Source organism: Pelodiscus sinensis, chromosome 1 (assembly GCF_049634645.1).
Source record: "Pelodiscus sinensis isolate JC-2024 chromosome 1, ASM4963464v1, whole genome shotgun sequence".
Classification (NCBI taxonomy): Eukaryota; Metazoa; Chordata; order Testudines; family Trionychidae; genus Pelodiscus; species Pelodiscus sinensis.
This window is the reverse complement of record NC_134711.1, coordinates 328,944,370-329,015,141: the sequence shown is the minus strand read 5'-3', so window position 1 is coordinate 329,015,141 and position 70,772 is coordinate 328,944,370. Positions and strand designations below refer to the sequence as shown.

Genomic DNA, 70,772 nt, shown 5'->3' with positions numbered 1-70,772 from the left:
AGCTGTTGAAATCATGGTGAAATTCTTCCAGAGTCTCCTTCCCATGGGTCCAGATGATGAAGATGTCATCGATGTAGCGTAGGTAGAGAAGGGGTGTAAGTGGACGAGAGCTGAGGAAGCGTTGTTCCAGGTCAGCCATAAAAATGTTGGCGTATTGTGGGGCCATGCGGGTGCCCATAGCAGTGCCACTGGTCTGGAGGTATATGTTGTCACCAAATCTGAAATAGTTGTGTGTGAGGATAAATTCACAGAGTTCAGCCACCAGTTGTGCTGTGGCATCATCAGGAATACTGTTCCTGACAGCTTGTACTCCATCTGCATGTGGGATGTTTGTGTAGAGAGCCTCTACATCCATGGTGGCTAGGATGGTGTTTTCTGGAAGATCACCTATGCATTGTAGTTTTCTCAGGAAATCCGTAGTGTGATGAAGGTAACTGGGAGTGCTGGTGGCGTAGGGTCTGAGCAGAGAGTCCACATAGCCAGACAGTCCTTCAGTAAGAGTGCCAATGCCCGAGATGATGGGGAGTCCGGGATTTCCAGGTTTGTGGATCTTGGGTAATAGATAGAACAACCCTGGTCGGGGCTCTAAAGGTGTGTCGATTTGTTCCTGTGTTTGTTTAGGGACCTTTCTTTGTTAGGAGATTTCAAGTTTTCTCAATGAAAAAACGCTGCCCAGTAAGAAGATAGTTACCAAGTATAATTACAGATCGCTGGTTTTTCAGCAGCAGCCGTGCGCTTTCACAGAAGTGTCTCCTCTCAGGCATCAGCCTTTGTACATGTCTAATCTCCGATTTATCCATCCCTCCTGGGAGTGTATAGGGAATGAGACCCTATGGGCTATGTCTAAGCAGTGGAGCTATTTCGGAATACCTCTGGTATTCTGAAATAGCTATTCCACATCTTAAGAGCAAGCCCGTTATATCAAAATATAACAGGCTCCTTATTCAGACGTCCCTCCTCTCTATCCATCCTTCCTGGAAACTTATAGGGAATAAGGCCATATGGGCTCTGTTTATACTGAGGAGCTATTTTGGGATACCTCCACATCTTAAGAGCAAGCCAGTAATACCAAAATATAATGGGCTTGCTATTCCGACCTCCCTGCAAACCTCATTGCACAAGCGTTAAGGGAGGTTTCGGAATAGCGCCTTATTTCAAAATAAGATCGAAATCAGCTGCACAATTTGTATAGCTCATATTGCATAGCTTATTTTGAGGTAAGGGTGTTGTATAGTCACACCCATGGAGAGCTAGTCCTTAGTGCTAGCTCTTTTTCCTAATTGACTATAATTATAAAATACACACAAATACACAGAATAGCCAATTCCTTTCTGACTCAGCCCAGAGCCCACTTTGGGAAGGTCCCTTAATGAGTGTTTACTCCTAACACTGGATAAAGAGCAGGGACACACAGACAGGCGCGTGTGCAGCCTGTTTACACCCAGTGGCCGTTTCTCCTGTGGAGGTTGATCAAACCCCACTGGGACTGCACAGAGCTATATTATTCATGGTGCACGTCCCTGTGTCAGCTCTCGGCGTGGGATGATGTTGCAGACGATGGAGTGAGAAAATGTGGGAACATGGTTGCTTGAGGTAGGTGCTCAGGGAAGACAATTTCCTCTCAGAATTCACAGGTACCCATCTCTCGCTGAGGGGCTCCCCTGCTCGAACGATTTAGGGCGACGTGGGATTGGTGGGACGCAGAGTAAGTCCGTGGGGTTTCCTGCTCTGCACAGCCATGACACATCCCAGGGCTCTTTCCACTAGGGATGAGTTTGCTTCAGAATCACTGGCCAAAATGTCTCTTTTTCCTGTGGGCCCCCTCCCAGCCCAGCTCATTAGCCCTCCAGCTCTGAGGTGGCCACAATCCGGTGGAACACTGGCTTCTCCAGGATGGCAGTCGGTAGGAGATGTAAAATATGAGGCCAAATTCTGAGGCCCATCATTTGCTCAGGCCACACTGAAGGAAATCTCAGTGAGAAGTGTGTAAATACCAGGGAAGCCAGCAGTGTGAGAATGCTCAGAGACTCCACCTTCTCCTCCTTAATTTCAGCACGCCTCTGGCTGTTAAATGTGGGGGGATACCTCTCTTTTACCTGCTGGAACAACATGGGCAATAAATATTTTCTCCTAGATTTATTCCATAAGTCACCTGAACTTATCTGAAATTGAAAAAAAACCACACACACACACACACACACACACACACACACACACACACACACACACACAAAGGAGAAAAACAACAGTGAGAAGCAGACACCCAGCACAGGAAATTTTATTTGCAACGCATGAAGGTTTGGAAAATGTATTCCTGTGAACAGGAAGAAATGGGGGACTCTTACTTGTTTTTAACCTCTGGATGGCATGGAGGAGCTATAGTTCCTTGCTGCAACACTTCTAAGAATTTTTCACAAGACTCCTTCCCTTGGAGTTGACTAAAATTATTAAGCCTAAAAGTTTCAACAAACAATTCAGCTGGAAGTAGACACCTAGGCTATGTCTAGACTGGCATGATTTTCCGGAAATGCTTTTAATGGAAAAGTTTTCCATTAAAAGCATTTTTGGAACAGAGTGTCTAGATTGGCACGGACGCTTTTCCGCAAAAACACTTTTTGAGGAAATGCGTCCGTGGCCAATTTAGATGCACTTTTGCGCAAAAAAGCCCTGATCGCCATTTTCGCAATCGGGGCTTTTTTGCAGAAAACAAATCTCAGCTGTCTACACTGGCCCTTTTGCGCAAAAGTTTTGCGCAAAAGGGACTTTTGCCCGAACGGGAGCAGCATAGTATTTCCACAAAAAGCACTGATTTCTTATAGTAGGAAGTCAGTGCTTTTGCGGAAATTCAAGCAGCCAGTGTAGACAGCTGGCAAGTTTTTCTGGAAAAGCAGCTGATTTTCCGGAAAAACTTGCCAGTCTAGACACAGCCTAGGTATCTATGTATCAGAGGGGTAGCCGTGTTAGTCTGGATCTGCAAAAGTGACACAGAGTCCTGTGGCACCTTATAGACTAACAGATGTATTAGAGCATGTGTGAAAGATAATGTAGAATTAAATGAAATAAAAATATTAAATGAATCAACATGTTCCATAGAATCGCTATGGATAGAAATTCCATGCTCCAATAATAAGAAATTAGCAGTTGGGGTATATTATCAAACACCTGACCAGGACAGCGATACTGACATTGAAATGCTGAGGGAGATTAGAGAGGCTACCAAAATAGAGAACTTTATAATAATGGGGGATTTTAATTACCCCCATATTGACTGGATACATGTCACCTCAGGAAGAGAAGCCGAGATAAAATTTCTCAATGGCTTAAATGACTGCTTCTTGGAGCAGTTGGTACAGGAACCCACAAGGGGAGAGGCAATTCTCGATTTAGTCCTGAGTGGAGTACAGGATCAGGTCCAGGAAATAACCGTTACAGGACCACTTGGGAATAGTGACCATAATATAATAACATTCAACATTCCTGTGGTGGGAAGAACACCTCAGCAGTCCAGCACTCTGGCATTTAATTTCAAAAAGGGGAATTACACAAAAATGAGGAGGTTAGTTAAACAGAAATTAAAAGGCACAGTGACTAGAGCCAAATCCCTGAAAGCTGCATGGAAACTTTTTAAAGACACCATAATAGAGGCCCAACTTAAATGTATACCCCAAATTAAAAAAAACATAGCAAGAGACCTAAAACAGTGTCACCGTGGCTTAACTACCATGTAAAAGAAGCAGTGAGGGACAAAAAGGTATCTTTTAAGAAGTGGAAGTCCAATCCTAGTGAGATAAATAGAAAGGAACATAAACACTGTCAAATCAAGTGTAAAAATGTAATAAGAAAAGCAAAAAAAGATTTTGAGGAACAGCTAGCCAAAAACTCAAAAAGAAATAACAAAATGTTTAAGTACATTAGAAGCAGGAAGCCTGCTAAAAAACCTGTGGGTCCCCTAGATGATCAAGCTATAAAAGGAGCAATCAAGGACGATAAAGCCATTGCGGAGAAACTAAACGATTTCTTTGCTTCAGTCTTCACGGCTGAGGACGTTGGGGAGATTCCCGAATCTGCACCGTCCTTTGTGGGTGATGAATCTGAGGAACTGTCCCGGATTGAAGTGTCATTAGAGGAGGTTTTGGAACAAATAGAAAAACTTAATGTTAACAAATCTCTGGGACCGGATGGCATTCATCCAAGGGTTCTAAAAGAACTTAAATGGGAAATTGCTGAGCTATTATCTGTAGTTTGTAACCTATCCTTTAAATCGGCTTCCGTACCTAATGACTGGAAGGTAGCCAACGTGATACCAATATTTAAAAAGGGCTCTAGAGGCGATCCTGGCAATTACAGACCGGTAAGTCTAACTTCGGTACCGGGCAAATTAGTCGAAACAATAGTAAAGAATAAAATTGTGAAGCATGTAGAAGAACATAATTTGTTGGACAAAAGTCAACATGGTTTCTGTAAAGGGAAATCCTGTCTTACTAATCTATTAGAGTTCTTTGAAGGGGTTAACAAGCATGCAGATAAGGGGGATCCAGGAGATATAGTATACTTGGATTTTCAGAAAGCCTTTGACAAGGTCCCTCACCAAAGGCTCTTGTGTAAATTACATGGCCATGGGATAAGAGGGAAGGTCCTTTCTTGGATTGAGAACAGATTAAAAGACAGGAAACAAAGGGTAGGAATAAATAGTAAATTTTCAGATTGGAGAGGGGTAACTAGTGGTGTACCCCAAGGGTCAGTCCTGGGACCAATCCTTTTCAACTTATTCATAAATGATCTGGAGAAAGGGGTAAGCAGTGAGGTAGTAAAGTTTGCAGATGATACAAAACTGTTTAGGATAGTCAAGACAGAAGCAGACTGTGAGGGACTCCAAGAAGATCTCACCAAACTGAGTGATTGGGCAGCAAAATGGCAAATGAAATTTAATGTGGATAAGTGTAAAGTAATGCACATTGGGAAAAATAACCCCAACTATACGTACAGTATGATGGGGGCTAATTTGGCTATGACAAATCAGGAAAGGGATCTTGGAGTTATCGTGGACAGTTCTCTGAAAACTTCCATGCAGTATGCAGCGGCGGTCAAAAAGGCAAATAGGATGCTAGGAACTATTAGGAAAGGGTTAGAAAATAAGACACAGAATATCTTACTGCCCCTGTATAAAACTACGGTACGCCCACATCTTGAATACTGTGTACAGATGTGGTCTCCTCACCTCAAAAAAGATATTTTGGCCTTGGAAAGGGTTCAGAAAAGAGCAACTAAAATGATTAGGGGTTTGGAACGGGTCCCATATGAGGAGAGGTTAAAGCGACTGGGACTTTTCAGTTTAGAAACAAGGAGACTGAGGGGGGATATGATAGAGGAATATAAAATAATGAGTGGTGTGGAGCGGACCGATAAAGAGAAGTTATTTATTAGTTCCCTAAACAGAAGAGCTAGAGGTCACCAAATAAAATTAATGGGTAGCAGGTTTAAAATGAATAAAAGAAAGTTCTTCTTCACACAGCGTGTAGTCAACCTGTGGAACTCCTTGCCAGAGGAGGCTGTGAAGGCTAGGACCATAACAGAGTTTAAAGAGAAGCTAGATAATTTCATGGAGGTTAGGTCCATAAAAGGCTATTAGCCAGGGGATAAAATGGTGTCCGTGGCTTCTGTTTGTCAGAGGCTGGAGAGAGACGGTAGGAGACAAATTGCTTGATCATTGTCTTCGGTCCACCCTCTCTGGGGCACCTGGTGCTGGCCACTGTCGGTAGACAGGATACTGGGCTAGAAGGACTTTTGTTCTGACCCAGTATGGCCGTTCTTATGTTAGCATAAGCTTTTGAGGGCAAAGACCCACTTCTGACGAACATGCATCTGACGAAGTGGGTCTTTGCCCACGAAAGCTTATGCTCCAATACATCTGTTAGTCTATAAGGTGCCACAGGACTCCTTGTTGCTTTAGGTATTACTAGTTGGGAACTGCTGTCTCTTTGAATGCTATCAGTTCCATTCTTTATTTTCCTTGCTTCTCTCAGTTGCCCCCTTCTTTGTATCTTCTCTGAAGTGAACAGTCCCAGACTTTTCTGTCTGTCCACATATGGTCGCACCCCCCATCTCATGGCCTGTCTCTGCAATCCCTTATTCTATCTGCTATATGCTTTAGAGCAGCATTGGGGAACCTAATGCCCAGGGGCTGGATGCACCCTCCGGCTAGCCTGGATCCTGCCCTTGAGGCTCAGGGCTCCCCCCAACATTGGGGAGCCCATGCTGCTTCTCCAGCCCCCTCCCCAATTCACTCGAGGGGCTGGAGCACAGCAAATCTACTAGCCTGACCTTCCCCCCGCAAGGCTCTGGTGTACGAGGGGAATGTGGAGAATGTCTTTCTCCCTCTCAGACAGGGGCCACTGTGAGGTTTTTTGGGGTTGTTCTGCTTCTCACTTGTGTGCGGCCCCCGTCCCGACCATGCTCTAGAGAGACTGGGTGACTAAATCAGAGCACAGGTCCAAAGCGGGTGCGAATCCATTTCTTTTATTAGGTATCAACACATTATCTTTCATGAGGCAGTTGCTTTCATGGTGCAGCTCTCAGGGACATCCAAGTCTGTGTTGTCGCTCCAATGGTTCCCTCTGGGCACTTGTCTTGGCAAAGGTTCTTGTGGTATTTTTTTAGTTCTCAGACGTCCTTGTGTTTCCTGCTATTCCTGGAGCACCATCAAATGTGGAATGGGCCCTAGGAGACTCTATTGTGCACATACCCCTGAATTAGGAAAACATCATTTTTCAGTGTGTGAAGAGTGACCAGTCTTCTTCACACATGAGAACAACCTCCAGTAGTGAGTGTAGGGTCCTATATTAAAACTCTCTCTCCATCTAGGCATTGGTACTTCGACCATCACCCTGGAGACTGGGCACAGACGGGCAGTCAAAGGAGCATATGGTACATGCGGAAGACACTGTTCTGCTTCAGATTTGGACTCCCTTCTTTCCTAAACCATGTCCAATTCCAACACCACCCACTTCACCAACCCCTCCATCTTCATCCTGATGGGCATTCCTGGCCTGGAGGAGTCCCATATCTGGATCTCCATCCCCTTCTCTGCCATGTACGCCATAACTCTCTTGGGGAACTTTGCCATTATGTACATTGTGAAGATGGATCGGAGCCTCCATGGGCCCATGTACTATTTCCTCTGCATGCTGGCCCTCACTGACATTATGCTCTCCACCACCATCCTGCCCAAAATGCTGGCAGTCTTCTGGTTCAACTCCAGGGAGATTGATTTCAGTGCCTGTCTCGCCCAAATGTTCTTCTTTAACTGCTTCTCAACAACAGAGTCTGGGATCTTCATGGCCATGGCATTTGATCGCTACGTGGCCATCTGCCATCCCCTGAGACATTCCACCATCCTCACAAACCAGGTGGTGGCCAAGATCTGCCTGGCCATGGTGCTGCGCAGTGGTATAGTCACAATGCCCTTTCCTTTACTGGCGAGGTGGTGGCCATATTGCAAAACCAACATTGTCCTCCAACCGTATTGTGGACACATGTCTGTGGTGAACCTGGCCTGCGCCGACACTCATGTCAGTAGTTACTATGGCCTCTTTGTGCTATTCTTTGTGTTGGGTCTGGACTTGGTTTTGATTATCGTGTCCTACATCCAGATCCTCAAGGCCATCTTCAATCTCCCCACCAAGGAAGCCCGGCATAAGACTTTTGGGACCTGCATGTCCCATCTCTGTGCCATGGTAACCTTTTACATCCCAGGAGCCTTCTCCTCCCTTATGTACCGGTTTGGCCAGAATGTGCCCCCTTATTTGTATGTTCTCATTGCCAATGTGTGCCACTTGCTGCCTCCCATGCTAAACCCCATCATCTACAGCATGAGACCCAAACAGGTCCGGGACAGGCTTCTCTGGCTCTTTACTCACAAAGGGGCCTAAGGTTTTCTCCTGGGGCTCAGGTTCTCAGACTGAGCTCCATGCAGAGCTGGCTGGTAAGAATGTGCTAGGACATCTTCCCTGAATTACATGAATATACGGAATCCACTCTGGAGCTGCAGGACTTACGTTTCCAAGGGGCTGATGCTCAAGGGCGAAGCTTCGTCTAAGTCTTGGATGAGGATTTCCATCACTTCATGTAGAAGCTCTTTGGCTCTGCTGCTTAGTCAGCATTATCCCTGTGCCATGGATGGATGGAGCCATGTACAGGTAAAATGATTTACACAAGGACACACAATGAGGCAGTGGTAGAACTACGGATAAGAACAGTTAGTCCTGACACCCCTCCCCCCAACACCTTTGCTCTAACCTTGAACTAGCGTTGCTCAACAAATGTCGGGACTCATGAAGAAAGGGACAGTGTATAAGACAGAAACGGGAAGGGCCTTTCTGGAGAGCTAGCTACATTTTAAGGCAGTATTGTTGAGAGCACAAGGACATCCTGACAACAACAACAACAAAAAGAGCAAATATGGTACATGACCAGCTTGGTCGAACAGAAAAAAAAATCTTTGGTGAACTTAAAAACAAAAAGGAAGCTGACAAGCAGTGGAAACATGGACAGATGACTCGGGAGGAATAGAAAAATATTGCTCAACCACACAGGGGTATAATTATGAAGGCCAACGCTCCACTGGAGTTGCATCTAGCAAGGAATGTGAAGGGCAACAAGAAGGGTTTCTACAGGTATCTTAGCAACAAGAAGGTGGCCAGGGAAAGAGTCGGTCGCTTACTGAATGGGGAATGCAGCCTAGTGACAGATGATATGGAATAAGCTCCAGTATTCAATGCTGTTTTGCCTCCAGGTTCAAAGACAAGATCAGCTCCCAGGCTGTGTTAGATCCAAAGCAGGGACCTCCCTATAGGATGGGGGAGCAGGCAGACATTGGACACAGTGTAGGTATGTAATACGCTAAGTCCTCTTTCTCATTTACAACACTAACCTCATCCACTGCACATTCATGCCCGCAAATAATACTATACACGTGTGTGTTGTCAAGAGTCCTGGTCATCAGTAGCGGGTTACAAGGTGGGGAGAGTCCCAGATTACCTGACACGAGATATTTAAGAGCAGGTTAGACAGACATCTATCAGGGATGGTCTGGATGGTGCTTGGTCCTGCTGTGGGGGCAGGGGACTAGACTTGATGACCTCGTGAGTTCCCTTCCAGTTCTAGTGTTCTGTGATTCTATGATACCATGCCACATCCAAACAAGGCTCCAGAGTAGTCAAAATCTCCAAACTGCAAACATGTGTAATCCCCATTTATAATCCACTTTGTGATGTCATTGGTCTTTTTCTGTATTGCCTCTTCCACGCACCAGTCCCTGGGCAGGGTCAGGGAAATATCTGGTGTAAAGAGAACACCCCAAAGTTGGGACACTAAGAATCCCTGTACTAAGAATCTACAATGAGTGCTTCCCAGGAATTCTGGGCCCAGCTATGTCACTATTATAACGACTCTGCCACAGAGGAGTGCATCTCCATGGCTGCTGTAGTTGACTACGGGACAGACAGACATGCAAACAAGCAGACACACAAACAGGCAAACTCTTTGAAATATATAGCAGAAAGCTCTCCCTATTGCAACCCCTCCACCTGCTGGGTTATATGGGTTATAGCTGTCTCTCTCCCCACCTCTGGTCCCTTGCTGTTCCGTGTGGTCATTCCCCTCCTTTTCATTTGATGAGAAACAATCGAATTCCAGGCATTTCACATTGGCCAGACATAACCAAACCCTGACCTTGCTTTCAGTTATGATAAGAGGAAGGTGCCCACCAATTCTGTGGTCCTACCTCTGACCATTTAGGAAAAGTTTTTGTACAAACAAACAGATGCACTTTTCCATTCCTAAAGAGATCGCTTTTGAGGGGAGAGGACCCAACTTGCTCCCAGGGTCCCAGGTGTTAGATTTAAATACTGGCATCAAAATATTGTTGGTTGTCTCCTCTCTCCCTTTGTTAATGGTTCCTGACATTCGTTTCACAGTTTCGACAGTTGCTGAAGTGTTCTTCACAGAATAATCACTGAGGACCCCGTGATCCTTTTCTTGAGTGTATTGGCTAATTTAGATCCCAAGATTTGGGAGATATAGTTGGGATCATGAATTCTCACTGCTTTCATTTGCATCTTTTTAAAACCTAGGAGGGGATCCGCCACATGACATCCCTGTGACGCTGCTCCCCATTTTCTTCATAAGCTGAGTGATTATGACATAATTATGTCACATATGAGACATTTTGCACGTCTTGTCAGGTTTCACTGGAAAAGCTACGCATTGCTGAAAGGGGTGATCCTGTCTGTGTTCATGTATCATTACCCTACCTGAATACTGAGGCCGCATCTGAAGTAATGCGTCCAGTTCTGGGTCCCCCACTACAAAAAAGATGTGGATGCATTGGAGAGGGTCCAGCAGAGGGCAACCAAAATGATGGACTGGAGCACATATTCTACAAGGAGAGGCTGAGGGATTTGGGCTTGTTTAGTTTGCAGAAGAGAAGAGCGAGGAGGGATTTGGTAGCAGCCTTCAACGTCCTGAAGGAAGGTTCCAAAGGAGATGGAGAGAGGCTGTTCTCGGTGGTGGCACGTGGCAGAACGAGGAGCAATGGTCTCAAGTTGCAGTCGGGGAGGTCTAGATTGGCTATTAGGACAAACTATTTCACTAGGGCTCTGTCTAGACTTCAGGCTTCTTGCACAAGAAGCTTTTTGCACAAGAGATCTTCCGCAAAAACTTCCTGTGCAAGAGTGCGTCCACACTGCAAAAGCGCATCGAAAAAGTGATGTGCTTTTGCGCAAGGGAGCGTCCAGACTCATAGGACACGCTCTCGCAAAAAAGGCCACCTGGAACCGCTTCAGCCAGGGCTTTTGGTCACCATTTGTTTCCGAGTCCTGGTGCCGGAGCCTTGCAGAGACACGTGCTTAAAAGGACCCCCCTGGACAGCCGTTTCTCTGCTGCTGCTGTTGCCTGCTTGCGGACCTCTTTGCGGGACAGCAAAGCATCAGCAGTGCCTGCTGTGCTTGCCCTGGGCTTTTTGGGGGATGCCACGGCTTTGTTCGGAGTGTGCTATGGAAGCCAGAACTGCCCCGGGGCAGGTGATGGCCCTATAGGCCATGCTGCAGTTTTTGTAGCATTTGCTGCCAGCTGCCATCCTCTTCCTAGAGGGCCTGGACCCTGAGCTCCTTCTGGGGACACTCTCGGTGGCTGCGGCTGCTCCACTCTGGCTACCACACCCCACTATACAGAGAAGGTTCTGGAGGCTGGCGACCAGTTGACGCTGGTGGGACTGGCTGGTCCTGGAGTGGTGGGACAACCGGCAGTGGGTGCAGAACTTTAGAATGTGCAAGGCCTCCTTCCTCGAGCTCTGTGCCTGGCTCGCCCCTGCGGTCCAGTGATGTGACACCCACCTGCGGCCTGCCAGCACCCTGCAGAAGCGGGTTGCAATCGCCCTGTGGAAGCTCGCCAACCCAGACAGCTACTGGTTGGTGGGGCAACACGTTTGGGGTGGGGAAGTCCACCGTTGGGGCCGTCCTTATGGAGGTAAGGAGCTCTCGGGCTGCAGTCCCTGTGGGGGGGGGGAGAGTGTTGGATAAGGGGGACCCTCAGGAGAGTGGGGCTGGGGACCATAGGGGGTAGAGTGGGGGTGGGGGGAAAGTCCTGTCCCCAGGAGGCTTGTGCCATCTCGCCCTCACGTGGCCCTGCTGCTGGAGGCTCATAGGAGATGGCTCCTGGGGCATTTTTGGGAGGCACAGGAGGCAAGAGGAATAGGTACCTCCATTGGCTCAGTTACCCTCTCTCATTCTGTTTTGTGTGTCTCCTTCTGCAGGTGGTGAGGGCCATTGTTACCCCTGGAGCCTGGATAACACTCAAATATGGCCCGATAGTGCAACCCCAGTCAAAAGAAAACAGATCCGGCCCCTCCCTCAGGGTCTATCATCTGTGAATTAGGCCGATAAAGGAAAACAGACTCCAAGTAAAGGTGAAAGCAAAAAGAAACTGTATTAGGGATTTTATAAAGGGAAAAGGGGAGAAATCCGACTCAAACTAATAACTTTCAACAAAACAGTGGAAGTGAACAGTAAACCACTTAATGTCCCAACTGGACTGCGTGGAGATAATTGGTCAGTTCTACTCCACATACAAAGGGTTACTCTGGTTGGTGATTAGCCAGGGGATAAAATGGTGTCCTTGGCCTCTGTTTGTCAGAGGCTGGAGAGGGATGGCAGGAGCCAAATCGCTTGATCATTGTCTTCGGTCCACCCTCTCTGGGGCACCTAGTGTTGGCCACTGTAGGCAGACTAACTACTGGGCTAGATGGACCTTTGGTCTGACCCAGTACGGCCGTTCTTATGTTCTTATGGACTGGAGTGGCTGAGCTGGGAGGGTGGGGGGTGTCACTCAGGACTTGCAACTTTTCAGCTGGTTGAGAGCCCTCGGAGAGGAATGCTGGGGAGTCCCTCGCTGGTGGTACAGGAACCCTGACGAGGACGGCAGGTAGGAGACATCTGACGAAGTGGGTCTTTGCCCACGAAAGCTTATGCTCCTACACTTCAGTTAGTCTATAAGGTGCCACAGGACTCCTCGTCGCTTTAGGTAGGAGACAGTTATGTCGATGGAAGACAGTGGATGGGGTGCGTCTTCTATTCCTCTGGCTGGCTTGCAGCTGGATCAGATCCCTTGGTGGTCTCAGGAGAGCTGACGACCTGCACAAGCACAGCCACTCAGATGGACAGCGCTCCCCCCATGGGCTGTGTCTGGACTTATAAAACCTTCAGGGCGGGAAACCCCTGAGGTGATTTTTACCACGTGACCCCTCAGAGGGGACCAGTTCTGAGGTAACTTAGAAAAGGCGGGAAATTCCGGTTTGTGCCGGTTCTTGTTTACCACTCTGAGGTGCAGGGCCCCTCCCTGTCCTGAGGTCACCTGGTAGACAGACTCCATGTTGTTTTTCACAAACAGCCTAGAAATACCATTCAACATTATCAACTAAACATACAAATTTGTGTAATTAACATACATACATAATTGATCACCATCATCAGAAAGTCAGCCTACACCATCAACTCCATCCTGCTGTGGAGGGTCATCCTTCTGGGAAACCGGGCCAGACTTACTGCCCTGAGGTTACCGAACTGCGGCAGAGCCATTGAGGGGAGCACTGGAGCATCGAGCGGCCCAGTACGTTAATAGGAAAGGTTACTTCTCCATGGTGCTGCAGGCCCTGGTCAACCACCAGGGACACTTTACAGATATTTTTGTTGGATGGTCGGGCAGGGTACATGAAGCCCAAGTCTTCGGGAACTCTAGCCTGTACCGCAAGCTGGAGGTGGGCACTTTTTCACCCCATCATGAACTTGTCATTAGGGACGTGCAGATGCCATTGTACAACGTGGGGGACGTGGCCTATCCCCTGATGCCATGGCTTAACAAACCGTATACTGGCCACTTGGATCCCAACAAGGACCAATTCAGTGCACACCTAAACCGGTCCCGGTTCCAGATGGAGTGCGCCTTCGGCTGCCTCAAGGCACGTTTCCGGTGCCTGCTGACCTGCCTCGACGTGGGGGATCACAACATCCCTGAGGTGGTGGCAGCATGTTGTGTTCTCCAAAACACTGTGGAGAGGAAGGAGGATGTCTTCCTCCCAGGGTGGAGGGCAGACGCTGTTCATGAGAGGTGAGCCTTCCAGAAGCCGCAGACAGCTGCCATCCGCCAGGCCCATCAGGCCGGGGTGCGCATCTGGGAGGCTCTGAGGGAGAGGTTCTCTCAAGGACCCCAGAAACTCTCCCCAGGGCCTCCTCCCTAGGGGCCTCTGCCTTGTGGCCTTATCCCTTCCCCACCACAACTGCTCCCTTCACCCTTTCCCTCCCAATAAACACACCTGTTTGATTTTCCAAAAATAGCAGCCTATATTAAAGAAAGATTCTGAAAAGGTGGGCAGGGAGAGAGGGGATCATAACTGGGAGGGGTTGGGGGGGGAGACTTGATGTGCCACCTTGGGTGCGGTGACCTTGTTGGGGTTGTGTGGGTCCGGGGAGCACAGGGGGGTGAACAGGAGGGATGGCTGGAGCGGGAGCAGGATTGGTGGGGGGAGTACGGGGGAGCTCTAGGCATCACTTGGGGAGGGGGCCTGGAGATTGCTAGAGGAGGGAGCAGAGGCATAGCAAGGGGGCAGGTGGAAGGGGTATGGGCATAGCATGGGGAGCAGGACGGTGGAAGCTAGGAGCAGCGGCATCAGGTAGGTGTTACACAGCTGCATCAATTGGTTCCAGGCACACTCCGACCACTCCACGTCCGCGCGAACCTTGTGCGCCAGGGTCTGGTGGATGTCACGAAGGACACTGATATGCTGCCACATCAGGTCCTTGTGCACCATGGCGCGCCTTCATGTCCCTGGGGCTCTGGCGGGTGTCTGCAGTATGGCTTGGCCTTCTGTCCTGGCTGGTCCGGCTGTGGAGAACTCACAGAGGGAGAGGTGGTCAGTCATCCCTGCAGACACTGTCCCTGAGGCTGTGCCCTACTCTGTCAATGGTGACCAACAGTCCTTAGGCCAGAGGAGGGGGATGTCCCAGGAGCAAGGCCATGTGTGGACTGCACAGTGGGACATGCCTCACAGGGTCCCCGACTTGCCCAGAGGACTGTGCTGCCTGCTTTCCATCCTTCCCGCCCTGGCCCACAGACAGATAGACAAGGGAAGTGTCCGGCCACTGTGGGATGCCCTCATGGGCATCAGGAGCTAGGAGCAGCCTGGGCTTCCCTGGGGGCCGCACACACAGGTGTGGCTCGCTGTGCTGTCTGTGGGAGCATCTGCTGCCTCGCACATGCAGATATGCCCGTGTGTTCGGTGCGGCACTCCTCGGTCTGCGTGGGGTCGTGCCTTAGCCCTTCTGGCTAACCTGCTTCCAGGCGTGGCACCCTCCCCCCCGCCCCTCCTCCGTGGCAGGATGTGTGTGGTCTCCCCTGAGCCCAGCAGCAGGATCCTACCTGTGCTCAGGGGCTGCTGGCTGCAGCTGCATGCCACCCAGGAATGCAGCACGTGGTTGCATGGAGACGGACCACAGCATGGCATCCAGCCCAAGAGACACTAACCCCCATCCCCTGAATGCCTGCCTCCCCTGCCCTGCATGTGTGACAAAGTGAGACCACTCATCTGAAGATCCCTCCCCAAAAGGGAGAGGGTCACGCTACCCGTCTTCTCCTCCTCCGCCGTCACGGCCAGCTGGCTCTGGCCCTCCCGCTCCTCCTCTGGGGAGACCTCCGGCTGGGTGATCTCGAGGCTGGAGTCGACGCAGATGGGTGGGGAAGATGTTTCCCCACCCCCAAGGATCTCCTGGAGCTCTTTGTAGTAGGGGCAAGTGTGGGGTCCTGCCCCTGAGCACGAGCTGCGCTCTCTGGCCTGGACATATCCCTGATGGAGCTCTTTGACTTTACTCCAGACCTGTTCCAAAGATATTTGGAAATAACCGGCGTGCCATCAAGGCACGGAATATGCTATTTCAGGAGACCGGAAGTATCCCGAAATAGCACCGCAGTGTATCATAGAATCATAGAATAATAGGACTGGAAGGGACCTCAAGAGGTCATCGAGTCCAGCCCCCCGCCCTCAAGGCAGGACCAAGCTCCGTCTACACCATCCCTGACAGATGTCTATCTAACCTGTTCTTAAATATCTCCAGAGAGGGAGATTCCACCACCTCCCTTGGCAATTTATTCCAATATTTGACCACCCTGACAGATGTAGATGAACCTAAGGGGGCCAACCCTTCGCATGCATACCTTTTGGAGCCCAAATTATGACTCTAGTTTCCTGTGATGGAAGCGTGGCGGGGGGAAGAAGGGTAACGCCTGCAAAAGATCCAGGTGGAGCCATTTTTTCCTGTTAGCACCTGATTCTCAACCTCTTTGGAAAAACCACCCTTCTGAAATGGGCTGGGGAACAGCTTTGGGAAAGTCCGTGGCTGGTCCCTCAGAAAACGTGGGATACCGTGGGAGATGAACCGCAGTTCATTTTGGCCCTTGGGCGAGGTGACGCAATCACACAGTGAGCAGAGAAATCCCACAGCACTAGGTCAGATGGAGGTCAGCATACCGCCTGCGCGCCCTCAGGTTCCGAAAGATCAACCCAATATCCCCGGTGTTGCTCAACTTAGTCACGGACGTCATCTTTGTGGTCGTTTCTTTTTTCTGAAAAATTAAAAAAAAAAAAGGTGCATGTTTTATTGAAATGATTGTACCGGGCAGAGGGCTGGGAGATGGTGGGCTCAGAGCAAGGGACTGAGAGTGGGGCATATTTCAGGGAAGGGGAGGAGGGGGAGGGCTTCCAGGCAGAGGGTTGAATGTGTGTTTGGGGCTCCGGGCAAGGGATGGGAAGTTCAGGGCATGGGGAGGGAGGTGGAGTGACTCAAAGCTAGGGGTGGGGGTGCAGGAGTCAGGGTGGGGGTGGAAGGTGCAAGACTCAGGGCAGGGAACTGGGAGGAGCTTACCTGGGCCACCTGTGGTACCGAGGGTGGAACTGCTCCATGGCTGTTCCCTCTAGGTGGCTGGGGCTACACTCCCTAGCTGGCAGCTCCTCCCAGAACCTGGCCTCCAGCTTGTCTGGGCGGGGGGTTGAGAACCACTGGACTAAGGTAAAAATCCAAACACAAGTGGTCACCTCTCCCCGGCCCCCATCTCTGCTACATGCAACAAGGACACTGAAGATAAGACTGAAGACTCCAAAGAAGACACAGGCCCAGGTTTCAGGAAGGGGCGAAGCCTGTGTACGTTCAACTGCTATATCCACTGGGGTGAGAAAAACCTGCTTCATGTAGCTGTTTCCCAGTATAATAGGGCTGAGGGTTTATACGGCATGGTTGTATATATAGATGGAGCTTGGTCCTGCCTTGAGGGCGGGGGGCTGGACTCGATGACCTCTCGAGGTCCCTTCCAGTCCTATGATTCTATGATTCTATGATATATATGTTTTTGTTTTCGGTAACTAATTCTGTTTGCCTATCACTTAATATCACTTTAAATGTATCTTCAGTCAACACTACACTTGTTCAAGTGTTTAATCTCACCCGTGAGTTTACCTAAAGGGCTCGGTCCATTTGTTTAGGGGGGTTCCAAAGACAGGTCCATCTCCATGGTCCATTGATGAAAAGGTGAACCAATTAATAAATTAGGTGGTAAACGAATGAGGCATGAGGTCTGGTGCTGTGGGGACTTTACTGGCGCATTGCTCGGAGAAATTCCTGAGTTTCTGGGAGCTGGGTGTGGGATCCCACATGCGGTTGTGTTGAACGATCACAGCAGCTGGAGGGATTTGCTGCTTGTTACTAGCCAGGCATTGGGAGAAATAGCTCAGGTTGGAGATTTTAGGGGACACACCATTCCCATAGTCCCAGACTTCACTGTCAGGATCACTTACCCAAGGCAGAGAGCAGATGAACTCTTAGAACAGTTTCATGTGCCAAACGGTTATGCATGTTAGACCTCACAACGGGAAATGGACTAACACCTTTGGTGCCCAAATCATGAGAGGAGAGAGCCCTTTCCATGCCACTTGGCTTATATAACTTCAGGGGCACAGCCTTTGGCCCCCACAGAGCAACAATGGCGTGTTAGAGGCCAATGACAGGGATTTGGACTTATTTTGTCTACAGAAGAGAAGAGTGAGGGGGGATTTGGTAGCAGCTTGCAACTTGCTGAAGGGGGGTTCCAAAGAGGATGGAGAGAGGCTGTTGTCAGTGGTGATAGATGGCAGAAAGGGGAATAATTGTTTCAAGTTACAGTGGGGGAGCTCTAGGCTGGATATTAGGACAAACTATTTCCCTAGGAAGGTGGTGAAGCACTGGGATGGGTTCCCTAGGGAGGGGTGGAATCTCCATCCCTAGAGGTTTTTAAGTCTGGGCTTCACAAAGCCCTGGCTGGGTTGATTTAGTTGGGGTTGGTCCTGCTTTGGGCAAGGGGATGGACTCGACCTCCTGTGGTCTCTTCCAGCCCTGGGATTCTATGATTCCAGCTGCATGGGCAGTGTATAGTTCTATGCTGCTAAGATACAGTGAAGCAGGTTTTCGGTTCTGTGTCTTATGGCAGCATTGCCACACACAGTGCCAAGAGCAATACGTTACAGACAGAAAAAGGAAAAGCCCTCGTCAATTTGTTGGCTGACCAGTCCTCAAGACTCAGTGGGTATGTCTACACTACCCCGGTAGTTCGAACTAGTGGGGTAATGTAGGCATACCGCACTTGCAAATGAAGCCCAGGATTTGAATTTCCCGGGCTTCATTTGCATAAGCTGGGCGCCACCATTTTTAAATCCCGGCTAGTTTGAACCCCGTGCCGCACAGCTACACACGGCATGGAGTAGCTAGTTCGGATTAGGCTTCCTAATCCGAACTAGCTGTACTCCTCATTCCACGAGGCACGGGGTTCGAACTAGCCGGGATTTAAAAATGGCGGCGCCCGGCTTATGCAAATGAAGCCCGGGAAATTCAAATCCCGGGCTTCATTTGCAAGTGCGGTATGCCTACATTACCCTCCTAGTTCGAATTAGGAGGGTAGTGTAGACATACCCAGTTTGACCCAAGCATCTGAACCCCTGGTGTTGGCAAATCATTTCTTCCCCTCCAGGGGAGGCTCTCAAGCAGAAGTTCTCCAGGGTCTATTTTCTGCTCTTCCCACTGCTCATGGAGTGCCGGGAATTGTCGTGGAGTCCTGCCAACCTGGGAGTCCACAGAGACTCTTCAGGGAAAAAACAAAACTCACTTTCCAGCACGCCGAGTGTCAGATGCGTGAGATTCATACACTGAGTCTCGGCGCTCCACCTCTCCGTCACAACAAGGAGATTTCTTCTCTCCGCTGTGTGGTATTCCGGTGAGTTGCCCATTTCATCATTAACATGAGGGCTCGGGAAGAGTTCCAGGGTGTAAGTCAAAACCCACCTTGGCTTGAATTCACCAGCATGGTGACTGGAATTGTTTGGTATCGCTGGAAACACCACAGGATGGACCCAGTGAAACTGGCACAACAAAAGGACTGAAAACACTTCAGACAAATATTTGTTTAAAAGCTCAGTTCCTTGTCTCTTACTGTGCCCTTCTGTAAGTCTTAATAGCTTCCTTGTTTTGGTCTGTGTGGGATGCTCCTGTGGTTCCCTCATGCTTTCCAAGGCAGCAATTTCATTGCCCTGTGAGGGGGTGCTGACAAAGCCTCTGGCATCTGTGTTGCACGGGGAGAGGGGAGAAGGCAGATTCTGCTCTCACGGTCTGCGTTCAGGTGGTCACGCCAAATTGATAGTGGCCTCCCTGAGAGAAAAATGAGAGCCCCCGTGTTTTGAAATTCCCAGTTTTATATCCAGTCACTGAATGCTGACTAAACCCTTTCAGCCCCTTAACAGAATAGTGCTCTCTGTACCAGGACCCAAAGCCGTGATTTTCACAGCTTGGACCTGAAAGTTAAACACGAAGGGATCGTCCTATATCCACATGTAGGGACTTCAATAAATTGCCTGATTTACATCAAACATGATCCTCTGTTGACTTCTGCAGGAGTCATCCTCTGGCCTCTAAGGAGGGGTCAGCTTGTTTGGAGCAAAGAAGAACTGAGAGGAGAGTTCCAGAAATTTCCAACACGCAGGCTCAGAGGTACAAACAATCAGGATAACAATCTTTTTGTGAGCGGGAGAGTGGTCTGTTCTCTCTGTGCCGCTGTATCTCTGGGTCTGGAGAGTGTGAGAAGCACCAAAAAACAAACAAAAACCCACATTTTTTTTCAGAGAGGGAGAAAAATCAGGATAACAATCTTTTTTGTGAGGTGGGGAGTGGTGTGTACTCTCTGTGCCCCTGCATCTCTGGATGTGGAGAGGATGAGAAGCACCAGAGGCAGTAAAAACAAAAAGAACTGTTTCTGGCTTAGAGGAAACCAGGCAGTGTTAGAAATCACAATGGGAGGTCCAGAAACACACGGTGCATGTGTGTGTCGGGGTGGTGGAGGTGGCACAGGACGGTGGAATATACAACATCCAGATCATGGTAGCACAGTGCCCTGAAACGTGGTGAAATAAGAATGGACAGCCCACTTAATACAGAGAAAAAAGAGACCGCGCGTGTCCGACTGTAACGTAACCCGGACCACACTCTAGCAGATTATCTCTGACACCATCTTCCGTCTGGAGCATCCCTCCTCCTGTGAGTAAAACCGCCCCAGCCTTGTGGCCACATCAGCAATGGCCAACATGCAGAAGCAGCTTCCGGAAGGTTGGTCTGGTTTTCTAAGGGGCTGCATGGCATTAAAACTTAGGAGAGTTATTCGCACTGGCTGCCTTCACTTTCCACATCCTCGCTTCCTCCAGCTGGGCCTGTCCCTCTCTCCTTCCCTGCACAGGCTGAGCTGCTGTTGGGGTTCCCTTCACCCCCACACAGGCAGCTCAGGCTGGTCTCCCCCTTTTCTCCGGTGCAGGTAGACACTGCATTGAATGTAGTCTGAGGAGGTATTTCTGTGAGCTGTTGTTTTGGCTTCTGGCACCAGGTTTTGGTCTTGGGTGAAGGATATCACGGAGTGGCAGGGGGATGTACACAGAGAAGTAGAAGGTACCAGGGATTAAAGTAGCAGTGGGATGTACACAGAGAAGCAGGAGGCTCTGGGGATTAAAGGAGCAGGCAGTGGGGTGTTCACAGAGAAGCAGGCAGTGCCTGCTTTAAGGCACCAGTGAAAATTACAGAAGTTATATAACTTCTCTTCCTCTCCTTGACATTCCCCTGGTTGTCGTCCCTGGATCAAACGGGTTCCTTTAAACACAGGGTCAGACAGGGAATGCAGGTACAGCTAATTAATCCTTTAGACCAGTGTTTCTCAACCAGTGGTATGAGTATCCTTAGGGATACTCATGAGAAGTCTGAGGAGTACGTCATCACAACTGAAATTTGGAGAAAACTGATTTTTTTTAAGTTTTACAGCACTTTATTATATTTGTACTTTTTACACCCAAAAATTTCATCGCCCACTTGACTATGATTAAGTAGTTTAAACAAATGCGTTGCAATGGTAGAAAAAAAATTGTGTGTCTGAAAACTAGGTACTGGGGGTACTTATAACTTTTTTTTAAAAAGGGGCACTTTATAAAAAACGGTTGACAAACACTGCTTTAGACCCCTACATTTTGTTTGGAGTCTCTGTGCTTGCAATGAGTTTCCCATTGCTGAAACATCACCTACAGTCTTTGATGCAGACGTCTGTTTAGCTAGATTGGAACACACATTCTTTCCATCAACCCAGTTTACCAACTAGCCCAGATTGCTCTGAATCAGTGACCTGCCCTCTCCATTATTTATACTCCCCTAATTTTTGTGCCACCTGTAAATGTCAGGCAGGTCAACACAGTTGAGTTGCTGACTCATATCTCAGCTTACACTTGTCATTTAACAAGAATTAACTTTAAAAAGAACCGGAATTGTGTTGTGGTCCTATGGTCCATGTGTCCACTCTCTGAAGAGGATGGTCTCGGGTACAGCGGAAGGTTTAAGAGACTTTCCATTGGGTACATGGCCATGCTGACTTGACTGTCAGAAGGCTATCATTCTCATCTAGAGGTTGGCTTTTGTCCTGAAAAATGTGAGTGTACAGGGCTTCAAAAATACTTACTTAGCTTTAATCTTTTAACTGGATCGTCTCACTACCCATGTGATTCTCCAAAGCCGTCATGATATTTGCTTAACCACTATCTCAAATATTTCTTGAGCAAATATTTCCTCCGCTTTACAAGATACTGAGGGAAGAAAGCATTTTTAATTTTTATTTTATTCTTATCCTCATGATTTGGTGTTATCAGAAGGGAGAACACGTTCTTGATCTACTCCTTACAAGTCAGTACTACATAACTTTTTCCCGTATGGTCTCTTATTCATTACCTTCGTAAGGTAACCACACCAGTCTTGGAAACCTCTCCCCATGGGAGTTTCCTGGGCTTGTGGTTCCTTCTCGTTCTCCTTCTCTGAACCCCTCTAGTTCTGCAATACCCTGGGTGATATGGAAGACCAGTGTTACACGGAGGAGACCAGAGAAGGGTGAAACATTAATTCCTGATTCCAAGACATCGTGTTAGGTGTAGAATACTCCATCTCACTCCTGCCACGTCCAGAAGTTTTGCTCTGTTTCCATCGCGGCTTGCTCTGTGAGCAAATTTTCTCAGAGCTGTGTACAGCCATGCTCCTGTGCATTTCAGGGTATGTCTACACTACAAAGTTAGTTCGAACTAACGGACGTTAGTTCGAACTAACTTTAATAGGTGCTACACTAGCGCTCCGCTAGTTCGAATTTGAATCGAACTAGGGGAGCGCTTAGTTCGAACTAGGTAAACCTCATTTTACGAGGACTAACGCCTAGTTCGAACTAGCTAGTTCGAACTAAGGGCTGTGTAGCCCTTTAGTTCGAACTAGTGGGAGGCTAGCCCTTCCCAGGTTCCCCCTGGTGGCCTCTCTGGGCACAACCAGGAAAACTCTTCTCCTCTCCCCCAGCCCCGGGCCCTTAAAGGGGTAGACTCTGGCCAGACGGCACTTGAGACAGCCAGCCCTGCCAGGAGTCTCTGCCCCGAAGCAGTGGCCCCACCATGAGCCAGGCAGCCAGTGGGAGTGACATGTCCCCTGCCCAGTCCCCCAGCACCCAGGGGCCAGCCAGGGGCCGTAGACGGCGCGCGGCCTCCTGGACTAGTGCGGAGGTCATGGACCTCATTGAGGTTTGGGGGCAGGCCCCCAACGTCCATGATCTCCGCACTAGGAGGAGGAATGCGGCCGTCTATGGCCGCATAGCAGCCGCCATGGCCACCAGGGGACACAGGCGCACCCAGGAGCAGGTGCGCATTAAAATTAAAAAGCTGCGCCAGGCGTACGCCAGGGCCACCAGGGGTGGCGCCACAGCAGGGGCTGCCACCTGCCCCTACTTCTCTGCCCTCAACCGACTCTTGGGGGGCAGGGCGGTCCGTGCCAGCCTGGGGGACAGCGAGCCGGGACTGGAGGGCCCTGACCCGGGCACACCGGAGGGGCCACCGCAGGATGTCCCAGCACCGGAGTCGGCAGGGTCGTCCAGGGAGACCGTACCGGGTAAGTAGTTTGAATTAAGTAGTTTGGGGGGGGAGGTGGGAGGGAGACCAGGGACCGCGCGCGTGGGCCATGCCTTCCACGGATCACGCAGACACCTGTACACGTGCGAGCACGTGCCATGCCACCCTTGGGCAGGTGGCTCCAGCTGCGTGACACCCAGGGGCCATTGCCCAATAGGCACATGCTTGTGCAAAGAGACGTGACATGCTCCCGACCCCGGGGCAGGACCCAGCAGGATGATTTCCCTTCACATGTCCCCTCTACACGGAGGCAGGGGACATCTCCCCTTTCCCCCCACCGCCCCGGCCACACTATACATGGCACAGGGACATGGGTGCGGTCTTGGGGCAGCTTCCAGTCCCGGGGAGAGCCAGACATCCTGACCATGGCCTCTGTACAAGCACAGCGGCTGTGACGGTGCAGGACATGGTCACCCTCACGTTGCGGAGTTGGGGAGGGGGCTGGGCATCATCCTCTGCGTCCCCAGGGAGAACTGACCCCTTCTCTTCTTTCTCTACAGCTGCACCAGCTGCTCGTGCAGGGCGCACCACCCCGCCTGGGACATGCTCCCGCACCCGCGGCCTGCTCCGGACTGCCAGCACGGAGCAGGAATACTGGGACCAGCACCTTGGGGCCCTGCAAGCCGTGCACCGCACACTGCGGTCCTGGATGCAGGAAGACCTGCAGGTCCGCCACGAGCTGCTGTCTGAGGTCCGAGGGCTGAGCACCAACCTGCAGCTCCTGCTGCAGAGCATGGTGCCCCGTGCTGATCCTGCACCAGCTGTCCCCCCAACTGCTGTCCCTCCTCCCACTCCTGCTCCCCCTCCCACCTCTCCCTCCTCAACCCCCACAACCTCTTCCTCAATGTCCACACCCCCCACCTCAACCTCCGCACCCTCCACCCCATCGCCCCGGGGACGCCGAGGCCCCCTCCCTCGCTGTACTGGGAGGCGGTCGGCCCGGCGAGACCCCCACCCCTGATCCTTCAGTTTCCCCACCCCCTCCTTTCCCTTGCTTCCCCCTTTCAGCTCCCTCCTCCCAGTTTTCCCCCTCCCCTCTCCCAGCCTCTCTCTTCCCCTCTCCCACCTCCTTTTCCCAGTTTCCCCCAGTTTTGTTAAATAAACAGAGTTTCTATTTTTGAACACATGTGTCCTTTATTTTGTACATCAATAAGAAGGGGGGCTAGGGAAGGGTAAGTGGAAGAAGGTGAGGGAGGAATGGGGCACGAGCCCCCGATGGGGAGGACTGGGCTGGCTCTGCGGGCTTCTGGGGGTGGAAGCTCTCCTGCAGCCCCCCGATTGTCCCCTCTCCCCAGATGGCAGCCTGCGGCAAGTGCAGCCGGTCTGATGGCCGAGTGGTGTGATGTGCCCAGTGTGGGTACTTCGGGCACTCCAAGCCAGGACTGGTTTGTAAGCGGGGCACCCCTGAGAACTGTCTGTCCGGGGTGGGGGTCGGGTCCCTTTAAGCACAGCCCTCGGCTAGCCTGAGACAGCATCTCCACGCTCTAAGTCCTCCTCTGATGCCCTGCCAGCACTGCTTCCGGCCATCCTTAAGCCCTGTTCAGAGTCCACTCAATGTGGACTTGCTAGTTCGAATTAGCAAAACGCTAGTTCGAACTAGTTTTTAGTTCTAGATGCGTTAGTTCGAACTAGCTTAGTTCGAATTAACTAATTCGAACTAAGTTAGTTCGAACTAGCGCTGTAGTGTAGACGTACCCTCAGTTAGTATCTTGTAAGGTAAAATGGGCAAAACGCTGCAGTTTCTAAGGTCAATGTTCATCTACCATCATGTTGCCAATTCATCCGTCTTTTTTAGCTCCCTCTGAGGACTTCTCAGGACTATGACCTACATAATCTGATGTCACCTGTAAACGTTACCACCTCTCTGCTCACCTTCCTTTCTAGATGGTTAATAATTATAAAATATGTACAGTGCTATTAGTTATAAAGCACATAACCCGCTCCCTTGCTGTGCTTCTGTCCCTTCACAGGCACCTTGAACATTTCTGAGCCCCGTGGACCACCTCATGGAGGATTTCAACCTCACCCCCTCCGAACCTTCAACATTTCTCCTCATGGGAATTCCAGGGCTGGAAGCTGCTCACATCTGGATTTCCATCCCTTTCTCAACGTTCTACATTATCAGCCTCTTGGGAAATTTCATGGTTCTGTTTGTTGTCGTCAAAGAGCAGACCCTGCAGAAGCCGATGTACCTGCTGCTCTGCAACCTGGCGCTCACCGACATCGGCACCTCTACCTCTGTTGTACCGAAGGCCCTGTGTATATTTTGGTTCAATTTGAAAAGCATCACGGTGGGTGGCTGCCTCACCCAGATGTTCTTCCTTCATGCGGTTTCCATGATGCACTCAGGTGTCCTCGTGACCATGGCCTTTGATCGCTACATCGCCATATGTAACCCTCTGAGATACGCCACCACTCTCACCAATGCACTAATAGCTAAGATAGGACTAGTGGGTTTGATAAGAGCTGTAACCTTAATTCTGCCCATGCCTGTGCTCCTGAGGAGGTCGTCGTTCTGTGCCAACCGCATTATCCCGCACACGTACTGTGACCACATGGCTATACTGAAGATGTCATGTGAGGACATTACAGTGAACAGGACATATGGCTTGGCGGTAGCCTGTGTGGTAATTGGGTTAGACCTGTTGCTCATTGCTGTGTCCTACGGTCAGATCCTCAGGGCCGTCCTCAGAATCTCCTCCAGGAAAGCCCACCAGAAAGCCCTCAACACCTGCACTGCCCACCTCTTTATCATACTGATGTCTTATCCTCCCTTTCTTTTCTCCTCTCTGACACACCGGTTTGGCCAGGGCATCGCTCCCCATGTTCACATCATCTTGGCCAACCTCTATTTCCTCCTTCCTCCCATGCTCAACCCCATTATTTATGGGGTGAAAACCAAAGAGCTCCGTGACAAAGTGGCTAAATACCTCTGTGGAATATGCTGCCCTGTAGCCACTGACTTGAAACCTGAGTAACAAAAGGGGGAAAGGAGAATTCTTTTTTAAGGAAGGGTTTTCAATTCCAGTTTTGCAGGGCTCACTGTTGTGGAAGTTCAGAGTAAGAGATGTTCCTCAGACCTTACATTTTATCACCGATTCATGAAGTATTGTTCTCTATACGGCTGGATCTCATTGACCATCACCTGGTCTCTTTCAGCATCCCCCATTAGACACCACCTCCACACAGCCCTATCACATCAGGCATCAGGAAACTTCTAGACCACCAGAAGATACTGCACCCATTGAGGCAAGGTGGCTTACCACTAGACCCTGTGTAAACAGGGAACTTGATCACTCTGCCAACCTGAGACATGAGACAAAGAAAACAAACATAATGGTAAACCTTATTTAATATATGTATGGTGGTTCAAAACCAAATGTACTTTATTAGTTTACGTTCAATTCTTCACTAAGCTTCAAGGATAAACCCAATGGTTTCAGCTGGCGAGTTATAATATGGGAAAGCGGTTTCAGGAATTGAGAACGTTACATTCAATGACTTTATGGGTGAGAGTTAGGAAATCCTGGGTGTTGGAAAATGTTAGTGTGTTCCTGTGGATTTGAGGGGATGCACCCCAGAATGTGATCAAACATATTTCAACCGTATGATTTGCACTTAGCCACTGTGAATTAATAAAACAGAATACTGCATGGTGTAGGTTTCATTAGAAAGCAGGCTTTTAGAGGTCAGATCAAAGTTTCTGCTAATGAAAATGGGAGAAATGGACAGACAAATAAGTGAGAATGAAGGAAGATGAGAAATTGAAATCAATGAGTGAAGATGCCTCAGATATTAGAAGTCTATTGACAGGAGAAATGATCATCCTATAGGAGTCACTGTGTTCTACTTTTTTGGTAAAAGTTATAAAAGATTAGCTAATGCAGTGCACTTTAGATCAGTCCTTTGAAGCCATCTTGAGGGACATTTTTTCCTGACCCCCTATGACTGTTGCAGATGAAAAAACTGGCCACTGCAAACCTGCTATTAATAATTCTGTATGGTTCCAGAAGTTGGGTTAATATCTGGGATGTTCTAAATGTAATGCTTATGTTTGTTTGTGCTTAAATCGAGTACACTGAAGAGTTAGACAAGAACATGCTTACTTGCATTTAATCAGTAATCACACAGAATTCCCATGTTTCCATTGATCCCAACACTGCCTTGAATGAGATAATTAAGTTTTTTGTAATGTGGATTCTGAAAAACCCAGGTGACGGATCATCGCTTGCACATTCAGTAACTTCTCACTTTGTGCAGTCAATATAGAGGTCACTTAAATCTTCACATCTCTTGGTATCTATCTCTGACATCTCTGGCAATACCCACTAATACTTCTCATTGCCAAGGATGTCAGATGTACATGTCAAGCTTTCTAAACTTTTCATCCTGGAGTTTGTGAAACAGTTGAACCAGCGATTGCTAGCAACTGTCCATGTGACTGAATCACTTGCAGTAGTAAGTCGTTCACCATATTGATTCGTTGTAACCCAATTTTGCCATTATTTTCTGGAGACCTCAGAGAAGAACTGAAGTTTCGCCTAGGGTTCATTAGATTCCTAACCTGGACTTAAGTTCTCAAACACACAGGCGCCACTGGGGAAAGAGGCTTTTGTGACGTTGGCTTATTTTCTTTTCTATCGCTGTTGTTCCCTTTTAGCAACACTTTAGTCCATAGAATCATAGAAGACTCACTCAGCTTGGAATTGATCTCAGGAGTCATCGAGTCCACCCCCCTGCTCAAAACAGGACCAACCCCAACTCAATCATTACAGCCAGGGCTTTGTCAAGCCAGGACTTAAAACCTCTAGGCTGTGTCTACATTGGCACCCCTTTCCAGAAAAGGGATGCTAATGAGACCAGTCGGAATTGCAAATGCCGCGGGGGATTTAAATATCCCCCGCGGCATTTGCATGCATATGGCTGCCGCTTTTTTCCGGCTCGGGGTTTTGCCGGAGAAAAGCGCCAGTCTAGACGGGATCTTGTGGAAAATAAGCCCTTTTCCGGAAGATCCCTTATTCCTACTTGTAGGAATACTTGTAGGAATAAGGGATCTTCCGGAAAAGGGTTTATTTTCCGCAAGATCCCGTCTAGACTGGCGCTTTTCTCCGGCAAAACCCTGAGCCGGAAAAAAGCGGCAGCCATGTTCATGCAAATGCCGCAGGGGATATTTAAATCCCCCTCGGCATTTGCAATTCCGACTGGTCTCATTAGCATCCCTTTTCCGGAAAGGGGTGCCAATGTAGACACAGCCCTAGTGATGGAGATTCCACCTCCTCCCTAGGGAACCCATCTCAGCACTTCACCACCCTCCTATGGTATGTCTACACTACAGCACTATTTCTAATTAACTTAATTTGAAATAGTAAATTTGAATTAAGCTAATTCGAAATAACTCATCTATACACAAAAACTATTTCAAAATAGTGTGTCCACACTGAGTGGATCCTGAACCAAAGTTAAGGCTGGCTGGAACCAGTGCCGGCAAGGCATCAAGTTAGGACTTAGTGTGTGGGGCTGCTGCCTGAGGCTAACTGAGCTCCATGCTTAAAGGGATCCTACCCCCACCCCGGACAGACAGTTCTCAGGGTTCTCCGCTTGCTTGTCTACCTCAATGAGGGACAGCAAAGCCATCCTGTCTTGGAGTGCCCTGAGTGCCCGCACTTGGGACACCACAGCATTCGGCCACATGGAGCCAGAAATGCCCCTGGGCACGCTGGTGTGTCTCGTGGGGTCGTTGCCATCAGCCCGGCTGCACTTGCTGCAGGCTGCCATCCGGGGTCTCCATCGGGGGGCTGTCAGGATACAGGAGGCCCTGAGGAAGAGCGTCCACCCCTCGGAGCCTCCCCAGTCCTTCCCACTGGGGGCTCGTGCCCCATTCCTCCCTCATGTCCTTCCACTTATCCCTCCCTAGCCCCCCTTCCTGATGTCAAATAAAAGACACGTATGTTCAAAAATAGAAACTGGGTTTATTGAACAAAACTGGGGGGGGGGGGATGAACCTCTTGGGAGACTGGGAAAAGGAGGTGGGAGAGGGGAAGAGAGAGGGTGAGAGAGGGGTGGGGGAAACCTGGGAGGACAGAGCTGGAAGGGGAAAAAAAGGGGAAGAAGGGGGAGGGGAAGCTCAGGGCTCAGAGTTGGGGGTCTCACCGGACCAACCTGACTTCCATGCAAACCTGCTCCTGGGTGGTCTTTGGTAACCAGGCTGGCAGCTATCCTACCATAGACGACCGTGTTCCTCCGTAAATGGTAAATTTTCAGATTGGAGAGGGGTAACTAGTGGTGTCCCCCAAGGGTCAGTCCTGGGACCAATCCTTTTCAACTTATTCATAAATGATCTGGAGAAAGGGGTAAGCAGTGACGTAGTAAAGTTTGCAGATGATACCAAACTGTTTAGAATAGTCAAGACAGAAGCAGACTGTGAGGGACTCCAAGAAGATCTCACCAAACTGAGTGATTGGGCAACAAAATGGCAAATGAAATTTAATGTGGATAAGTGTAAAGTAATGCACATCGGGAAAAATAACCCCAACTATACGTACAGTATGATGGGGGCTAATTTGGCTACGACAAATCAGGAAAGAGATCTTGGAGTTATCGTGGACAGTTCTCTGAAAACTTCCACACAGTGTGCAGTGGCGGTCAAAAAGGCAAATAGGATGCTAGGAATTATTAGGAAAGGGATAGAAAATAAGACCCAGAACATCTTACTGCCCCTGTATAAAACTATGGTACGCCCACATCTTGAATACTGTGTACAGATGTGGTCTCCTCACCTCAAAAAAGATATTTTGGCCTTGGAAAGGGTTCAGAAAAGGGCAACTAAAATGATTAGGGGTTTTGGAACGGGTCCCATATGAGGAGAGGTTAAAGAGACTGGGACTTTTCAGTGTAGAAAAGAGGAGACTGAGGGGGGATATGATAGAGGTCTATAAAATCATGAGTGGTGTGGAGAGGGCTGATAAAGAAAAGTTATTTATTAGTTCCCATAATTGAAGAACTAGAGGACACCAAATGAAATTAATGGGTAGCAGGTTTAAAACTAATAAAAGGAAGTTCTTCTTCACACAGCGTGTTGTCAACCTGTGGAACTCCTTGCCAGAGGAGGCTGTGAAGGCTAGGACTATAATAGAGTTTAAAGAGAAGCTGGATAAATTAATGGAGGTTAGGTCCATAAAAGGCTATTAGCCAGGGGATAAAATGGTGTCCTTGGCCTCTGTTTGTCAGAGGCTGGAGAGGGATGACAGGAGACAAATCGCTTGATCATTGTCTTCGGTCAACCCTCTCTGGGGTACCTGGTGCTGGCCACTGTCGGTAGACAAGATACTGGGCTAGATGGACCTTTGGTCTGACCCAGTACGGCCGTTCTTATGTTCTTATGTCTAGGGCTGAGATCATGGACATTGGGGGCATCTCCCCCAAACTTGAATAAAGTCCATGATCTCCATCCCGGACAAGGAAGGCGCCCGCCTTCTTCAGCCCCTGTCAGGCTCCTACGAGCTGGCAGACTGCTCCTGGGGAGCGGTGGAGGGCTGGCTGCCAGTGGCTTGCTGGCTCATGTTTTGGGGCCACTGGGTCAGGGACCCCGGTGGCCACTGCTGGCTCTGGGCTGGCAGGTTTGGAGCTGGCACAGGCACTGTGGCCAGGGTCGACCCCTTTAATGGCTCTGGGGTTAGGGGAGAGGAGAGTAAGTTCTCTTGGTTGTGCCCAGAATAGCCACAAGGGCTGCCTGGGAAGGGCTGGAATTAAGTGTCTACACGGTGCTTAATTCGAAATAGCTATTTCGCATTTGGTGTTACTCCTCGTAGAAAGAGGGTTACCAAATTCGAAATAAGGGCTCCACTAATTCGATTTTATTTCGAAATAGTGGCATGCCTGTGTAGACGCTATTAAAGTTAATTCGAAATAACTACTGTTCTTCCGAATTAAGTTTGTAATGTAGACATACCCCTAGGGAAATAGTTTGTCCTAATATCCAACCTAGACCTCACCCACTGCAACTTGAGACCATTGCTCCTTGTTCTGTCACCACTTAGAATAGAGCGTGGCTCTAACTTACAGCCACTGAAGGCTGCTATCAAATGGCCCTTCACTCTTCTGCAGATGAACTAAGCCTGGTTTCCACAGCCTTTCCTCTTAAGTCATTTTCCCCAGCCCCCTAAGCATTTTTTTTTTTTTGCCCAGTGCAGGACTTTCTCTAGTTTGTTTTCATCTTGGATAAAGCACTAAATGATTGTTTTCACAGATGAATATAGAATCTTAGAACTGGAAGGGACATCAAGAAGTCATCAAGTCCAGTCCCCTGCTTTATGGCAGGACCAAGCACATTCTAGATCATCCCTGACAGGTCTGTCTAACCTGTTCTTAAATATCTCCAGTGATGGAGATATCACAACCACCTTACACAATTTATTCCAGTGTTTCACCACCTTGACAATTAGAAAGTTTTTCTAATGTCCAATCTAAACCTCCTTTGCTGCAGTTTAAGCCCATTGCTTCTTGTCCTATCCACAGAGGCCAAGGAGAATGATTTTTCTCCCTCCTTTTTCTAACACCCTTTTAGATACTTGAAAACTGCTCTCATGTCCCCTCTCAGTCTTCTCTTTTCCAAACTAAATGCTTTGAAATTTGTTCATCCCAAAGTCTCCATCTGAGGCAGGGCAGGGTGAAGGGTGTCTGCTCACCCCAAAGCACCTTCTTTTGGCTGCGTGTAACAAGAGAGGCTGTTATCCTCTTTTCTCGAGTAGCAACTGCCTCTTCTTACGGTACAGACCAGCCTCTCAAGCTCAGATGAGCCCATGGCTCTCTCCTCCTGGCGCAGTTCTCAGTAAGTAAGTGGGATCAGTTAAGTCCCATGTTTATGTGAGAGGGAAAGCTGGGGAGTGAATCCAGCCCCCAGGCTGGAATGCTTCCCTCTAAGGCAGGCCCTTCCTTCCCTCAGGGAGGGACCTTTGGGCAGATGTTCGGGGGGAGACGCTGCCTTCCCTCAGCTCACCTCCCCGGGAGCTGCTGGCTGCAGGCCTGCTCTCCTCCTGGGCGCGTTCTTTTTAAAAAGGCCTCAGGATGGTGCTAGAAGAATTTTGCTCTGAGCAGGGCACGTACACGAGGAGGCCTATCACAAAGGGGTCACACTGCGGTGGTCCATACAAGGTGATTGAGAGTTATTAATGCTACCCAGATGGCTGTTCTAATTCATGGTTCAATGGCAGCCTGGTTTGAAATAGTCAGTCCCGTGGGGCCTGTCAACCATGGGGAGGGAAGAAAAAGGAGATTCAGGGACCAATACCAAGTACTTCAGAGGGAAAGAACAAACCCGGGATAATATCAAAGGATCCATTTTCTTTCATCCTCCCCTCCCCCCCATCTTCCGGCAGTCCGAGGCTAGGACCTGACAGAACGTGGGGTGGTGTCCCGGAATACCCTGGCTAATAGCCATTGACCGGCCTGTCCTCCATGAACTCAGCTACTTCTCCTCAAACCAGATGGGTGCGGTTAAGAGATCCTATAGTGTGTGGATAAGCCCCATTGTATGACTTTTGACACGGGCAGGGGCGTCGACACCTCGGTGGGCTCCTCGCCAAAGTGGGGGGGGGGGGCTGGCTTTGTGCTCCCGGAAGGGGAAGGCTGCCCTCCATGCCGCCTGGAGTGTGTCACTGCTCCCCCACTACTCAGAGTGTGGTGCCACCCATCCCACCCCCAGCCTCGGAGCTTCTCCGAGTGTGCTGTGTGGTACTCCAGCGGCTATTTAAAAGGCTGCTGCTGCTGCAGAACCAGCAGTTGTGGCCAGAAGCTCAAGGCCCCTTTGAATCTCTGGATCCCAGGACAACCCCTCCATCAATTACTTTCCCCCCCAGCGGGTCTAGACAGAGGTTAGCACAGTCAAGTTCCAAATTGAATTGTGAGTGATCCTCAATAGACTTAAGTGTGATGCGTGCCCGATGCACGGAGCAGGCTCTTAGAACAGTGCAGAGCTGCCAGATACACATCTACTTTTGTCCTTGCAAAAGGAGACTGGCCAATACTTTGGGGTGCGAATCCTGGGAGAAGATCGCTTTGCCCCAAACCCTTTGCACTGCATCTAATCCAGCATCATGCCATTTGGCCTGCCCAAGCGGTCGGTGAATTTTGGAGGCGAACAGACTGGATCTTAGAATTGCATGGGGGTAGGGAGCTGTATGCGGCTATGCTCAATTCACAGCATTGTCTGGCCCACTGTCTTCTGCATTCCACAAGAGAGTGAAGATAGCAGCCCGTTACACAAGGCAAAGAAAGCCATCGCCAATTACTAGGCTGAACACTTTGCAACACTTTTCCCTACGGATCTGAGCCCTGGTATGGACAAATTATTTCTTCACTCCCAAGGGAGGCTCTCGAGCTGAAGTTCTCCACGGTCTCTTTTCTATTCCTCCCTCTGCTCATGGAGTTGGGGGAAATGCCTGGGTGTTCTGCCAACCAGAGCCCACAGGGACTGGAGAAGGGAATCATAAAGGCATCTGCCCAGCATGGCGAGTCTCAGACGTGTGAGAGTCACATGCTGATTCTCCTGGCTTTGCCTGCCTGCCACTCTGAGGAGGTTTCCTCTCCCCGCTGAGCAGGATTTTGGTAAGTTGCCTGTTTCAGCATTAGAATTAGTGCTGAGGGTGGAGGAAGGGTTCCAGGACTCATGTCAAGAATCATCAGGGCAGGAATTCACCCTCATGCCAACTTCAACTGTTTTGTAGAAACAGGCAGGGCTTGACCTGGTAAAATGGGAACGACAAATGTACTGGAAATAATACAGGCCAATATGTGCTTTTCACATCACCTCCTTGCTTCTTTCTGCCTCAGTGATTGGGGGAAGGTCAAGGAATGAATAGTGGGGGGAGAGGAGAGACGTGCAATGAATTCATTTCATTTGAGGAAGTGAGTTTTGCCCATGAAAGCTCATGGTAATATATATAATAAGCAATGAAAATGATTAGAGGTCTAGAAAACATGAGCTCTGAGGGAAGGCTGAAGGAACTGAGCTTGTTTTGTTAGAAAAGAGAAGGCGGAGAGGGGACATGAGAGCGGTTTTCAAGTATCTAAAAGGGTGTTACAAGGAAGAGGGAAAAAATTGTTCTCCTTGGCCTCTGAGGCCAGGACAAGAAGCAATGGGCTTAAACTGCAGCAAGGGAGGTTTAGGTTGGACATTAGGAAAAAACCCTGCAGGATGGTTAAACACTGGAATAAATTGCTAGGGAGGTTGTGGAATCTCCGCCATTGGAGATATTTAAGAGAAGGTGAGACAGACCAACTCAGATGCTATTCCCTTCTCATGGGATGTCATGATAGGACAAGAAGCAATGGGCTTAAAATCCAACAAGGGAGATTTAGGTTGAACATTAGGTAAAACTTCCTAACTATCAGGTGACAAGGAGTCCCGTAGCACCTTAGGGTATGTCTACACTACAGCGCTAATTCGAACTAACTTATCTAATTCGAACTAACGGATCCAGACTAAAAAACTAGTTCGAATTAGCGTTTTGCTAGTTCGAACAAGCATGTCCACATTAAGTGGACCCTGAACCGGGGTTAAGGATGGCCGGAAGCAGTGCCGGCAGGGCATCAGAGGAGGACTTAGAGCGTGGAGATGCTGTCTCAGGCTAGCCGAGGGCTGCGCTTAAAGGGACCCGACCCCCACCCCGGACAGACAGTTCTCAGGGGTGCCCCACTTGCAAAGCAGTCCTGGCTTGGAGTGCCCAAACTGGGCACATCACAGCACTCGGCCATCAGCCCGGCTGCACTTGCCACAGGCTGCCATCTGGGGAGAGGGGGCAATTGGGGGGCTGCAGGAGAGCTTCCACTCCCAGAAGCCCGCAGAGCCAGCCCAGTCCTCCCCATCGGGGGCTCGTACCCCATTCCTCCCTCACCTCCTTCCACTTACCCTTCCCTAGCCCCCGTTCCTGATGTACAAAATAAAGAAAACGTGTGGTCAAAAATAGAAACTCTCTTTATTGAACAAAACTGGGGGAGACTGGGAAAAGGAGGTGGGAGAGGGGAAGAGAGAGGGTGGGAGAGGGGAGGGCAACTAAAATGATTAGGGGTTTGGAACAGGTCCCATATGAAGAGAGGCTAAAGAGACTGGGACTTTTCAGTTTAGAAAAGAGGAGACTGAGGGGGGATAGGATAGAGGTCTATAAAAGCATGAGTGGGGTGGAGAGGGTGCATCAAGAAAAGTTCTTCATTAGTTCCCATAATAGAAGGACTAGAGGACACCAAAGGAAAGGAATGGGTAGCAGGCTTCAAACTAGTAACAGAAAGTTGTTCTTCACAAAGCAAAGAGTCAACCTGTGGAACTCCTTGCTGCAGGAGGCTGTGAAGGCTAGAACTAGAACAGAGTTTAAAGAGAAGTGAGATAAAGTGATTGAGGTTGGGTCCATGGAGTGGTATTAGCCAGGGGGTAGGAGTGGTGTCCCTGCCCAAAGTTTGTGGAAGGCTGGAGAGGGATGGCACGAGACAAATGGCTTGGTCACTGTCTTCGGTCCATCCCCTCCAGGGTCCCTAGGGTTGGCCGCTGTCGGCAGACAGGCTACTGGGCTAGATGGACCTTTGGTCTGACCCAGTACGGCCATTGTAAGCTCAGGGCTCAGGGCTCAGGGTTGGGGGTCTCAGTGGACCACCTTGATTTTCATGCACACCTGCTCCTGGGTGGCCAGCCTGGCAGCTCTCCTGCCCTAGATGGCCACTTTCCTGTGCCTAGTGCGGAGGTCGTGGACGAGGTCCACGATGTCCGCACTAGACCAGGTGGGTGTCCGCCTCTTGCGGTCCCGGACAAGCTCCTGGGAGCTGCCAGCCTGGTCCCGGGAAGAGGGGGAGGGCTGGGCGGCATCGGGTGGCTGGCTCGAGCCGTGCCAGGTGCAGGGTCTGCTGGCTGGGTGCTGGCAGGCTTGCACCTGGCACGGGCACCGTAGCCAGCCCTGGCCCCTTTAAGGGGGCCGGGGCCGGGAGTGGGGCAATAGAGTCTCCCTGGTGTTGGCCAGAGTGGCCACCAGGGAAAGCTGGGGAGAGCTAGCCTCCCACTAGTTCGCATTAAGGGGCTACACACCCCTTAATTCAAACTAGTAATTTCAAACTAGGCTTAGTCCTCGTGCAATGAGGTTTTCCTAGTTCGAACTAGCGGAGCGCTAGTGTAGCGCCTATCAAAGTTAATTTGAACTAACGTCCGTTAGTTCGAATTAACTTTGTAGTGTAGACATACCCTTACAGACTAACAGATGTACAGGAGCATAAGCTTTCGTGGGCAAAGATCCACTTCGTCAGATGCATGCTCATCAGAAGTGGGTCTTTGCCCATGAAAGCTTATGCTCCAATACATCGGTTAGTCTTTAAGCTGCCACAGGAGTCCTTGTCGCTTTTGCAGATCAAGACTAAAAGGGCTATCCCTCTCATACCTAACTATCAGGGTGGTTAAGCACTGGAATAAATTGCCTAGGGAGGTTGTGGAATCTCCATCACTGAAGATATTTAAGAACAGGTGCTTGGCCCTGCCGTGAGGGCAGGGACTAGCCTTGAGGACCTCTCAAGGTCCCTTCCAGTTCTAGTATTCTATGATTTTCTAATAATATATTAGCCTCTAAGGCGCTACAGAACCACACGGTTTTAAAGTTACAGACTAACACGGCTATCTCCCTGGACCACGTTATAATGTATTTGTGCTAGGGAATAGACTCTCATCTATTTGCTTTCTCTTACGTTGATTTGAAATCTCTCTGTTGCTGTTACCAAGCTTGTTCCATGTTTTAATCAAAGCCCAATGTGCCTCTGGGGGAAAGGTGTAAGGGGAACGTCTCAACTTGGTGACACCACAAGTGTGTATCGTCCTGCACATATTGAATGAGGGGGACCTGGATATGTGTCATACTGGTTGGTGTTTGGAGCAGGACAGGACAGGACATCTCTGGGGGGCTGGGTGAGGGACTGGTGGGGTTTTTTTTTGGCTGTAGCCTCTATAGTTAGTCTATGCAGTAGCTGGTCAGAGAGCCTATGTTTACCCACAGCTGGGGGTATGCCTGCCAGTGGGAGGCTGGTAGAGGTGTAGGACTGGGAATGGGTTGAAGTTTGCCCCAGCAGGACGTGGAGAGAGGGTGCCAGGCTGGCGAGTCAGAGGACTCAGTGGGATCCCGGTTCTTGGTGGCACCCCAGAGGAACCCGTCACTTTGCTCCTCGGATAGTTCAATCTCCCCATATACTCACATTCAGTTTAATGTAAACTGATACGGGACAACATTAAAAGAGAGGGAAAAATGAATGCTCTCTCCTCTCAATGCCTTAATGTCCTCTTGATCTCATGTTACAGTTCAGGTAGATCTACCTGTCAGTATTGTATAGACTTTTCTCCTGTTGCCTCTAATTGAACCCTTTGTAACCATATACGTTTCTTCCGATGCTTGGTTTGGACTCCTCCAGTCTGCAAAAGCCTGTGAGAAAAGCGTGCCCGATACCACACAGAGGAGTCCAAATGATGAGGACACATTGAGTGACTGACATTATGGCTTTGCCGTTTCTCTATGATTTCCCATGCCACGCCTCCTGGGTCCCAAAATTGCGCTGGTTTTGCTTGTGTTCATCCTTGCACTGCGAGCACAGTTTCGCAGAGCCGTGTACCATGAGGCCCTCACCCTGCCATGAGTTATCACAGTTAATTACTGGATGTGTGAGGAATTCAAGTGTTTTCCCTTCCAATGTCTCAGAGGGGTCGCCGTGTTAGTCTGCAACTTTAAAAACAGTGAGTAGTCCTGTAGCACCTTAGAGAGTCATATCTATATCGATATCGATAGATATACAGATATATGCACATACCTATGGTATCGTGAGCTTTCGTGGCAAACCGCACTTCCTCAAAGGAGCAGGGAGGGCATATATGTTACAGTTATTGACACTGAAGTTCATTTGCCATCATACTGCCTATGCCGCATCACTGTTCACCCCCCTTCGAGCTTGGGAATAATTATGAAATATTTTCTGCACTATTGATTATAAAGCATGTAACACCCCTCTTTCCCTACACAGGCACTTGGCGCATTTCTAAGTCCGATCGACCGACTGACCGCTTAATGGCAGTTTTCAACTTCACCATATCAGATCCTTCACCATTCATCCTAACTGGCATTCCTGGCCTGGAAACTGCTCACGTCTGGATTTCTATCCCTTACTGTACTTTCTACCTGATAGGCCTGATGGGAAATTGCATTCTTCTCTTTGTGGTGGGCAAAGAGCAGACCCTGCGCAAGCCGATGTACCTGCTGCTCTGCATGCTGGGGCTCACAGAAATCGGAACATCTACCTCGGTGGTGCCAAAGGCCCTGTGTATATTTTGGTTCAATTGGAGAGGTATTACGGTGGTCGGCTGCCTCACCCAGATGTTTTTCATTCATGCTGGTTCTCTGATGCACTCAGCCGTCCTGGTGGCAATGGCCTTCGATCGCTACGTTGCCATTTGTAGCCCTCTGAGATACACCAGCATCCTCAGCAACGCACGAGTAGCTAAGCTAGGGCTCGTGGGTTTGATAAGATCGGTTCTCTTTATTCTACCCCTGCCCCTGCTCTTGAGCAGACATCCCTTCTGTGCCAACCGCTTTATCCCGCATACATACTGCGAGCACATGGCGGTGGCAAAGAACTCATGTGGGGACATCACAGTGAACAGGATGTATGGCTTGGTGACAGCATTTGCAGTCATGGGGTTAGATCTGACTTTCATCGCCATATCCTACTGTCTGATCATTAGGGCCGTCCTCAGAATCTCCTCCAGGAAAGCCCACCAGAAAGCCCTCAGCACCTGCACCGCCCACGTCTGTGTGATGCTGATGGCTTATCCTCCTGGTCTCTTTTCCATTTTTTTGTACCGGTTTGGTCAGGACATCGCTCCCCATATTCATATCATCTCAGCCAATGTCTACTTCCTCTTCCCCCCACTGCTCAACCCTATTGTTTACGGGGTCAATAACAAAGAGCTACGTGAGAAAGTGGGCAAATACACCAGGAGAATGTGCTTTTCCGGGGCAGCCGACTTTAAACCTGTGTGACAAGAGAAGGAAAGGAAATCTGCTAATTATCAAGGGTGCCCACTCTATGTTTAGCTGAGCTCAGCACCACGGGAGTTTAGTGTCTGAGAAGCTCCTCACACCAAATATCGGACCACTCCATCTCCAAGCACTGCTCTCTCCGTTGTTGAATTCCCCCTCTCTGACCATCCCCCGGCCTCTCTCAGCACCATCTATCATCCTCCACCTGCACACCACCAGCCACTTGTCCTTCCCAGAACTTCCAGGCCACCAGAAGCTAGTGGAGCTTAATATATATATATATGGAGATACACTATCTTATAGAACTGGAAGGGACCTTGTGAGGTCATCAAGTCCAGTCCCCTGCCCTCACAGCAGGACCACGTACTATCCCTGACAGATTTGCTTTGTCAAAGATGGTTTCCCATTACTCCCTGTGTGAACGGGATCCTCGATCCGTTTGACAAACCGAAGGCCGGCTTTCTGCCTGCACACAACAAAGAAAGCGACCACAACGTTGAGCTTTTTTCTAATGTGCGGTGTGATCATCTGAGCATATGGGCAGTGACTCAAAACCTGGCAAGCATTTGCATTAGGGAAAAACGTCTGCGCTGCTCATGGCTGATCTGTATGATAAGCAGCTGAAACCGTCTTCTTCAAACAAGGACAGAGAGGATGAAATGTTGCCCTTTGGAGACCAACAGTAACAAACTAATTCAACTCACAAGAAGTATATGGACTACCTTCACAGAATGCATTTAGAAGTAAATAATAAAATAACGTTGGGGTATTTTTACACTTAATACATTTTGGGCTCAGTTTTGACTACTTTTCACACTATTATTTGCTGTTTTGTTTATTTGTTCCTAGATGTGGATATCTAAATACCAAGACCTTGTGTTCTTCATGACCACTGTGTAGAGCACAAAGTTATAGTCCTGCATGAAAATGTTTGTTTCTTGGCATCATGGATCAGATCTATGGTCCATCTAGTCCAATGTTCTCTCTCTGACAGTGACAGCCCCAGGTGCTGCAGAAGAAGGTGTAAGAGACACAGAAGTATGTGAATGAGGGAGGAGGAGACTCTAATGTCTAACAGCTGGAGATCGGCTTGGGCCCTAAATGAAGTGGGCATATAGGCATCTCAAAACATTTATCTATCTCTAACGATTGGAACTGGATAGTCTTACTTTCGACTTACCAGTCCAGACCCTTTGGGTGCGTCTACTCAGCACTCTAAATTTGAAGTAAGAGATGCAAATTGCATATCTTATTTTGATGGAATATCAAAATAGAATCATAGAATCATAGAATAATAGGACTGGAAGGGACCTCAAGAGATCATCGAGTCCAGCCCCCCCGTCCTCAAGGCAGGACCAACCTCCGTCTACACCATCCCTGACAGGCTATTTTGAAATTTGGTGCATCTACACACTGCCAAATTTCAAAATAACAAGCTATTTTGAGATATCCCTTAACACTCGTGGAATGAGAGTTACCAGGATGCCGAAACAGCACGCCTGTTATTTTGAAAAAAAATTCAAAATAACGTGTGGGTTGTGTAGACGTGGGGTAGCTATTTCGGGATACCTCCAGTATCCCCAAATAGCCATGCAGTGTAGACGTACCCTTTGTGATGGGGTGAAGTCGCAGAAGACCTCTTGGGGGTGCTTCCCGGGCTGCTGACAAAGCCACTGACACTCACCTTTCTGCTCTCTGGGGTGTCTCGCTACCCTGTCCTGCTGTGCCAGCTCTCTGGTCTCCCCCAGCCAAGGCACAGAGCTGAGATCACTAGCCCCTTTCCCCCAAAGAGCAGTACAGACACTGAATCTCTTCAGGTCCGAGGAGAATGAAGTTTCAGGCACAGCATCCAGGTAATCAACCCCAGTTGGGCTCAGAAACAGTGTTCCCTCTAAGCTGTGTAGTAGCACAGCCTCACGGATGATTAATCAGCCCCGCCCAGCCAGTCTGCTCCGTGCATGGAACCCTGAGACTCTGATTGGGCGGAGCTGATTGGACAGGGCTGATTAATCACCTGTGAATCTGTGCCTCCTCGCAGCTTAGCGGGAACACTGATCAGAACCCCAAATAAACCATTCAGGGAAGCCCCCTTTAACAATGAAAGGGGGAATTTACTCTCCTAGGTAAAAATTATTTACAATGGGCTTGGTAATAAATAGAAGTGATTTTACTGAGTACAAACAGTAGGATTGAAGTGGCTGCAAGAGAAAGCAGGGCACAGGGAATTACAAATGTTAATCATACAAAAACCACACAGCTAGTTGTAACACATTAAAGCTTATTCAAACTCCCCCTACAACTGTTCTTCTCTCAGCTAAACCTCAAACCAGGAAAGGTCTTTTTCTCCTGGGCTACGTCTACACTGGCATGAATTTCCGAAAATGCTTTTAACGGAAAAGATTTCCGTTAAAAGCATTTTCGGAAAAGCACGTCTAGATTGGCAGGATGCTTTTCCGCAAAAGCACTTTTTGCGGAAAAGCGTCCGTGGCCAATCTAGATGCAGTTTTCCGCAAAAAAGCCCCGATCGCCTTTTTCACGATCGGGGCTTTTTTGCGGAAAACAGTACTGTGCTGTCTACACTCGCCCTTTTGCACAAAAGTCTTTCGGAAAAAGACTTTTGCCCAAACGGGGGCAGCATAGTTTTTCCGGAAAAGCACTCCGCGGGCACGGAGTTCGGACTAAGGGGGATTTAAAAATGGCGGCACCCGGGAAGATGCAAATTTAACCCGGGATATTTAAATCTCGGGCTTCATTTGCAACTCCGGTTGCCCTCATCTGCCTACCTAGCTCAAACTAATGAGCTAGTGTAGACATACCCTCACTCGGCGACCCCTCTGAAGTATTAGAACAGTGTAGAGCTGCCAGACACACATCTACTTCTGTCCTTGCAAAAGGAGACTGGCCAATACTTTGGGGTATGAATTCTGGGAGAAGATCGCTTTGCTCCAAAACCTTTGCACTGCATCTAATCCAGCACCATGTCATTTAGCCTGCCCAAGTGGTCGGTGAATTTTGGAAACGAACAGACTGGATCTTAGAATTGCATGGGAGGTATGGTGCTATTTGCTGCTATGCTCAATTCACAGTGTTGTCTGGGCCCATTATCTTCTGCATTCCCCAACACAGTGCAGATGGCAGCATGTTACACAAGGCAAAGAAAGCCATCGCCAATTGCTAGGCTGAACACTTTGCAACACTTTTCCCTACGGATCTGAGCCCTGGTATGGACAAATTATTTCTTCACTCCCGGGGGAGGCTCTCGAGCTGAAGTTCTCCAGGGTCTCTTTTCTATTCCTCCCTCCGCTCATGGAGTTGGGGGAAATATCTGGGCGTTCTGCCAACCAGAGCCTACAGGGAACGGACAGAAGAATCATAAAGGCGTCTGCCCAGCATGGCGAGTCTCAGACGTGTGAGAGTCACACGCCAATTCTCTTGGTTCTGCTTGCCTGCCACACTGAGGAGGTTTCATCTCCCCACTGAGCAGGATTTTGGTGAGTACCAAATTCCAAGAGCTGTACCAATTTGCTGTACCAATTCCAAGAGCACCCTGGTCACCAGTATCTTCTCATTCCTCCCCAGTCATCCCTGGTTCAGGGCCCCCTCACACTTCCTCTGCATGGGGTGAGGTTACACCGACTCCCTCGGCTGGGGGGTGATTGGTGACTGTATCTCAGTGGTGAGAAATCTCCTGAGTGGCAAAGATCAACGCACCCTTGTTACACCCATACACACCATGGGATACTTCCAGGACTGCTCACAGGAACAACGCACTAGCTGACACACATGCACATGACAGAATGAAATGGGGCACCTTTGGGAAATGAGAGGCTATAGAGAAATACAGTGAAACCGCTGGCTGGTGCTTGGAACACGGAGCCGCTGCCACACGGATCTGAAGCCCAGGATGCTCTTGGATAATTTGCTGGCCTAATGATGATGATGACGGTGGTGTATTCACTCCCCCACGTGGCTATTTCATAGGCTCCAGCCATTGCTTTTCTAACCACAAATCTCCATCCTTCCAGTGCCTCCTGGCATCTTGCAGCCGCATGCACACACACTGGTTGTGTTTACACTGGCAAGTTTTTCCGGAAATGCTTTTAACGGAAAAGTTTTCCGTTAAAAGCATTTTCGGAAAAGCGCGTCTAGATTGGCAGGATGCTTTTCCGGAAAAGCACTTTTTGCGGAAAAGCGTCCATGGCCAATCTAGACGCACTTTTCCGCAAAAAAGCCCCGATTGCCATTTTCACGATCGGGGCTTTTTTTTGCAGAAAACAGTACTGTGCTGTCTACACTGGCCCTTTTGTGCAAAAGTCTTTTGGAAAAAGACTTTTGCCTGAACGGGAGCAGCATAGTATTTCCGGAAAATCACTGACAATCTTACATGAGATCGTCAGTGCTTTTCCGGAAATTCAAGCGGCCAGTGTAGACAGCTGGCAAGTTTTTCCGGAAAAGCGGCTGATTTTCTGGAAAAACTTGTCAGTCTAGACACAGCCACTTAGCGTGTCATCTCATCTGAGGAAGTGGGTCTTGCCCACGAAAGCTCATAATACTCTTCATATATTTTTGTCAGTCTCTAAGGCTACGTCTACACTAAAAGGTTTTTGTGCAAAAACCTGCGGAGCAACCACACCTCAAGCACTAGAAAATCTACAGTCAATCGACAGAACAGTGGGGTTTTTGCGTTGTAGGTAAACCTCCTTCCACAAGGCATAAGTCCTTTTTGCACTACAGCTCTTGCACAAAAAAGCACATGTGGATGCTCCGCAGGGGTTTCTTGTGCAAATAGAGCCTATCCGAAAAAGCACAGATGCTCTGATAGCCATTTGCATCCGTGCAGTGTGGATGTGCTTTTGGGCAAGAAGTTTTTGCGCAAAAACCCTGCAGTGTCGACGTAGCCTAAGGTGCCACGGAACCACTCATTGTTGGGTTTTTTTAAGTTATTTCCAAAGTGCCACAGTCCTATGAAAATTTCACCTTTTAGGATAGTGATAGAAATGTAGCCGTGTTAGTCTGGGGTAGTTGAAGCAAAATGCAGGACAATGTAGCACTTTAGAGACTAACAAGATGGTTTATTAGATGATGAGCTTTCGTGGGCCAGACCCACTTCCTCAGATCAAATAGTGGAAGAAAGTAGTCACAACCATATATACCAAAGGATACAATTAAAAAAAAGCTGGCAACGGGGTTTGTTGCAAGGGAAGGTACCAGGGTTGGTATTAGTGTGGTATGTCCTGTGGTGGTTGGTAAGAATCATCTTGAGGTTAGGTGGTTGTCTATAGGAGACTATGGGTCTGTCTCCCAGAGCCTCTTTGAGTATGGTATCCTGTTCCAATATAGGCTGTAGTTTATTGATAATGTGTTGGACAGGTTTAAGTTGGGGGTTGTAGGTGATGACAAGTGGTGTTCTATTGTTGGTTTTCTTGGGTCTGTCTTGAAGTAGATGGTTTCTAGGTATTCGTCTGGCTCTTTCAATTTGCTTTTTTATTTCTCTGGGTGGGTAGTTGAGATTTATAAATGCTTGGTAGAGATCCTGAAGCTTCTGGTCTCTGTCAGTGGGATTACAGCAGATGCGGTTGTATCGAAGGGCTTGGCTATAGACGATGGATCGTGTGGTGTGTTCTGGATGGGAGCTGGATGCATGTAGGTAACTGTATGAGTCGGTGGGTTTTCTGTAGAGAGTGGTGTCTAATTTTCCATTGTTGATTTGTACGGTGGTGTCCAGGAAGTGGATCTGTCGTGTAGAATGGTCCAGGCTGAGGTTGATGGTGGGGTGTAGGTTGTTGAAATCTCTGTGGAATATCTCCAGTGTTTCTTGGCCATGTGTCCAGAACATAAAGATGTCATCGATGTACCGTAGGTAGAGGAGGGGTGAAAGGGGACGGGAGTTGAGGAAACGTTGTTCTAGGTCAGCCATAAAGATGTTAGCATACTGTGGGGCCATGCGTGTACCCATGGCTGTGCCGCTGATCTGGAGGTATAAGTTGTTCTCAAACTGGAAATAATTGTGGGTGAGAACAAAGTTACATAGGTCTGCTATCAGGTTGGCAGTAGTGTCCTCTGGGATAGTGTTTCTAATTGCTTGTAATCCGTATTCATGTGGGATGTTGGTATATAGAGCTTCTACATCCATGGTGGCAAGGATGGTATTATTGGGGAGGTTATCGATGTTTTGTAGTTTCCTTAGGAAGTCAGTAGTGTCTCGGAGATAGCTGGGGGTATTGGTTACGAAGGGTTTGAGAAGAGTGTCTACATAGCTGGATAGACCAGTAGTGAGCGTGCCAATACCAGAGATGATGGGACGTCCGGGGTGCCCAGGTTTATGGATCTTGGGAAGTAGATAGAACAATCCTGGTCGGGGGTCAGAAGGTGATTCTGTGAGGATTTGTTCCCGAGTAGCTGTGGGGAGGCTTTTAAGGAGACAGTGTAGTTTCTTTTGGTAGTCCAAGGTGGGGTCAGAGGGGAGAGGTTTGTAAAATGTGGTGTTCGAGAGTTGTCTGGTTGCCTCCTGGTTATAGTCGGCCTTATTCATAATGACCACAGCACCCCCTTTGTCAGCTGGTTTGATTACAATGTCCAGGTTGTTTTTGAGACTCTGGATGGCATGGTGTTCAGCGCAGCTAAGATTGTGTGTCGCTTGTTGTCGTTTGCGAATAATGTCAGTCTGTGCGTTGTTGCGGAAGCTGTGTATATAGAAATCCAGATTGTAATTCCGACCGTCAGGGGGAGTCCATATAGAATTATTTTTCCTTTGGTGTTGGTAGGGGGGATCTGGTAGGTCAGATTGATGTTCAGTGGTGGTTTGGAAATATTCTCGGAGACGGAGGCGGCGAAAAAAAGCCTCAAGGTCACCACAAAATTGTATCCAGTTTGTGGGGGACGTGGGGCAGAAAGAGAGACCCCGGGACAAGACAGACTCTTCTGCTGGATTGAGTTTGTAGCTGGAGAGGTTAACAATATTATTCGGTGGGTTGAGGCAGTTGCTGTTGTAGCCAGTGGTATGGAGCACGTTAGAAAATTTATTGTCTTTTCTTTGTTGTAGGGAATAGAAGTGTGTATAGTAGATTTCTTGTCTGGTGGAACAAAAGTCTTGCAAGGTGTCAGTCGGTGTGGATGTTTGTCTTGAGATGAGACGATCTAAGTTAGAAATGTCATTCTTGATGGTTTTCTGTTTCTTGTATAAAATACTTATCAGGTGGTTTCTTAATTTCTTGGATAGTGTGAGGCAGAGTCTTTCACTGTAGTCAGTGAAGTATGTTGATCTTAGTGGATTGTTCACCTTCGATACAACCGCATCTGCTCTAACCCCACTGACAGAGACCAGAAGCTTCAGGATCTCTACCAAGCATTTATAAATCTCAGCTACCCACCCAGAGAAATAAAAAAGCAAATTGAAAGAGCCAGACGAATACCTAGAAACCATCTACTTCAAGACAGACCCAAGAAAACCAACAATAGAACACCACTTGTCATCACCTACAACCCCCAACTTAAACCTGTCCAACACATTATCAATAAACTACAGCCTATATTGGAACAGGATACCATACTCAAAGAGGCTCTGGGAGACAGACCCATAGTCTCCTATAGACAACCACCTAACCTCAAGATGATTCTTACCAACCACCACAGGACATACCACACTAATACCAACCCTGGTACCTTCCCTTGCAACAAACCCCGTTGCCAGCTTTGTCCACATATTCATTCTGCTGATACCATTATTGGACCTAACCAAGCGAGTTATAAGATCAAGAATACATATTCCTGCGCATCCAGAAATATAATCTATGCTATCATGTGCCGAAAGTGTCCGTCTGCAATGTACATTGGACAAACATCTCAGCAATGTACATTGGACAAACATCTCAGACACTTCGCCAAAGAATTAATGCCCACAAAACAGATATCAGACAAGATCACAAAGAGAAAACAGTTTCTTGCCACTTTAACCAGAAAGGACACTCTCTAAATGACTTAGCCACCTGCATTCTGCTACAAAGACCTTTTACATCTGCACTTGAAAGGGAATCCTCTGAACTGTCATTCATGTTAAAATTCGACACTTGCCAACAAGGACTTAACAAGGATTTGAACTTTCTCACCCATTACCAAGACAGTTTCCCCAATTATCACCTGTAATACCATTAACTCACAAACATCCCACTCTCCCTACCTTTAATATCAGCAATTCACAGACACTTACCTTCCTTCCTCCCCCTTCCCCCCCCCCCCCCCCCCCGCATCCCCCTTCTGTTCTGCAATGTGATTTCTCCTTTTCATATTTGTTCATTTTTTAATTGTATCCTTTGGTATATATGGTTGTGACTACTTTCTTCCACTATTTGATCTGAGGAAGTGGGTCTGGCCCACGAAAGCTCATCATCTAATAAACCATCTTGTTAGTCTTTAAAGTGCTACATTGTCCTGCATTTTGCTTCACCTTTTAGGACTAATTTCTACTTGGTCATGAAACAAACAAAACCTTCAATAGGCTCAGGCACAAGCTTGCAGGCCAGATGACTCCCGGTGACAAGTGTTGGAATATGTAACGGCGTGGTACGGGCAGACAATGCTTCTACTGAGTCATACCTTTGCTTTGAGTTTTCTTTTCCTGCTTGCTTGGGATAGACAGAACACAGCTGTACCCAAGATGTGACTTTTAATGAATGGCCTGTGTGTTAGCAGTGCTATCTTTCCTATCCCTTATCCTCTGTGAACTATACAGTCAGAGTCACATCTCCTGTACCCGTTGTATGCTGATGATGCCAGGAGTGTTGTGATGTGAAACTTGCTGATCTCAGCTCAAAAGCTGTGAAGACTAAACAGGGGCGGGTATAATTATATCCATTACATGGTTATGATTATGCATTGTATGGGTGTTCTCTCTGCTAAATTAAGGCCTCCAGAGTGAGGGAATTACTAAATGTATTTGCAGACTAAGATAAAAAGGTGTAACTTGATTAAATTTGTTGCTCACTCGCTTCCCAGGTAGGCAGGATCCAAGATAGAATGAGTATCAGCAATCAAAGTGCCCTGTGACCCCATCTGCCTCTGGGTAACCTGTTTCTTTCTAACAACAGGTTCATAGATTCCAAGGGAGCATTGTGATCATCTTGCCTGTAATACACAGGCCTGAGAATTTCCTCAAAATTATTACTAGGGCAGATCTTTTAGAGAAACTTACAAACTTGATTTGCAGGAAGAATCCGCCCTGACCCTGGCTAAATTGTTCCAATGATTAATTGCTCTCAATGTTTAAACATGAGCTTTCGTGGGTAACACTCACTTCATCAGATGAGTTGGAGTGGAAATAACAGAATCCAAGAGACATAGAACAGCAAAAGAACTAGTTATCAGGAGTTTAAATATGTTTAAATATTTCCGAGGGGTCGCCGAGTTAGTCTGTCACTGGAAAAACTTGAAAAACAACCAATAGTCTGGTAGCACCTTAACAACTAACAAAACATGTAAATGGTGTCATGAGCTTTTGTGGGTACAACCCTTACTTTAAGTTGTAGACATTGGATTGTATTACACCATGGCATGCTAGGCTGAAAAGACAGTTATGTACCTTCATAACAATTGTTCTTCCAGATGTGTTGCTCATGTCCATTCCATGTGGGTGTACAGGCAGCGTATGCACACCTACATGGAATGGACATGAGCAATCACTTGAAGAAGAAAAGCCCATTATTAATTTTGGTTCTCCCTAATATTATTAAATATTTGTTCACGACATAGGTACTTATAGACTATTCTCTTCAATCCTTCCAGTCAAAGGCAGGGGCCCAAGCAGAGAGAGGTGCATCCTGGAGGTGAATGCCTGGCTACGAAGATGATGTCACCAAAAGGGCTTTGGCTTCTTTGACCATGAGAGGCTGCTCTATGCTAAGCAGAGATGGGGTCCACCTATCAAGCAAGAGGAAGCGAGTATTTGGATGCAGACTGATCTCTTTGCCTCTGTCACTCGTTCTTGCGATTCTCTTCTGAACCCTTTTTCAGGGTATCAGCAGTCATCTTTAATCATGGACAGCAGGACTAGACATAGAATTTCAGCAGCAGTCACAGCAGTGCCAAAGACAGAGGTAAAATGACTTCTCTACTTCTCCTTAAGATGCCCATGGTTATGATCCCAGGATCACATTGGGTCTTCTGACCACGGGGTCACCACTGTGATTTCACGCGTAGCTAATTATCCTTTCATGCCTCAGATCTTGCTCCGAGTCATTGAGCATCTCAAAATTGTCCCCTTCTTGTAAGCACTGCCTACATGTGTTCCTAGATGGGGATAACTGAGTAGCTGTTTTTGAACAAGTATTAGTTTCTTTGACCCGGTTTAGCACCCAATCCAGATTGGCCGGGATCAGTGACCTCTCCTATTCATTACTTATGATCCCATTTGTTTTGGTAGCATTTGCAAACTTCATCAATATCCAGGAATGCGACGGGTGAACAGCTGAGTTGGTGACACATGGCTCTGCTTACCCTTGCCAGCTAACTTCTGTAACTTACATCTCAGATAAAGCTGGGTGTCTTAAAAAAAAAAAAGTTGTACAAAAAAGGGGGATAACAGAGTTGCAGGTCCATAACACTAAATACCAAGGCCCTTATACCTGTCATGACCATTCTGTTGAGCTCAAAAAAACAGCACAGCATGGCTATGTTTCTATGGGGGAAATCTGGCTTGTTTCCCAAATAGGAATTGAATCATGGATCAAACTTATGCTCCATGTTCTCCCATGTTCTCCAACCATGACAGGCTCAGGGGCTGCAGCACATGATGTAAGAAACTCCATATGGGTATGACTACATAGCAACGTTATTTCAAAATAACTAACATCATTTTGAAATAACTTAGTTCGCATCTACACAGCAGGCAGTTATTTTGAAATAATGTCGAAACACTGTCAAGCTGGAGGAATTCTTACTCCGACTCTTTTAACCCTCATTGTACAAGGAGAAAGGGTGCGTTGTACAAGGAGAATGGTACACTGCACCATTATTTCGAGATTACTAGCGTTATTTCAAAATAACGGCTGGCTTATTCTGAAATCTGTAAACCTCATTCCACGAGGAATAACACCTAATTTGAAATAAGGGGTGTGTAGACGTTCCAAGTATCAGAGGGGTAGCCGTGTTAGTCTGAATCTGCAAAAGCGGCGAGGAGTCCTGTGGCACCTTATAGACTAACTGAAGTGTTGGAGCATAAGCTTTCGTGGGCAAAGACCCACTTCGTCAGATGCATGTAGTGGAAATTTCCAGAGACAGGTATAACTATGCAGGCCAGAATCAGGCTGGAGATGACGAGGTGGATCCAATCAGGAGAGATAAGGCCCACGTAGACATTCCACTGCTATTTCGAAACAGTCTGTCCCTGGTGAGGAGCTAAGTGAGGGTATGTCTACGCTACAAAGTTAGTTCGAACTAACGGACGTTAGTTCGAACTAACTTTAATAGGCGCTACACTAGCGCTCCGCTAGTTCAAACTTAATTCGAACTAACGGAGCGCTTAGTTCGAACTAGGTAAACCTCATTCCACGAGGATTAAGCCTAGTTCGAACTTACTAGTTCGAATTAAGGGCTGTGTAGACCCTTAATTCGAACTAGTGGGAGGCTAGCCCTCCCCAGGTTTTCCTGGTGGCCACTCTGACCAACACCAGGGAAACTCGTCTGCCCCCCTCCAGGCCCCGGACCTCTTAAAGGGGCACGGGCTGGCTACGGTGCCTGTGCCAGGTGCAAGCCTGCCAGCACACAGCCAGCAGACCCTGCACCTGGCACGGCTCGAGCCACCCACTCGATGCCCCCCAGCCCTCCCCCTCTTCCCGGGACCAGGCTGGCGGCTCCCGGGAGCCTGCCCAGGACCGCAGGAGTTGGGCACCCGCCTGGGCTAGTGCAGACATCGTGGACCTCGTCCACGACCTCCGCACTAGGCACAGGAAAGTGGCCGGCTAGGTCAGGAGAGCTGCCAGCCTGGCCACCCAGGACCAGGTTTGCATGAAAATCAAGGTGGTCCACTGAGACCCCCAACCCTGAGCTTACAATGGCCGTCCTGGGTCAGACCAAAGGTCTATCTAGCCCAGTAGCCTGTCTGCCGACAGCGGCCAACCCTAGGGACCCTGGAGGGCATGGACCGAAGACAGTGGCCAAGCCATTTGTCTCGTGCCATCCCTCTCCAGCCTTCCACAAACCTTGGGCAGGGACACCACTCCTACCCCCTGGCTAATACCACTCCATGGACCCAGCCTCCATGACTTGATCTCACTTCCCTTTAAACTGTGTTCTAGTTCTAGCCTTCACAGCCTCCTGCAGCAAGGGGTTCCACAGGTTGACTCTTTGCTTTGTGAAGAAGAACTTTCTATTACTAGTTTGAAGCCTGCTACCCATTCCTTTCCTTTGGTGTCCTCTAGTCCTTCTTTATGGGAACTAATGAAGAACTTTTCTGTATGCACCCTCTCTACCCAACTCCTGCTTTTAGAGACCTCTATCCTATCCCCCCTCCGTCTCCTGTTTTCTAAGCTGAAAAGTCCCAGTCTCTTTAGCCTCTCTTCATATGGGACCTGTTCCCAAACCCTGATCATTTTAGTTGCCCTCCCCTCTCCCAGCCTCTCTCTTCCCCTCTCCCACCTCCTTTTCCCAGTCTCCCCCAGTTTTGTTCAATAAAGACAGATTCCATTTTTGAACACAATTGTCCTTTATTTTGTACATCAAGAAAAGGGGCTAGGGAAGGGTAAGTGGAAGGAGGTGAGGTCGGAATGGGGTACGAGCCCCTGATGGGGAGGACTGGGCTGGCTCTCCGGGCTTCTGGGGGTGGAAGCTCTCCTGCAGCCCCCCAATTGCCCCCTCTCCCCAGATGGCAGCCTGCGGCAAGTGCAGCCGGGCAGATGGCCGAGTGCTGTGATGTGCCCAGTGTGGGTACTCCGGGCACTCCAAGCCAGGACTGCTTTGCAAGCAGGGCACCCCTGAGAACTGTCTGTCCGGGGTGGGGGTCGGGACCCTTTAAGCGCAGCCCTCGGCTAGCCTGAGACAGCATCTCCACGCTCTAAGTCCTAACCTGATGCCCTGCCGGCACTGCTTCCGGCCATCCTTAAGCACGGTTCAGGGTCCACTTAATGTGGACATGCTAGTTCGAATTAGCAAAACGCTAATTCGAACTAGTTTTTTAGTCTAGATCCGTTAGTTCGAATTAGCGCTGTAGTGTAGACATACCCTTATTCTTCCTGGGTCTCTACATAGAGATAGCACATCTACATTAGGGAAGCCTTCCTCGGACTAATTTTGAGGCTTCCCTGCAGTGTAGATGTGCTACTTCAAAATAGGCTATTTCGGAATAACTATTCCAGCATAGCTTATTTCAAAATCACTGCACAATGTAGACATACCCAAAGGGAAGTCGGAGGAAGAGTGCTCTGTTTCAAAGTAAGTGCTTTGTAGACGCTCCCAATTTTGAAATAAGCTATTTCAAAGTAAGCTACGCCACTGACATAGCTCAATTTGTGTATCTTATTTCAAATTAAGCCATGCTGTGTAGACGCACCCTATGAGAATAGGAGGAATGACCCTAATGCCTAACAGTTAAAGATTGGCTTGTGCCCTGAAACAAGTGGGCGGGTAGGCTTTGCAAAATATTTATTTGGCAGTAACCATTCTCATTGGGTTGTCCCACTATGCATAAAAACGTTCAAACGCTGGTTGAGTCTCACTTGGCTGCAAACTCCTCTTCTGGCAATGAGTTCCGCAGTCTAATAAAGCCTTGAGGGTGTGTCTATACTACAGTTTTTTTTTTTTAAAAGTGCTGGTGCGTACCATCACAAAAACCACTCTGTTCTTTTGATTTACTGTAAATTAACTTCCGCTAAAATGCGCTTGAGGTGTGGATGCTCTGCGGGTTTTTGCGCAAAAACGGCCATTTTCACGCAAACCCCCATGTAGTGTAAATGCAGCCTTTGTGTAGACTTCTCTGGACTTGACTATGAGCTAAATAATAGGGTATCATCTGTAAATGTTTCCACCTCACTGCTCACCCCCTTCCTAGGTGGATAATAACTAGAAAAGATTTCCCTAATGTCTGTTATTCAATGTGTAACGCCCTTCTCCCCCTTCACAGATATCATGAGCCTTTCTGAATCTGATCAACACGTTGACAGCCAAATGGCAATTTTCAACATCACCCCATATGATCCTTCAACATTCTTCCTCACTGGTGTCCCCGGCCTGGAAACTGCTCACATCTGGATTTCCATCCCTTTCTCTATGTGCTACATTATCGGCCTGCTGGGAAATTGCACAATTCTCTTTGTGGTCGGCAAAGAGCAGACCCTGCACAAGCCCATGTACTTGCTCCTCTGTATGCTGGCGCTCATAGAAATTGGCACATCTACCTCCGTTGTGCCGAAGGCCCTCTGCATATTTTGGTTCAATTTGAAAGGCATTACTGTGGGTGGCTGCCTCACCCAGATGTTTTTTCATCACGCTGGTTCTATGACACACTCATCCGTCCTCGTGATAATGGCTTTCGATCGCTACGTGGCCATCTGTAACCCTCTGAGATACGCCACCATCCTCAGCACCCCACGGATAGCTAAGCTTGGACTGGTAGGTGTGACAAGAGCTGTTGTCTTCATTTTGCCCCTCCCCCTGCTCCTGAGCAGGCAACCATTCTGTGCCAACCGCTTTATCCCGCATACGTATTGTGACCACATGGCTGTGGCAAAGATGTCGTGTGCAGAGATCGCAGTGAACAGGACCTACGGCTTGGTGATAGCATTTGTAATCCTGGGGTTGGATCTAATGCTCATTGTACTGTCCTATACTCTGATCATCAGGGCTGTCCTCAGAATCTCCTCCAGGAAAGCCCACCAGAAAGCCCTCAACACCTGCACCGCCCACATCTGTGTCATGCTCGTGTCTTATCCTCCTGGTCTCTTTTCCACTCTGGTACACCGGTTCGGTCAGGGCATCTCTCCTCATATACACATCATCTTGGCCAACCTCTATTTCCTCTTCCCCCCTATGCTTAACCCTATTGTTTATGGGGTCAAAAACAAAGAGCTTCGTGAGAAAGTGGGCAAATACACCAGGAGAATATGGGTTAAACTTGCATGATAAGAGGAGAAAAGACTAGTTCCTCATTATCAATGGTGTTTGCTCCTGTTAACATGCTAGTGTTAAAACAAAATGGAGACAGGATGTGTGTGAAGATGTCAAAATGGAACCCGGGTGATTGACAGGGACAGTTGCCACCAAAAGACTATACACTCAGCACTAAAGCTTTGAGCATGTCAGTAATCCTGTGTACCAGGTACAAACTTTTTGCACACGTCACCCTGCATGTTGCACACAGGACTCTGATAAAGTTCCCGCCTTTGAACTTATAAATAACCTGACCTGGGAGAGGATCGGGTCGACAGTTTTCCAGTACAACAAGAAAGAGAGATACACTGGCTTGGGATACCATGGCGAAGGCTGGGACCATCTCCGTTTTTCCAGACCTGCTCTTCTCCTACTGCCGCCAGGGCGCTCTGATCCACGGTTGTGGCGTATGCCCAACATTGTGAATCAGCAGCTACCTCTCCCACTGCATCGGACGTGAACGCTGCAAGTCCTGTTTGGTTTAGCAATCTACGTGAATAGCTTTGTACGGTGTCGCGAAGGCGCATGCTTCTTCAAAAGACTGAACTGTTCAAAGTCACCTCATTTACCACCAGGGATGCCTCAGTGTTCTTCCCTCTCGGCTATCGAAACCACGAGATAGTAGGTCCAGAGCTGGTTCCAGACCATAGGACATCTGAGCCAATATGGTATCCAACTGTTAGCTCATGGTTTAATCTGTACTGTCTTCTTCATATATCAACGGGGTTGGGATTGTTATTGTTGGATCATTTGTATGGTATAGTTCTGTCCATTATGCTTCATAATATATTGATTAAATTTACTGCTGTGTCTGTGCTTATTCACAGACTAAAACAAATCTGCCGGTGATAGATACGGTAGGGTCCGGGGAGAACGCACTTCTGAACCAAAGGCATGATTCCATCCAATCAGATCAGGCTCTAAATTAACTCAGTCAGTGCACCTTTGGCTAACACTCCCTATTTGGCTGAGCTCAGCATCATGATTTAGCGATTTATGAGTCAGAGTGGAAGACTAGTTAAACATGAGTCACCAGTGTGATGCTGTTGCAAAAATAGCGAACATGATTCTGGGATGAATTAACAGGAGTGTTGTGAGCAAGACATGAGAAGTCATTCTTCAGCTCCACTGTGCGCTGGTTAGGCCTCAGTTAGGGTATGTCTAGACTACAGGGTTTTGTTGACAGAAGTTTTGTCAACAGATACTGTCGACAAAGCTTCTGTCGACAAAGAGCGTCTAGACTACATCCAGTTCTGTCGACAAAATAAGCCACTTTGTCAACATAACAGTGTGGCCGCAAAGGACAGTGTAGATGCAATAATGCCTTCTATCGACAGAACTCTGTCGATAAAAGGCGTTATTCCTCGTAGAATGAGGTTTACATACGTCGACAAAACTGCTGAGTTTTGTCGACGTTATGTTGACATAACTCAAAGGCAGTGTGGATGCAGGTATAGTTTTGTGGACAAAAGTCAACTTTTGTAGACATACCCTTTGAGTACTGTGTCCTGTTCTAGGCACCACATTTCAAGAAAGACGTGAAGAAATTGGAGAAGGTCCAAAGAAGAGCAACAAAATGATTAAAGTTCTAGAGAACATGACTTATAAGGAAGACTGAAAGAACGGGGCTTGTTTAGTTTGGATAAGAGAAGACTGAGAGGGGACATGGTAGCAGTTTTCAAGTATCTATAAGGGTGTTATAAGTATCTATAAGGGACCTTTCAGTTTAGAAAAGAGGAGACTGAGGGGAGGATATGATAGAGGTCTATAAAATCATGAGTGGTGTGGAGACGGCCGATAAAGACAAGTTATTTATTAGTTCCCATAATAGAAGAACTAGAGGACACCAAATGAAATTAATGGGTAGCAGGTTTAAAACTAATAAAAGAAAGTTCTTCACACAGCATGTAGTCAACCTATGGAACTCCTTGCCAGAGGAGGCTGTGAGGGCTAGGACTATAACAGAGTTTAAAGAGAAGCTAGATAATTTCATGGAGGTTAGGTCCATAAAAGGCTATTAGCCAGGGGATAAAATGGTGTCTCTGGCCTCTGTTTGTCAGAGGCTGGAGAGAGATGGCAGGAGACTAATTGCTTGGTCATTGTCTTCGGTCCATCCTCTCTGGGGCACCTAGTGCTGGCCACTGTCGGCAGACAGGATACTGGGCTAGATGGGCCTTTGGTCTGACCCAGTACGGCCGTTCTTATGTTACAAGGAGGAGAGATAAACATTGTTCTCCTTGGCCTCTGAGGATAGGACAAGAAGCAATGGGCTTAAATTGCAGCAAGGTTGGACATTGGGAAAAATGGGTTGTTAAACACTAGAATAAATTTCCTAGGGAGGCTGTGGAATCTCCATCACTGGAGATATTTAAGAGCAGGTTAGACAGACACCTGTCAGGGATGATCTAGACCAATGGTCTCCAACCTTTTTAAGCACAAGATCACTTTTTGAATTTAAGTGCAATCGAAGCCCCAAGTGCCCCCAAGTCCCTGTGCACTACATCCTCCCTCCCCCATCCTCCTTCACTTTCACCAGGCTGGGGCTGAGGGTTGGGGTGCACACTCCGGTCTTGGATTAAGGCAGTGGTCTCCAAACTTTTTAAGCATGAGATCACTTTTTGAATTTAAGTGCAATACAAGATCTACCTCAAACTCAAATACCCTTTTCCCTGCCTTCTTTCAGACCCCGCCCCCTTCTCACTCCATCCTTCCTCCCCCACTTTCACCAGGCAGGGGCAGAGGGTTGGGGTGCAGGCTCTGATCTTGGATTAAGGGATTTAGTGTGCAAGAGGGGCTCTGAGCTGAACTTGGGGCAAGCAGTTGGGGTGCCCAAGGAGGTTCTAGGTGGGAGCTCTGGGAGGGCATTTGGTGCTCAGGGCTAGGGCTAGGGCAGGGGTTTGATGTGCAGGAGGAGGTTTATGACTGGGGTAGGAGTTCGGAATGTGGGCTCCAGTTGGTTCCTACAGACAATGTTTCACCCTCCTCTGGACTCCTCAGTGCACACAGGACATTGCAGACCTAGAGGGTTCACGGAATAATGAAGGGCCTAGGGAGACTGTGATGTGAAGGGCTATTGAAGAGACTGGGTTTGTTCCCCTACAAAGGACATGAATGAGACAGGAGAGGAGAGAAGCCTACACATCACTGTCTGGTAGGGAGCAGATGGAGAATGGGGTCTCCCTGTCTCGTAACACAAGAGCAAGAGGAGTTTTGATGAAATTGAAACATGGAAAATGCAAAACAGTAAAACAATGCTCCCTTCATTCAGTGCCTAATTGGAGTGAGGGCCTCATTGCCAGAAATGGTCGATGAGGCCATGAGCCAAGCAAGAATCAGGAAGGACTTACATGGATAGTGAGACTCTTTGGTTACCATGGTTACAGCTAAATAATTATTTTGGAAAGCCAATGTGCCCGTATGTGTCAGGACATGAGCTCCTCCCTTGCTTTTCGGCTTTAGAGTGACACCGTGGAATGAGGTGTAACAGTTAACTCGAATTAAGGACTTAGTTCGAGTGAACGTTTGACTGCCGCGTGTAGCCGTGAGCAGTTAGTTTGGACTACAGGGATTTAAAAATGGCTCCCGGACGGGAAGATGCAAATAAAGCTTGGGATATTTAAATCCCGGGCTTCAATTGCAACTTCGAATGCCTACATTAGCATCCCTAGTTCGAACTAGGGGGCTAGTGTAGACATACCCTGGGTTCTCTTTCTGCACTGGACAATTCCCTAACCCCACTGATCACTATGTTAACTCAATGACATACAATTGACTAAACGGCAATGGTAAGAAAAAGAAAGAACTAATGGAAAAGATTAAAGGAAGCAAGGAACCTGTCCTGTGGGCATGGGATATAGCACAAACACCCATTTCTGAGATGGAAGGAATCCTACAATCACAGAACACTAGAACTGGAAGGGACCTCGAGAGGTCATCGAGTCCAGTCCTCTGCCCTCACGGCAGGACCAAGCACCACCTAGACCATGGAAAGGTCACAATCTGCTCCTCTCACATCCCAGCCCTCCCTCCCAGTCACTTGGCTGCAGATCATGCGTCTGCTCTGGTGGTTTCTGTTCTCCCTCAGGGTCTACATGGCAAGAGCCTTCTTCCCAGCATCTGCTCTCCCACAATATCCCTGTCTACCCCATCTGCATCCCGCCTGAAAGGCCCTCCAGTCGGGTAACGCCTCCCTGCAGTCGGCCCTCTGCCCGCAGACCCACCTAGCTCTCCCGAGCCTCTCCTCAGACTCAGATACCATGGTACTTGTGGAATGACTCAGCTCAGAACTGCCCCAGTTTCTGGCTTTCATGAATTCCAGCGGCAGCTCCCCATCTTAGTCTCAGCACCGCTTCTCCATCTCCAGCCTGGCTCAGGCTCGGGGTTGGGTCTCTGGCTCATACCCAACTCCAACTTCTGTAGATCTGGCCTCTTTGGTTCAGGGGTTCCCAGATTTCTACTACAATAGCTCAAAGACACTTGAAAATTAACCTAACAGTAGCCCCATCTGTTTCTGAAACAAAATATTTTTTATTACCGCAGTAACCCAAAATGTAAGTATTGGAAAAAACAAAAGTATAATTATTACGTTATTTATTTCTAATTCCATTCAGTGATGGTACTGAATGTTGTATTTTGTGTGGAATTATTCTAGCTGGTTATTCTTAGTCTCTGAGGCTGTGTCCAGACTCAGGTTTTTTTTCCGAAAAAAGTAGCCTTTTTTCGAAAAAAACTTCACCTGTGTCTAGACTGCAGCCGCGTTCTTTCGAAATTAAATCGAAAGAACGCGGCTTTTCTTTCGACGGCGGTAAACCTCATGGCACGAGGAAGAACGCCTTTTTCGACGGAGATCCGTCGAAAGTAAGTGAGTGTGGACGTGGGGAGGCCATTTTTTCGAAAATATTGGCCTCCAGGAAGAAGCCCTGGTGGACAATCTGGGGCATGGGTTGCATGTCTCTGGTTCCTGTCTGCAGCCATTTCTTAAAGGGACAGGCACCCTCACAGCCACTTGTTGCAGCAAAGGAGCCAGAGCACACGGCTACTTAGGTGCAGCATGTCCCAGCCCCAAGACCCTCCTGGCCCTTCCAGAGAGCCTTCTGGGGACCCAGCCAGGGGCTCCAAACGCCGGGCACCATCATGATCTGGGCCAGAGCTCAAGACCCTTCTGGAGCTCTGGGGAGAGCAGGAGGCCTTACAAGCCCTCAAAAGCAGGTGGCGAAATGCCGACATTTATGGCCGCATGGCAGAGGCCCTGGCCCAGAAGGGACACTACCCCCGCACCCAGGACCAGGTGCGCTCCAAAGTTAAAGAGCTGCGCCAAGGAGATGTCAAGGCCAGGGAGGAGAGCTCCCATTCTGGTGCAGCCCCCTACTACTGCCCTTACTACAGTGAGCTGGACCAGATCCTGGGTGGTGGTGGTGAAGCACGCACACCACGGCGTTTCGTCCAGTCAGGCTTGGCAGACCCTGTGGTGGACGCGCCAGAGCAGGACCCAGAGCACTCAGGAGACGGGGACATGGTGCCAGAGGAGGACAGTGAGGAGACGGCGACCCTCACCCTGGAGCCAGACACCCAGACCCCAGAGGCCTCCCAGGTGTCATCTGGCGCAGGAGATGAAGCAGCAGGTGAGTGCAGTGAGGTTGTGTAACACCGGGGGGGGGGGGGGGGTAGGTGGGTGCACAGTGGGTGATGCACAAGGGAAACCTGTCATGCTCAGGCTGATGCCCAGGTCACACACGGTGTTACCTTCAGAATGTCTGATTCCCCTGTCTCAAGGAGAGGGCATGCCCTTTTGGACAGCTGTTGCACACATGACTGATTGTGATAGAAATGTAGCCGTGTTACTCTGATCTGAGGAAGTGGGTCTGGCCCACGAAAGCTCATCCCCTAATAAACCATCCTGTTAGTATTTTAAGTGCTACAGAGTCCAGTTTTTTAGGACTGATTGTGTCTTCTTCTTTTCCTCCACAGCCGGACCAGCCGTGGAAGAGGGCCGCAGCACCCCAGCCCCACCTCCACCTCCACCTCCATCTCGGGGACATGGGAGCCGCAGACACAGGCGTGTGTATGCGGACATCCTGAGGCAGCATGTGGAGGCCGTGCAGGAGCTCAACTCCATCCTGAGAGAGAGGGCGGAGGCAGAGGATCGGTGGCATGACCGGCTGATGGAGGAGCTGGTCCAGCAGCGCACGTCCCTGACTGCCACTCTCAGGGAGGTCTGCGGCTTGCCTGCTCCTGTGCCTGGTCCTGCTCGTCCAGCACCCCATGACCCCGCCCCACCAAACCCCCCTTCCACAACAGCATCCCTTTCCCCCCTTGGACCTCCCTCTCCCCCAGCCTCCCCAGTTCCCCAGCCCCTCTCTCCCCCTGGCCCTCCTCTCCCCCAGGCCTCCCCGTCCCAAGAGCACCCTATCCAGCCAACCGACAGGTGCACCACCCGATCCCGTGGCCATGATGGACCCCGAACACGAGGCCCAGGCAGGAGACTGCGATCAGGCAAGCACCGTGCAACCTGATCCCCTTCCCCCCTCCAGGTTTCAAGTCCCCTTCCCCCCTCCAGGTTTCAAGCACCCCCATCACCCCAGTTAAATGACAAAGAAAGTGTTCAACAAAATGTTTATTGTACATAGTTTTTTCTACATCAAAAATGAACAAAAGCTTTTTTATGTTTGCAACAGTTATACTATTTTTTGAGTGATATTTAAAAAAATAAAACAGAACTTATTATTTTGAGACAAACCGTGGTGTTAATGATTTCTCCAAACAGGGTCAGGAGATGGGTTGTGGAGGGAAGCTTCTTTTGGGCCAGGGCCCAGTCCCCAGGCAGAAGCCCCTCAGTAGAGTCAGTGGCCTCCACTTGAGAATTGCTCCCGTAGGGCCTCCCGTATGCAAACAGCAGACCGGTGAGCCTGGCGGATGGCAGCTGTCCGGGGCTGGGCAAAGTGCCTCTCCTGGCCATCAGCACCTGTACCCCACCCTGGTAGGAAGGCCTCCCCTTTCCTCTCCACCAGGTTATGGAGAACGCAACACACAGCCACCACCTCCGGGATGTTGCTCTCCCCCATGTCTAGCCGTGTGAGTAAGCACCGGAATCTGCCTTTTAAACGTCCGAACGCACATTCCACCTGGTTGCGAGCCCGGTTAAGGTGAGCATTAAACTGCTCCTTGCTCGCATCCAGCTGGCCGGTGTAGGGCTTCATCAGCCACGGCATCAGGGGGTAGGCCGCATCAGCCACTATGCACACCGGCATGTGCACATCCCCAACTGCAAAGTCGTGATGCGGGAAAAATGTTCCTGCCTGAAGCCTCCGGTAGAGGTACGAGTTCCTGAAGATGCGGGCATCATGTGCCCGCCCTGACCACCCAACACAAATGTCAGAAAACTGGCCACGATGGTCGACCAGGGCCTGGAGGACCACAGAAAAGTAGCCCTTTCTGTTAATGAATTGGGCTGCTCGATGGGGCGGTGCACAGATTGCAATGTGTGTCCCATCGAGCGCTCCTCCACAATTCGGGAAGCCAAGGGCAGCAAAGCCGGCCATGACGCTGTCCAGATCCGGTAGACAGATGAGCCTGTTGAGCAGCTCCGAATTGATGGCCCTCACCACCTGCAGAACGAGACAGACAACAAAATGTTAGAAGGGGTGCCTTATCACCCACCTTCCCTCTCAAACACCCCGGGAATCCCCTCCTCAGAACCCCCCCCCCCAACAATTCAGGGTGAGTGGAGGAGCTCCCTCCCACTCACACTCCACTTTGCCCTTCCTGACAGTCTCCCTTCCCCCCACCCCAAACTGTGACTGTCCCCTGACAATGACTTACCTCCATCAGGATGGATCCAACAGTAGACCTGTCCACTCCAAATTGGTGTCCCACGGAGCGGTAGCTGTCGGGGGTTGCCAGCTTCCAGAGGGCAATGGCGACCCTCTTTTCCAGGGGGATAGCGGGCCGCAGGTGGGTGTCTTGCCGTTGCAGAGCAGGGGTAAGCCAGGTACACAGCTCCTGGAAAGTGGTCTTTCGCATCCGGAAGTTGCGTAGCCACTCTTGGTCATCCCAGAGCTCCATCATGAGCCGGTCCCACCAGTCAGAGCTGGTGTCAAGCCTCCAAACACGCCTGTCCACAAAGAAGTTTGGAGGCAAGGGCAGTGTGGCTGCTTGACAGACGATCCCTTCGTACCTCTGGTCTGGGTCCAGATGGGGAAGGAGCCTCATGACTGTGTCATGCAGATGCAGCAACACTTGCAGTATGATGGCGTGGGGCCATCGCCTGCCCAGGGGCAGCTCTGGCTCCATGCCAAAAAAATGGGTCTAAAACAGAAAAACCTCCAAACAAAAAACCTGCTGGGGTGTCCCAGGAAGCTGAGCACTCCAAACCAGCACTGCAATGCCTTGCTTACCTCCTAGAGGGACAGCAAAGGCAGCTGCAGGAGCAGAGCAACGGGTGTTCAGGAGTGTCCCTTTCACCACGCCGCGTCTCTGCAAAGGGCAGGCAGGCAGCAGCACCCGGAAGGAAATGCTGCCCCCATGCCCTGGCAGAAGCGGTTCCGGGTGGCTTTTAATTTCGAAAGAGCGTCCATCAGTCAGGACGCTCTTTTTCGAAAAAGCGGATCGATTTTCCGATCCGCGTATTGTAGTCTAGACGCGCTCTTTCGAAAGAGGCTCTTTCGAAAGTATCTTTCGAAAGAGGCTTGCAGTCTAGACATAGCCTGAAAGGCAACATGTCATTCTCACTGTCTTTATCATGATAATATACTTCTGCGGCTGGCCATGCATATCTGCAGTGAGAAATATAATCATTACTTTGGTGGATTAAAACTATCCACCACCTATTTTCTTTTGTTGAAAACACGTCCTAACAAGAAAAAAATATTTTTGTAAAGTTCTTCTTGTACCCTGTTGCACAATTTTTCTTTGTTCTTTTTTTATCAATTTTATTTGACAGAGCAGTCTTTCCACAGCAGCCTTACTGAAAGTAAGCAACAGCAATACAAATTCAAATAAAGAAAATTCACTAAAATCTATGTCTTCCGCTGCATCTGTGTTTACAAGAACTTGAACCCTAAACAGTTTTACTTGGCTGTCCCATTAGGAGTCCAGTGAGCTATAGGCAAAACTTTCCTGTGCTGCTTCAGCTGTGCAAATTCTCTACAAAACACCGGCAAACATGAGACATCAGTCAATCCGGACCATGAAGGGTCAAGCACAGTAGGACTTAGTACTTCAAGCGATTCAATCATCTGTATATCCGGTGGCATTCGCTGCTTCATCTGGTTCCCAAACTCCAAGACGAAAACTCAACAGCTTTTGATGCCATCAACGGTCAGAATGCTTAGTGTATATTTTGATAGTTCCACCTGAAAAGCAACTCTAGAATCAGCTGCGTAGAAAGTGCTAATTTATTTCACTCCAAGACAATGTTGCAGTTTAACACAACAGGCTGGTTCTTAAAAAAACATGGATTCATCATTCTCAGCAACAGGCTTTGGTAGAATGTCTTCAAATCCTGCAGCAGCTTTCCTGTATTAGCACTATCCGATGGAAACATTTAGTTTTTTTCTCCAGTCTTCCTGACGGATTGGACATAGAAACATCACGTAAATCTGGCGCTCTGTTCATACCATAGAGAAGGTCAACTTTGTGCCTTGTGGTGTCTTTTTTTGGCTGTGAATATGTGAAAGAGGAACTTTGGTTCATCAAGCTGATCAAGAACCCTGTTCACAAAGAGTCTAGTGGTCTGGGAGACAAGGAAAGGCCAACTGACAGGAAGTTGGGGGCTGATGAATGATGCAGAAAGTGCTTTAGATGATGGTGAAAGAGAGGGAACTGAGCAATAGAGAGACCAGTGCTTGGTGATGGAATGATAGAAGGTTAGGAGTGAGGAACATCGCAGAGTGGGAACTGTCCCAATGCTGTGACACAGCACAATTGATGGCGAAAGACGTAGTCTATCCATCTCATTTCACTTGGGTTTAAAGTCATTTGCCACAGGCGATCATCTTCTACAGATGTATTTTCCCACTTGGTCAGAAAGCTCTTTGGTTTTGACCCCATAAATGATGGGATTGAACATGGGGGGAAAAAGGAAATAGAGGTTGGCCAAGGTGATGTGAACATGGGGAGCGATGCCCTGACCGAACCGGTGTGCCAGGTTGGAGAAGAGGAAAGGAGTGTAAGACGTCAGCATCACACAGACGTGGGTTGTGCAGGTGTTGAGGGCTTTCTGGTGGGCTTTCCTGGAGGGGATTCTGAGGACGGCCCGGATGATCAGAACGTATGACAGGCCAATGAGTGTCAGGTCTAACCCAATGACTAGAAAAGCTATCACCAAGCCATACGTCCTGTTGATTGTGAAGTCCCCACACGACATCTTTGCTACAGCCATGTGGTCACAGTACGTATGGGGGATGATACGGTTGTCACAGAACGGCAGCCTGCTCAGGAGCAGGGGCATGGGCAGAATGTAGAGAACCGCTCTTATCAAACCCACCAGCCCTAGCTTTGCTATTCGTGTGTTGGTGAGGATGGTGGCATATCTCAGAGGGTCACATATGGCAACGTAGCGATCAAAGGCCATTGTCACGAGGACGGCTGAGTGCATCACAGAAACTGCATGAAGGAAGAACGTCTGGGTGAGGCAGCCACCTAGAGTCACGCCTTTCCAGTTGAACCAAAATATACACAGGGCCTTTGGCACGACAGAGGTAGACATACCCATGTCTGTGAGCGCCAGCATGCAGATCAGCAGGTACATTGGCTTGTGCAGGGTCTGCTCTTTGCCTACCACAAACAGAACTGTGAAATTACCCAGCAGGCCCAAAATGTAGAAGGTAGAGAAAGGGATGGAAATCCAGACGTGGGCCGCTTCCAGGCCAGGGATGCCCATCAGGATGAATGATGGAGAGTCAGAGGGGGTGAGGTTAAAGTCTGTCATGAGGTGACTGATTCATGAATCTGGCTCAAAAATGCTCAGGGTGCCTGCGAAGGGAGAAAAGCACACTGAGGAGAGGTTACACATTTTATAACAAGTAATATGATAAAATACTTCACTGACATTCCCAATCTAGAAAGCAGGAGAAGTAACACGGCTACATTTGAAGACAACATTGAATGTATTAGGTCATACTCAAGTTGAGAGACGTCATCACAGGGAGCTAACCAAGGTGAATGGGCAGCATGAGGACAGATGAGCTTTGATGTTAATAACTGCAACGAGTTTGCCTAATGGTGGGTATGACAGGAATTGCACAAAAAGCTTGACCTCAGGATAGGAATCTGGACATCATGGTACACAGCTCTGTGAAACTTTGCTCACAGTGCAAGCATGAAGTGAAACTGAGCAAAACACTGGCATCCAAGGTGAGTGAAATAAGGAATCATACAGAAAATACATTGCCCTGATATCAGTCCATCAATATTTCATTCTCCAGTAGACTTCAGAGTATTTCTACACAGCACAGCTTTTTTGGGATACCAGAAGTATCCCGAGATAATTACCCCATGTCTTAACAAGCTGCCCATTATTTTGAAATATTTTTTGAAATAGTGCATCCACTATTTCAGCATCCCCGTAATCCTCATTCCATGAGGGTCAAGGGATATCTCGAAATAGTGTGTTATTTCGAAAGCCTGTGCGCTACAGATGTACCAAATTTCAAAATATGCTATTTTGAAATACAATCGAAGTAAGTTACGCAATTTGTATATCTTATTTCGAATGTAGGGTGCTGTGTAGATACACTCTCACTGTATAGTCTTCAGCACCCTTTTCACACAGGTTATTAGAGAATAAAGGGGGTTCAGGCAAGGGAAAGAAGTAAGATCAACAGCCAGTGGAAACTTTCATATGTAGAGAGGTTGAAAAGACTGCGATTGTTACTTTATAAAGGAGAAGAACAAGAAGGGATATTAGAAAACTCTATGAAACACTGACTAGTAGAGGGTAAATCGAGAATGTGTTCTCCCTGTCTTATAACACAAGATCCACAGGGTATTCCACTTAATTCATGCCTAATTAGAGTGAAAAGTTCCTTACCACAAAAGGGGGTCGAGGACATGAGCTAAGCAAGAATCAGGAAGGACTTGGATGTTTACATGGATAGTGAGACGCTCCAGTTAGCTACAGCTAAATAAATGTTTTGGAAAATCTATACACCCATGTGTTGCAGGGACAAGACAATTTCTAGTTCTTAGGCACAAGGGTTACCCTCGTATGGCATTTAGACTACAACCCCCATCCACCCACCGCTGTGTTTCTTACATCTGAGGTTGTCACCATCACAGAGAGGACTTTGCATTAGATGGACTGTAGATCTGATTCACAATACAATTCTATACTGAAAGGAGCCAAATTTCCCCCCTGGAAACAGACATTATCATGCTGAGCTATGACTTTGTACTCATCAGAATGTGCATGATGACAACAGAGGTCTTGGTTTTTCGGGCTATAAACCTTCACCACTGTTATTTCCCTTGTTCCTTTTGTGGAGACACTTTCGTGCAGTCACACAGCTTTGTCTGAGACAGAAGTTACAATTTATATCTAGAATCATAGAATCTTATGGCTGGAAGAGACCTCGGGAGGTCATTGAGTCCAGCCCCCTGCCAAAGCAGGAATTGACGAGTGTAAACAGAATGACATATTGGCAACTCAGCTAATTACCTTTTGGGTGCCGAATTATCAACGATATTTACAGGTGACTGAAAAATTGGGGGATTGTGAATAATGAAGGGCATGAATCACTGAGTCAAAGCAATATGGAGTGGTTTTTAACTGGGATCAGACTAATTCATGTGTGATCAAAGAATATAGCTGATGTTAACACAAAGGGCACTTGTGGGAGGCATGAGTTATGGGATTCTTTATGGAAATATGCTTAAGATATTTCATGTGAGGTATCATTGGAAAAGTTGTAATCTACTGATTAAAACTATCCCATTTGTTAACATGCATCATTCCTGTATCTGAAGTTAGAAATATTAAGTATAAATCTGTGTTACTATCCTAAGTGAGGGCTATTAGTAGCACTGGAGGAACTTAATGGCCTAATACTTAGGACAATGATCTGTGAATATACTTTTTTTTCCCCTGTAAGCCTAGAAGGAGGGACCTAATGCAGGGATCCATCTTGGATGCTCTATTTTTCCACAAGACCAAAGAGAAAAATTAGACTGAACACAAAGAATGTCTGTCTTTTGCAAAACCTATTTACAGTGGGTGATCAGTTCTCCCTGCTATAAACATCTAAGGCTGAAGAGGGGGAAAAAAGTGGACCAGACTGGAAAGACATCAAGTCTGTGAAGATGATTATTAGAATAACTTTAGGGTGATATATTATATGTTAACTAGTTTCTTGACTGTATTAAACATAGCTTGTGTGTTCTGTTCCATTTTGCTTAGTAAGTTATGACCACTTCAACCTTATCTTTTACTGGGTTATGCCCATGAAATCTCATGATACTACATATATTTTTATTAGTCTCTGTGGTGTCACAGGACTAGTCATTTTTAAAATCACTTCTGGTTATTCATAAAACCTCTGTAAACAACGTTACTGGGCAAGGAATCTGTGTGTATCTCACTTTACATTGAGAAAGAGGGAAAATTTCATTAGCGTATACTGTACAGATCTCTATACAGCATAAGATGGATTTAGGTGGGGCTTTGGCCTGTAGAGGGTTCTCACTGTGCCGTTTTCAATTAAGGTCAGCAGGCTTCTGTGTTTGACATGACAAGACAGGGTACCCACGGGCCCAAGCTTGCAGGGAAAACAGGTTCAGTGGGGTCTCAGCACATTGGGGGCCCAATCCCCTTACAGTATGAAAAGATAATTAACAAAGTAGGAGCTCCCGGTGTAACCTGTGGCCAAAAGTGCCAATGTGATCCTGAGATCATAACCTGGGGAAATTCAACGTGAGGTAGGGAAATTATTTAACCTCAGGATTTGCCATTTGTGTGACTGCAGCTGGAATCCTTTGTCCAATTCAGTGGTGTCCATGATGAAAGATGGATGTTGAGAGATTCAGGAGGGGTTCAGAGAAAAGTCACAAGAATCAGTAAAAGTCTCTGCCTTCAAGTGATATACTCAAGAATTTCAATCTATTTATTTTAATGAAGATGTTTAAGGGGTTGCATAATAACAGTCTGCCACCACCTACATGGGGAACCAATGTTTACTATTAGGCTTTTCAGCCGAGCATACGGAGGTGTAACATAATCCAGTGACTGGAAGTTGAAGTTAAACAGATTCTGACTGCAAATAGGCCTTACATTTCTGCTCCGGGACTAATTTTGGAGAAGTTCTCAGACTTTTGCTCTTCAGGAAATCTCAGACAGGGAAAGCCAGGGATGAGGGGGGCAAATGGAGGAGACCTGACAACCAGATTATTGTTGGAGTGGGGCAGCTTGGGGTGCAGAAGGTATCGACAGGGGTGAGAATATAGTGGGAGATGGAGGAGATAAGATCTATGTAAAATGCCAACAAATATATTCATGCAATACTAGAACTGGAAGGGACCTTGAGAGGTCAAGTCCAATCCCCTGCCTTCATGGCAGGACCAAGCACCATCAACATCTCCCAGTCCTGTAGGCCACATCACTTCCATAAACCTTGCACTGGCCTTCTCGGAAAAGGCATTACAGACCCAATGGGCATTCTTGTTGCTCAGCACATCTCGTGCTCTGAGATCGTCTCGGGAGGACTTCAGCAGCTCTGCCCACCGTTCTGTTTACACCTTGCTCCCTGTGCCCACAATCCCCAGCACTTCCCACTTCTGTGTACACACCCTGGTTGCCCCATAATCTTCATCACTATCTGTATGTCCCCAGCTCTCAAAACCCCCACTCCTGCCCCGCATCCAGGATGAAAAAAAGGACCCAGGCTCCATAGCAAGAGCCACAGAAATACCTCCTCAGACCAGGTTAAATTCAGTGTCTGACAGCAATGGGGAAAAGGGGGGGATCAGCCTGACCTGATTTTCTGGGGGTGAAGGGAGCCCCAGCAGCAGCCCAGCCCGGGCAGGGACAGAATGAGGGACTGGCTAGGTGGGAGAGAGAGAGGACGCGGTGATTGAAAAGAGCCAGTGTGAAGAACTCTTCCTCAAAGCGAGACCAACCTTTAATGTGTGGCATCCTGTGGGAAACCCTGACACACATCCCCGAGGCTGGCAATTAACGAATCAGAAAAGCAATCCGGCTGTCGTAGGCTGGTTCACAGAGATGGTGGCTGGTGTCAGAGGCAATGCGCTACAGAGCAGTCCATGTTACGTTACCCTGAGATACCCTCTGTCCCATCAGGACTTGTGACACCTTTTTGATCTGGACATTAGGCATGTCGTCTATTCTCTATTTTGACCAGTTTCAGGACTTTGCATCACTTTGATTTGGATAATTCATGCTGTCTCTCTCTCTCTCGTGTTTCTGGAAATGCTAAACAGTTCAAGTTCCTGAGCCCTGAGAACTGACATTAGCGTGGAAACAAGCAACTCACCAAAATCCATTAGTCAGAGAGTGGACATCACCTTCCTGCTCCAGGAACCACAGCCCCAAGAATCAGTGTATGGGTCTCACACGTCAGACACTCGCCCTGCAGGAGAGTGACTTTTGTTATTCCCCTGAACCATCCCTGTGGATTCTCAAATTGCCCAGGGCTCTTGGTGAATTCCCTTTGCTCCAGGGGGGAGTGGGGAAAGCAGAAAAGAGTCCCTGGAAAATATCTGCCTGAGAGCCTGCCTTGGGAATGAAGAAACGATTAGCCACTACTAGAGGCTCACACTGTCAGGGCAAATAAAGTTTTGCAGACTGCACAGCACAGGGAAAGACAATGGCTTTCTTTTCTGAGTGCAGTTACTACCATCTGCACTACAAGTGGGAAGGCTGCCATAAGAGACAGGACCCAAACCCATTTGCCATCGATTGTAACTTCATACTGCTATATACCACCTGTGCAATTGTCATATCCGGTGCTGTCCTCTGAAAAGTCACGGCCGAAATGTGGAGGCCAAAGGACTTGTTCCTGCATTGATTCAAGCTGGAGGGGTTGGAAAAAGATTTCTTCACCCAGGATTCTGGCCTCAAACGTGTTTTTCTGTGTCCCGTTGTGAGGTATTAAGTTGAATCTATATCTGGCATCTCCCAACTGTTCTAATAGCAAAAATAACCCCTCTTCTTCTGAACGTTCTGGCTGATTGTTGTTTTCACAATACCCATCGCCATTTGAAAATACTGGTTTTTAGTCAAGCGGCCTAGGAGATGGAAAGAACACCTCACTTTCCATGGGAATGCTTCGTCGTCCTGTGAAAAGACATTGTGTAACTCCAGAAAGTTTCCATGGCTTTCTTTCTCATCCTTCCCCTACAATGCATTTCCCTATGGGTGTGTCTAGACTGCAGGCTTCTTTCGAAAGAGGCTCTTTCGAAAGCATCTTTCGAAAGAGCCTCTTTCGAAAGATCGCGTCTAGACAGCAGGCGGATCTTTCGATAGAGGAAATCCGCTTTTTCGAAAGAGAGCACCCAGCGAGTCT

At 48.3% G+C, this 70,772-nt stretch overlaps 5 protein-coding genes across 5 annotated transcripts; 4 read left to right on the top strand and 1 right to left on the bottom strand.

Moving 5' to 3' along the window:
* The first annotated feature begins 6,980 nt into the window (after positions 1-6,980).
* On the top strand, positions 6,981-10,009 carry LOC142829230 (olfactory receptor 52K2-like). Its single transcript, XM_075928131.1, has 4 exons — positions 6,981-7,358; positions 7,407-7,690; positions 8,792-8,886; positions 9,975-10,009. Exons 1-4 carry the CDS (start codon positions 6,981-6,983, stop codon positions 10,007-10,009), a joined length of 792 nt encoding a protein of 263 aa, XP_075784246.1.
* Positions 10,010-25,086: 15,077 nt separating this feature from the next.
* On the top strand, positions 25,087-26,403 carry LOC106731532 (olfactory receptor 52D1-like). The gene has a single exon (XM_014570279.3). It carries the CDS (start codon positions 25,087-25,089, stop codon positions 26,056-26,058), a length of 972 nt encoding a protein of 323 aa, XP_014425765.2. The 3' UTR covers positions 26,059-26,403.
* An 11,712-nt stretch (positions 26,404-38,115) lies between these two features.
* LOC142829220 (olfactory receptor 52P1-like) lies at positions 38,116-39,126 on the top strand. Its single transcript, XM_075928032.1, has one exon. It carries the CDS (start codon positions 38,155-38,157, stop codon positions 39,124-39,126), a length of 972 nt encoding a protein of 323 aa, XP_075784147.1. The 5' UTR covers positions 38,116-38,154.
* A 14,151-nt stretch (positions 39,127-53,277) lies between these two features.
* On the top strand, positions 53,278-54,231 carry LOC142829200 (olfactory receptor 52P1-like). Its single transcript, XM_075927948.1, has one exon. It carries the CDS (start codon positions 53,278-53,280, stop codon positions 54,229-54,231), a length of 954 nt encoding a protein of 317 aa, XP_075784063.1.
* Positions 54,232-64,246: 10,015 nt separating this feature from the next.
* LOC102446102 (olfactory receptor 52P1-like) lies at positions 64,247-65,185 on the bottom strand. The gene has a single exon (XM_006116671.3). It carries the CDS (start codon positions 65,183-65,185, stop codon positions 64,247-64,249), a length of 939 nt encoding a protein of 312 aa, XP_006116733.2.
* Between the last annotated feature and the right edge of the window lie 5,587 nt (positions 65,186-70,772).

Excerpts from the sequence above, each read along its gene's own strand:
- LOC102446102 (XM_006116671.3), bottom strand. The coding sequence starts at position 65,185 with ATGACAGACTTTAACCTCACCCCCTCTGACTCTCCATCATTCATCCTG.
- LOC142829220 (XM_075928032.1), top strand. The coding sequence starts at position 38,155 with ATGGCAGTTTTCAACTTCACCATATCAGATCCTTCACCATTCATCCTA.
- LOC142829230 (XM_075928131.1), top strand. The coding sequence starts at position 6,981 with ATGTCCAATTCCAACACCACCCACTTCACCAACCCCTCCATCTTCATC. Across the intron at positions 7,359-7,406 it reads CCATGGCATTTGATCGCTAC|GTGGTGGCCAAGATCTGCCT; the intron begins GTGGCCATCTGC and ends CTCACAAACCAG. Across the intron at positions 8,887-9,974 it reads AGACATTGGACACAGTGTAG|TTTCGACAGTTGCTGAAGTG; the intron begins GTATGTAATACG and ends TTCGTTTCACAG.
- LOC106731532 (XM_014570279.3), top strand. The coding sequence starts at position 25,087 with ATGGAGGATTTCAACCTCACCCCCTCCGAACCTTCAACATTTCTCCTC.
- LOC142829200 (XM_075927948.1), top strand. The coding sequence starts at position 53,278 with ATGGCAATTTTCAACATCACCCCATATGATCCTTCAACATTCTTCCTC.